Raw genomic sequence first — 72,089 nt, forward strand, 5'->3', positions numbered from 1 at the left:
TTGCTCCAGGGCACCAACACTGATCCACAAGCTGAAAATTTTTCCTTGAGCTGAATTATTCTCAATTTTATTGTTTCAAGATATTCTGCACATTTTTTTTTTTGAAGTATGTGAAGCTGGAACCCGTCCAAAGAAGGACAGAGATCTATCCAGACCTTGGTTTTGTTCTTGAATGGCTCATTTTAATTCTATGACATCGTAACAGTACGTTTTTATGTCCCTATATAAATCCCTGATTGTAGCATCTCCAGATCATGTGACAGGTGAAAAGGAACCATTTGATTTGAAGGCTGAACACAGAGGTTGAATGGGATTTTTAAATTTCCTTGAAGCACAGGTTGTTGTCTTTCTTCTGAATGAAAGCAACTAGCCTGATAAGAAGCAAATCAGCTGGACAAGCAGAGGATTGTTAACACCTCAAGATGGGCAGTGGAGCCAGTTCTGAGAGCAAGGAGCTGGCCAGGAGATCCAGAGAACTGGAAAAGAAACTCCAGGCAGATGCAGAGAGGGAAGCCAGGACAGTCAAACTGCTACTATTGGGTAAATAGAATAAAAATGTTCACAATGCTTTTCCATTGATTGGTTATTTTGTTCTGGAATTACATTTCAGTACAGCGAATTTCCCACCTCTCACTATTTTATTTGAAGAAGACAATCCTGTAATACATGCACAAAATGTTTTCTAGTTGTGAACACTCATGAAGCAACCGATTAAGTCACAAGGAGCAGGCTGGAAATGGCCATGTCACTGCATGTATTCAATTTTAAATACTATAAATCCTTGACTTTGAAAAGATTTGAGAAATGAGTACCTACTTTTAGAATAAATGTTATGATGCTTACTTACACAGAATGTAGCACAGACATCCTTTTTTTTTCATGGATCTATATGCATTCATTTGCAGGATTAAGTGAGATAATTGGTTAGGTAGAAAATCCACAGGTGTCACAAGGTATTGATATTGGTTATTTTCCAAACTGTTGCACTTCATTTTTACAGAAGCAGAAAGTGACTTAGAAGGGCTTTTTTCGATGTATAAAAATGATATTGTGGTGAGTGGAATGGAAGGTAATGAAATGAGATGAATACAGATAAATGTTCTTACAGACTACTACTTCTAATCCACATTATGATCAATTTATGAACAGCCAGTGGGTGTAATGGTGAAAGAAAAATTATTTTTTTCCTGATAAAGCTTTATTCTTCTCTCTTTTTTCCCATGGTAGTGCATAGCCTACAAGAAATATCCAAGAGTACAATAACACTGCCACCATCTTAATATTTTTCTTCTAACAGTATGATGCCTGCTATGACAGTTTACACTGGTTTCACCAAATGAATAGAAAACCAGCCTTTGATCATTGAAATGTTTCTATTTTTTCTCCTTTGTAACCACAATGCTTACAAATGCTTTTAAACTGCCATTTATTCAGACTTAGCTAGATCCCTTCAATAAAGTAAATCGGCTTAACTCTGTTGTTTTGTATCCTATGCAAAAAGTCTATTTTTACCTGCTGAGAATCTAACTATTATTATTAATAAAGAGAAAAACACAACCATGCAGGTTTCTCAAATAATAATAGGAAAGTAGCAGTCTGATACACTTTATGTACCATCAGTATTCAGATTGCAGTTTACGAAGCTTTTCAGTCCAGTGGAGAATACATAGATTTTCTGTGCCACATTAACACAAAATATTGCCCCTACTGAGACAAGCTTGAGTTGGTCAAAAACCAGAATAATACTTTCATTTAAACTTTCATAAAGCTTCAATACTTTCTGTATACTCTTACAAAAAGGAATTGGCGTATTGAGTTAGAACCAGGGTCCATCTACTCCAGCATCCTGTCATTTCTGGCCTTATCCAACACTGATACATGAGGAAGATGTAAGAAATCCTTTAAGAGAAATTTATAGGATAAAGAGGAATTTATAAGATAAAGAGGAATTTATAAGATAAGCAGTTTCATGACATATCTTCAAGCTTTCATATCTTGCCAGTAGTACTGGAGGCTGTCTTACACTAGGACACAAACTAACTTACCCCTCCCAGAACAAATGTATGTGTTTGGTATTAAGAACTTCGGTTTTTAATGTTTTCCAATATATATAATCAGTCTTTTTCTGACAATATTAATATCCCATTCTCAAGATAACTTTAGTAAAATACTTTGAGATTAATTGCAAGCCAAATGAAAAAGACTTGTAGTTCATTTATTTAAAATCTGAACATATTTCAGTTTCATCAACTATACAAGCACTCTTTTCATGACACAAGATGATCATCAGAATCTGAAATACTTTTGCTGAAGTATTCTTCATAGTTTATATTTCTATAGTATCTTCCTTTATTTGTGTCACATGATAAAGATTCAAATTTGTCAGTGGGTAATGTTTTGGAAGATTTTTTTCTCCTGGGAACTGTTATGTCAAGTCACAAGGAACCAAGGACTTGGTAAAACAAACACGTTGAGGGAAAAAAAAAAGATTATAGACTTAACAGCTTGTATTTCCTTGTTCTTAAAAAAGCAAGAGGTGAATAAAAGGTGAGTCTGTTTTGAGCCTATTGCACAGCTAGAGTGAAAGCGTCTCTTGAACACCTGGAATCACAGCTGCTGAAACAACATGTATAAGGGGCATAATATAGCCCCTTCCATAGTCAACCTGTGAAATGGCCAGATAGGAGAGGATTAAATCTACTATGTTCAGATCTGGGCCTGTAATCTTTCCATACCTCTGAGGTGATCTCAGAAATTATTCAAATTCTACACTTCATAAATCAAGGGCAGCTCCATTCAAGCCAACCAGCCTAGTCTATCCTAGTCCTAGGTTTCTGTTCATTCAGACCATATGTTGCCTCTACATTACAGACTAGATGTCACCATTGTTTCTTTCGCAGTAGGCAGATTAGAAGAAAATACTCAGAAAAAAATGGATATGTATATCGTAAGTTTTTCAGTGTGATCATCATGCTTTTACACTTAATATGTAAAAAAAAAGTATTCTGACCATTTCCTGAGAGTATTAAATATCTAGTCTGGCCTCTCTGCGTCCTCCAACAGGTCCCTTTACAAAAATGAAATCATATCCAGAAACCAAAGACACCACATTTGTTTATGTTAAGTTCCATGATCTGGGCAAACACATTATCTGTGTTGAGGTGATAACTTACAGTTTCTATGACATGCACATAAAAACTTCACATATAAACTAGGGGAGGTGGAAAATTATGTCACTTTCTGCCATTCTTCACAAGTTGACCAGGAGCCAGGAAGGTTAAGTTCTCTGTGCCAGATGTTCCTATGTTCTCAAGGCCATCCCACCCCCGCACCTTGTCCACAAACCTAGCCTCTAAATATACTTAAAAAAAAAAATCAGATTGTTTTATGAGTCTGGAACAAACTCCAAGGTGAAAGTTCCTTTGTATCAGAGCCATATCTTGCCTACCATATCACATGCAGTTTATATACTTTGTAGGAGGCCAGCTTGCAATTTACATGTCTGCAAAGTACAGCACACATCTGAAATGTGGCCAAAACAGCTGATGCTCCCAGTGACGTATCACAGAAATAAGAACTTAGGTTCAGTTTAAATGATCATTGAACTTTGAACTTATTTCTTTTCAAAGTATTCCTCCATGGCCTCATTGTCTACAGTTTTCAGTGGCAGGACAAAACTCACCCTCATTTGAGCTGGTCATACTCAGCTCACTTTACTGAGAAATACTCGCTTTTAGAGCAAAACTCACTCCATTTAATTTAAACATCTGCTTCGGGGTGACAAAAATTTAAGCGGTTTGTTTGTTTTAGTTTTAGTAGCAAATATTTGTCTTCACTGACTATAAGAGGTCTCTGGTAAGTAGTCTGAATGTAGAAGTTTATAGTATAGACATTTAAAACCAGTTAAATGAATCAGTTACTACCATACTGAAGTCAGGTTTAAGTTTCTGTTATTAACACCTGCACTGGAAGGAAAGACTTGAGCACAAAGATGGCCCAATAATCCTAGTGACTAGAATACACTGATTTTCTTTTTTTTGGGGGGTAGGGCAGCATTTAAGGACCTTATTCCCTCAAGAAGGTTAGATCTTAGATCTTTTCTCTAGTTTCTTTCTCCCATAGAGAAAGTTTGTTCAGTTTAGGAAAAGGACCAGAAAGATATAATTTCCGTCCTAGTTTACAGTTTCCAGAGCTCTGAATGGCACAGACAAGGCTCAGGCAGAGGTGTGTAACCTTTTCTCATTTTAATTTGAAGATTTTCTTTTCCTGCTTTTTACTGTTTTATGTCATTGTCAGTGGCTTTTGTGACAGGTTTCAAACAAAATATTCAGGCAGCAGGTTTTTAAAATTTCTTACCTTTACTTCTGGAAACTTTCCTAAACCAAACCTTTGCTTCTGCATAAATAATAACTGTAAAGAGATAACAGCTCTTGCTTTGAGACACAAAAGCAGCTTAATGTATGAAAAGAACCTTCTTCAACAGATCAGCAGATGCTAACCTTGAAAGGGGTGTGTACTCTCCCCAGTTTCCACAACCATTCAAACAAATTCTGCTTAGAAAGCCAGTAATGTCAAGTTACAGCTGAGTTCCTGGGTTCTGTTCTCCTTTGAATTTGAGAGATTCTCACCGGCTTTCAAGCTGCCTCCAGTTTTTTCTCTATTTCTGCTCTGTCTATATGCCTTGGTGGCCTGCAGGGAAGAGGTCAGGCAGTCCCAGAGCAGCAGGACGATTCACGTCAGGCCGCCGGTGGACGGCTCCTCTGCAGCTCGGTGCCTGCAGCCATGCCACACGGCGCTTCTTGAGTCTCCTCTGCAGCCCCAGCGTGCCCAGAAACACGATGGGCTTGGGATGGGAGGGGTGCAGTTTGAAATATCCAGAACAAGAAGGGAGGCAGGTCACAGCCTGCCAGACTGCTGTGTGTACAGCCCATGCTGAAGGTGAATGTGGCATGCCCCAGGGCATGGTGAAAGTGATCTCTGGGAAGAAGCATGGGAGCAAACTTCCATCAGCCCTACTGGCAGCGGGGACAACTTTCAGCTCCCAGAAGTGGTGCCAGAGTTTCAGGCATTGACCCAGATCTCTGTGCCTTTGCTTTCTGTGCCTTTATCCATCTCAAGGAAACTTGGCATCCAGAGGTAGACAAATCAGAGGTAAATTTGAAAAAGCAAGATCTTAAATACGTGAAATGCAAAATACAGGCTATGGCTATTATCCCTGGTCCCTATCAGGCTGAGCTATAAATCTTCAGTGACAGAGAGTTTTTTTCAAAAGCCAGTTAAACCTTCCAAGCTTCAGAACAGGACTAAGTTTGGCCTAAGTTCTCAACTTTTATTCAGAAAATCTGGGCTCGATTATAATTGGCCTTTTCACTGCCTCCTAAAGGGAAGCTGCCTTCAGATCCCCGCGCAGTCATGTAAGGGCTATCACGATGCACTCTTGCTGCTGTTTCTGTGAGCGGAAGGCTACTGCAGCAGGTGGAAACACAGCCCTGTCCCTGCTCTCCCATCCCGGGGTCCTGGCTGGAGGAGCAGGCTGCACAGGACGGGGAAGGAAGAAAGGAACCAGGTGCAAAGTAAATTGTTTCTGACCCACTTCTTGGGGTGCAAATGGTGCTATGACTAACACGGTACTCTGCAGTGAAGCCAAAGTCTGAGAGTCATCTGTTGTTTAGATAAAGACATTACTGGATCATAAATTAAAGATGAGCAGAGGTAGAAAAATGTACTCAAAAGGTACAAATTATGCCTCCCACCCTATTTTAACTTTGCCTTTCAGATCTGGAAGAGAGGTTCATTTATGTATTATGCTTTCTGGCAACTTTCCATGAGGTGAATATATGAGTTCTCAGCACAGCCTGCTCTCTTCCCTACAAAAAGTGTAGCAAACACCACCTTGCTGACAGGGCTTTACCAAGTTCTTCAGAAGGGCATTGAAGGAATAATAGATGATCTATGGCAAATTTGCATTTTTTCCAAACTGTGGCAGGTGGCAGCATCAGCCCATTTTGCATAGGCTCATTTTTCTCTCGCACCTTCTGCCATTCACATTATGGCCTTTAGAAAATGTTTTGCGTATGGTTTGCTGTCTGTTGCGATTCATTTGAGTAAATTAATCCCTGTCATTTAAATGTTATTAGCTTTATAAAATCTGTTTGGAAAGTCTGTAATCAGTTTGTTCCATTCACTGAGAAGCCCTCAGTTAAAATAGCTATGCCCCAGATTTCCTCTTTTGTCAAAAGTGTTTGACGCCGTCCAGTGAGGTAAATGATAATCTGCAAAAAGAAAAGCAGTGATGAATCCTGTCCCATGGATTTGCAATCAAAATGAAATCCTCTCTTCAGGTGCTTTCAAAATCTGGCTCTTGTTTGGCTCTTGTTCTTGCCAAGCCTCACCACTGATGATAGTCACTCACACCGATTTCCAATGAAGAAGGTCTGCATTGCGATTACTCACTTTGCATGAGCTAAGAAGGGCAAATTAATTGTACATAATCTGACCAAACCTATGCCTTAGTTCTGCAATTGGCTGTGCAAGCAAATGCCTGTACCTCCCCGCCAGCTATGGGGTTTTCCTGCAGGATCATTCCCAAGCTGGTTCTGTTGCATTGCTCTGCAGGTTTCCCACTTCCAGCCACACAACTTCATAGCAGACCACAGGGCTGAGGAACTGGCAAAACACCAGCGTCAATAAATTTGCTCATGTGCTGCCAGTGCATCATGAGCTAGACCACATGCAAGTCTCCACGCTCTGTTTTTCCAGTTGCTCAAGGAGGCTGGTTGAAGAGCATGGAACTGTATGGTTTGGCTTGCAAAAGGTCATGGTGCTTGTTAAATGAGCAGCTACAAATCGTGCAATGAAGGGACACTGTCAGAAGCTGTAGTTTGTTCACGTCTTTCTGCCCATCTGGTGGGGGTGAAATCAAAATATGACCTATATTTTATTTCCTTGATAATTAAAGTCTCTATTTTTCTCTTAATTGATTGAATGTTCCTTTCTTTTTAAATGTCCCTTTCCTTTTCAAAATTAATGCTTTTACCAAGATTTCATTCTTTTTAAGTCTGAATGGACACTAGTAAGGGTTATAGTTAGTACAACAGTGATCTAAAACATCTGCATGTCTCTTCATAGATACAAAATTCTGTGTTGCAGAGAGTTATTTTTAATACTTGGTACTTATTCATGTATCAATCACATCTTCTCAACATTCCCCTTCTGCAGGTGCTGGAGAGTCGGGAAAAAGCACTATTGTAAAGCAAATGAAGTAAGTATATGAATATTCATATCAGCTGTTGAATCTGGTATTTGTAGTATAAGCTATATAGCTAATGTCTTATTGCAATATTTATGCTTATTTGAATAAGATGCAAAGAAACATAATTCAAATCAAGTTCTCATTCAACCACATAAAGAAAAATATGAAGTGGCTAAGACACACAGCTGGATTGCTAATCAAATCTGTCTGATCAAATCATGCACTGGTCCAACTTCTCCACAAAGACCGGAGAAGCTTTTTCATCAGTTTTAGTACAGTTACAGTACTGTAGTGACAACACAAACGTATAAGACAACCAGCCGTGGTAGATTCACCTAGCCTAGTATCCTGTCTCCTGCAGTAGCGAATGAAGGATGTTTCCAGAAGATCATCAAACCAGACAAGCAAACACATAGTAATATTCACGCTGGATACCCTGATAGTATCTGATGATCTGTGACTCAGGCACCATCCTGAACCAGAGATGGTACCACTGTGTTTAATAAGTCTTGGTTAATTCATGCCTACATTTCTCCTGAATCTTTTTTTGAACCAATGTAAACTAATATCATCCACAATATTCTACAGCAAGTCATTCCACAGTTTAATTACATATGATGTGAATCATCTGCCTTTGTTCAATTTTAATTTGGTCCCTACTAATTTAATTTGATTTCACTGTATTGCGAGAAAATATTGAAGTATTTACATTGTATAATAGTGCAAAGTTTTGTTGGATTTTTTTTCCCCCCCAAACTGTGCCTATGTAGATCATTCTTGGTCTCCACAGACTTATTTCAGGTCCTGCCAGAGGTCAGAAAGGTTGTTCTCAGGTCTCCCACAGGCCAGGTGAGAACATATTTAGCCACCAGCCTACACAGTGAGCAGCTGCTACACATCATCTAGCATGGGTAGGGACAGTCACGAGAACCGCTTTTAGCAAGAAAAGCATCAACCCAAAAAGTTTTCATACAGTAGTCAAGCTGGGAAAAAACAAACTCAAATGCAGAAACCCCTGCTCAAACTTGGACTGAGTAACTGGTTAGGAAGATCTTGTGACTGCACGATAAATCTACTACAGGAATACTTGTAGATGTTTGTTCAAAGTGCACATGGTGCCACACAGATTGAAGTCAGTAGCTTTATTTCCCCTAGCTTCAGAGGAAGGTCAAATTTGTGTGTGTGTGTGTGTCCCCATTTACAATTTACTATCACAATATTTTCACATATAGTAAACCAGTCTAAAACTAAATCCATTCATGTTATTCTTCTAAGGGTAGCCAAAATACCAGTCATGTATCTGGTTTAAACAGATAATCCACCTGAGTTCAAGAGATCATACTTACACAGGCAGCAAAAATCCTCCTTTGCCCTGTAACTTGCTAAAATATTGCTGTTGTATCTAGCCTTATTTTAATAGACAGTGTCCAGGTTTGCTTCCTAGACCTGTCTAAATACAGAAAAAAATTACACAGGAATTGCAACTGTTTAGACATGTCCCCACTTTGTAAGTACCAATCTCTTCCTGTGTAAAAATCAAGCAGACTGTTTTACGACATCAGTAATACTATTCTGAATTTAAGTTGTCCTACTTCATATATTTGCCAATGCATTTTAAAGAGTGAAGAAAAGAATTTTATGTCATAAGAGCAATTTTCTACTAGTTATGCAGCTCATTTTTTAATAAGACATATTCAGAACCATCCATCAAATACTTTGCTAACTTTTTTGTTCCAGTTAAATGACGGATAATTTTATTTCTGTTTTGAGTTCCAATCAGGGACCCTCCTTATTCAGCAAACCACTGAAATGTATTGTGCTGAAAGCTTCCCCAAGCAGAAGCAGATTAAAGATGTTCCTCTGAATTGAGCACTTTAGGAAGGCTGACAACCGTTAACAGCATCGAGAAGGGGGTAAAAAACTGCAAAGCTGAGAGTTATCTTTAAAGCTCTGTGCATTTATGAGCTGTCAACCTGATCACAAATTATGAATTATTTTACAAGAAAACTGTTCATGAAAATTATCATTTTTCATATAAAATGTCATCTTTCTGTCACAACCAAGGACTTTTTTTAAAAAAAAAGGGGGTTTTTTCAGTAAAAAAAACAATTTCAGTTATCAATTTTCTCATAACATTTTCTAGAGAAGACTGATAGCTGCTTACAAAAGAAATAATTTTTCTGAAAATACAATTTTCCACCAAAATCAGGGCAATTTTACTCCTATTAACATAATTTTCTAATTCATAAACCTCATTCTTTCCAGACTGAATATTTCAATCAAATTTAAATCCTTCCACTAAGCTTTGCAAAAATATTTTCTGATGCTCAAAATATAGATATGCTGCAAGGCCCTAAAAAGGCTAGGAAGGTTAAGACGGATAACTAAAAAGGAAAAAGAAATAAGCTGCTCAGGAGCTCTGTGCTTCTGACTAGGTCATTGCCAATGTGTGATCTAACCTTTTTAAAACCAGGTTCAGTATTTCTGTGCTATGCCCTAAGTTAGCAGTACAAACCTACTACAAACAATTCAGCAAATGAAAAGCAGGAAACAAAATATTTGGTAACTCATCATGCCTGTTGAGATTGAATCAACTCCACCTATCTGGTGAGAAGCCCTCCTCGTGTGGAAAAAACCCAAGAGACTAACTTTTTTCCTCCAACAGAAAAAAAATGTAGATATTATGACTGGTAGCCTAACATCTCATGCCTTCAGCATCCTGCATTTATTTTTTAAAGGTTGTTTATTTTTGCAAGGAGGATCAGGGAACAAAATTTTCCATTTGCTAAAAATGTTCCTTCTGGCCATACAAGATGTCAGCCTGTTTTACAATCCTCCCTTAAGAATGACAAATCTTTAATAAAAGCAGCAAAATTCACTACTGATTTAACAGGCTGGCTAACATACCTTCCAGAGGACATAAATATATTATTAAAAAAAACCCAAAACCCACAAACAAAACAAACAGCAAAAACCATGAAAGCCCCAAGCAAACCCAAGGTTTCTTTCTGTAATTACAGAATCTAGTTTTATTTCAGAATCTTATATTTTCTTCCTCCCTTTGTTCTTCAGAGGGAAAGCATGAAAACAACATATGAAATAGCCATTTGTGGACTGTGTTAGGGCCTTTTCTTCTCTCTCGTCCCAGATTTTTGCAGCCACAGGCAAAACACCCATCTTCTCCAGAAATCCTGTTACAGGCACTGCTGTGAGACACACAAAATAGTTAAACCAAGTTCATGTACCTCATGGGGTTTGAGTTTCTATGTATTTCAGTCCATTATTTATAGAAAAGCTGCTGCTTTCACAGGTATTAAAGGTAAGAGTGAGAAGAATATGCTTAAATACCAGTGCAAGGTTCAACACTGACGGCAGCTGAAATTATTTGCTGTTAAAGGTGATCTGACCCATTAACGGAGGCCACCTACACCAGTGGGGAGCACTGGGCTCCATAGCACTTCACACACAGGACATTGTTTAGGCCATCCCCAAGCAGCAATCCAGACTATCCAGTGGACTACCATGGAGCTACATTAGACACCATGAGGTGAATAAGCCTCTCTGAACAATTCTTATTATTTCATTCAAATCACTGCGTTGACACAGGGGTACATGGATATTTCAGTAGATGGCAAAAAAGGTTCACTATTATACCAGACTGCATAACACAGCTCCCCTTTTTCTTTCTCCCAAGTTCAATAGGTTTCCTTTGAATCTTGCAGATTCACTTGAATTCATCCTGAAAACAGCATTCAAAAAAACACAGCTTCAAAACAGAGTTTATAGATTTGCCTGGTCTAGAAGTGATTGGGGAAACATTTAGAGAACCCTTTTTTCCTGCAGATGATATTCATACAGACACAAGAATGCAACTTTTGAAATTTCTGACATCCATAAGTCAGAGAGATGTTAAGATATGTTCAATTGTGATCTGGGTTTTGTGTGTGTGTGCGTGAGTGAATTATTTTCTGACAGGGCTGACTTCTCCCCTTGAAGGGAAAGCGTCCCCAAGACACACCTATACTCATTCCGGGCTAACCTGTCAGATCCTTTCACATCACCCTTTTCTGCTTGTATAGCTCTGTCCAGATTGTATCTCTGTCCAGAGACAGGGAATGAATAACAAAGCCCAAACCCCAGAAATTATTTATTTAAAAACCTGGCCTTCTTCTCTGAACAACTGAGGTGAGGAAGAATAGAGCCTTGGTTACCAGCAGCAGCCAAAGCAGTTTGGTGTCTGTTCTTTGAGAGTACGTTATACCAAAATGGGTGAAGTTTTCATCCTTTTTCACAACTCACGGAAAAAGATGTCTCTGAGTCATGATATAATCTGCACACTGATCTTGGAGAACTTTAACCTCATGCCATTCTCCAGACAAGGAGGATTATGAAATTATAATCCCTCTGTCAGAATTAGATTAATTGAATTTGACTGCTAAGGTTCTTTGTCCTCTGCAATACAGGCCAAATCCTCTAGAGTAATGTGTATGTCCCCAATGCCTGTAGATAATAACAGTAATACCTTTCAATAACGAGAAATTTGAACCGATGTACAAAGAAATATTAAAGATTTTGTTTGTTTGTTTTCTTGAGGAAATACCTCACAGTCTAGAAATATTTTTTGTAATAATTTTCCTACTCTAGGTAAGATTCTGGATAAAAATGAGAATGATTAAACAAGCAATGTGACAGCCCATGATTAACATTGGAGATTCCAATAATAAAAGATTTGGGACCTATTTAACTTCACATAGTTGCAGAAACTGCTGTTTACCTGTTCCAGCAGAATAGGCGGATCAACCATTGATAAATGCTTTTCAAGGGCCAGATGGATTCAGTTCTTTCTCACGCTGAGCACAAAAGCATCTGATCCACCTTTTCATTACTTTTGTTTTCTTTAATGCATCCCATAAATCTATTGTTTTCTATTTTTGCACCAGGATCATCCATAAAGATGGTTTCACCTACGAGGAACGCATGGAGTTCAGACCTGTCATTTACAGTAACGCAGTGCAGTCTATCCTGTCTATCGTGAAAGCAATGACTAAGTTAGGAATCAGTTATGAAAACCCAGCTAGAATTGTGAGTATGATGCCCTTTCTCTTGAAATAGGCATTAGAATACATTTTTTTTGTAATATAATAGTAGAGACTAGTAGAACAAAGAGGGTTCAGTATTCACTTTATGACAGTGGACACTAAGTACTGCTTGAATTATACGTGACAAGATGTCCTTACTTATTTTTATTTTCTCAGGACTGATGCCTCAGGTCTAACCTTTGCATAAACTGCCATTTGGTTTGTTAGAAAAGAAATGTTCAACTTGCAAAGACACAAGAAAGAAAAAAAAGAGCTTTTTCTTAGCTGCTTAGTCAGTCACTTATCGCTATTGGGAAATGTATAAATAATTCCTTTTTATGAACAAACCTTGGGGCTCAGCCATGTAAGGAAGGGTTATCTAGACATGTTAGGAATATTTCAGTTTGGCATTGCTCCTGGAGCAGAGATGTCCCCATTGTATGGATGCAGCACTGGCACATTGGCACTGCAGACAAAAGGAGTCTGACCTTCCTGACACAGTTAGCAATCCCATGCACAAGCACACAGAGGAAAAGCCACAGTAAGAAGACCTGCTATCTTCTGGCAATCATGCTGGCTTTTCAGGGACAGAAATAAAGGAAAAACACACACTCTTCTTCTCAGTGCAATGATTTAGTCTATTGCCTGTAATTCAGACCTTGCTGAGAATTTCTCAAAGGCCTGTCAGAATATCAGCTGGTTCCAGTTTTGGCAAATTCTGCGTGTTACCTAGAGGTTTATCTTAGAGGGAATTACATCTGCTTATCTGAAAGAGCTTTTCTTATTCCAAAAGTCTACATTTCATTACCATGACATGTGGTACTTTGACCTAAAAAATGATAACCGAATGCTTCAGAGGTTATTAAAGCTCATACTGTCATTTACAAAATAGAAACTAAATGCTTTCTTCCTGTATTCTTTTAAGGGTCCATGAATGCAAGTCATTCAAAGAAACTTAACAGCGCCCAAAAGCAGCACACAGAAAATAGGCCCATGTGAATATGCTGCAACTTGGCCCATCTCCTCGATTGTGATAGACACGTGTACTGCATAAGGACCCATCTACCAGTCTATGTGGCCTAGGACAGGTGAACTTTGCAGCACCTAGCCACAGGTCCTGGCTCAGCCTCTAATGTCCACTACATGGTCCAGACTCTGTTTGCCATCTAATTGAGACATGTTCTGCCTGTGCCCCAGTACTTCAGCCTCTTTTCTCAGCCCTGCCAAACTTTCTGAGAGGTTTATACACGTTCACTCATCATCTGTCATCTATGCCAGTTTCATAGACATGATTTTCAAGGGGTTTCACAGCCTGGGGAACTGGGCATTGAAAATTTTTGTTAAATAGCCCAATTCATTTCTTAGCATTATACATAACCAAATGCAGAAAATACAGCTTTTATAACTTTATCATTTATAGCACAGTAATCCCACTCTTACTGTCATTGGCAGAATAGGCCTCTAGGAATATATTTGAATACACCTGTATAAAATATTTGCAGTGCCTGCCTTATTTTCCTCCCGAACTATGTAAGAGCAACCTGGATGTGAGTTTTAAAGAAAACAGAAATTTTGGTCACATTTATTTGAATCGCCACTAAACATTGCCCTTTCTTTGAGAAACAAACTTAGCTTACATTTTCTGTAAAATCATAAGCCATTTATAAGCTTGACTTGTTTTGATATAAGCTTTGATTTCAGCTAGACTTTGTTCTTGCTGTGTTCTGGTCCAGTTTTAGCTGCTTAAAGTCATCTAGCCCAAAGACTGGGCTTATCTTGGGCCTGAAAGCCATGGGTTATCCATGTTCCAGGACTGCCTGCAAACACCTCTTAGTGGTCCTGAAAGTGCCATAATTTTGAACATCTGTTCTGGGGAGAGAGGTATTTTTTTTCTTCCTAAAACGCCATTGCAATCTACTTTTAATAAGAAAATAAACTGAAGTCTGTCTAAATGCCAGAGAGAAACAAAATATTATATAAATCAGGGTTATGATAAACTGAATCTGCTGCTATCGTCCTTTTTTATGTGAGCATCAAAATCCACATTTGCCACCTTTTGTGTAATAATCAATGAACATTTAACCGTACACATGGACGCACTGAGCTCAAGGCTTCTCATTGTAGGCTATTCAACCAATAAATCCAACACTGTAGGAGGATAGCTATAATTATTAAATGATATGTGATATCTCAAAGGAGACAACATTCCAACTCTTATCTTGAAGCTGAACAAGTGTGCGTCCTGGAGAGCAGCCCTGGAGACAAATGAGGGGCACCCATGGGAAAGCATGACTCAGTTCTGCTGATCCCAGTACTGAGCAAGAGGATGGGGGTGTAAATTGAGCCAGCGTTGTTTAATATAGAAGGGCAATTGTATGACTGTCCTCCTTCCTCTTTCAAATGAAGGCGATTCTCTAGTGGTTATTTCTCCTTTTTTTTTCTTTTTCTCCATGCAAAGTACATTTCCCCATATTTTAGAAAACCTGCAGTGTTTTATTTTTGATGAGTCTCTGGCTTTTACAAAGTTTCCATAGACTGCAATTTCTATTGAGACATAGAGTACATTCCTAAAATAAATTTGTTATAAATTATAGTGAAGATGCTTTCTATTTTTTAATCAAACATAATCCCTGCCAAAACAGTGTCTGTCAGAATCCATTTATACTTTTGCAACTATTGACTGCAAGTCACTTCAATTGTCTACTTATACGGCTAGGAAGGAATTGTATTCTATAATTATCCACTGCTGTGACAGTGTATCAAATGACCCTATTTTAATCATGTTCTTTATTTACTGTACATTCCTAAGCTGTTAACTACTGAAAAGAAATATTTTTAATGTAATAGATTACTCAAAGTCTTTTTTGATTGACTGCAAAAGGAAGAAATTACAGAATAATACATTTAAAATATTTGGAACTTTATTCAGTTACACATTTCTTCTTCCCCAAATAAAAAAATACATGGAAATGCATTCACTAGTTATATTCACTTTGCCACATTTCTCACTGTGGCCTAAAGCTAGAAAGTTTTTCTTCCAGATACCTTCAAAAACATACTTAGCTATATATTTCTGCTTTGATGCAATTATGTTTAAGCTTTAAATACCCCTTTTAATTTACTTTTTGATACTGCAGTATTCTCTCTTACAATAAAAGCCTTCCTTCCACGTTGGAAGGTGTTTGTGAACACCTCCACTGTCCTGGTTTCAGCTGGGATAGAGTTAATTTTCTTCCTAGTAGCTGGCATAGTGCTGTGTTTTGGATTTAGTAGGAGAATAATGCTGATAACACACCGATGGTTTAGTTGTTGCTAAGTACTGCTTATGCTAGTCAAGGACTTTTCAGCTTCCCAAGCTCTGCCAGGTGCACAAGAAGCTGGGAGGGGGCACAGCCAGGACAGCTGACCCAAACTGGCCAAAGGGCTATTCCATACCATATGGCGTCATGCTCAGTATAGAAACTGGATCGCTGCTCGGGGACGGGCTGGGCATCGGTCGGCGGGTGGTGAGCAATTGCATTGTGCATCACTTGCTTTGTATATTATTATTATTATCGTTATCATTATTATATTGTTATTATTATCATTACTATTTTACTTTATTTCAATTACTAAGCTGTTCTTCTCTCAACCCAGGAGTGTTTCTCACTCTTACTCCTCTGATTCTCTCCCCCATCCCACTGGGGCAGGGGGAGTGAGCGAGTGGCTGCGTGGTGCTTAGTTGCTGGCTGGAGTTAAACCACAACATACAGGAAGATGAAACTGAGCCCTTGTATGAACAAAACAAAACAATAAAAAGAGGAAGACTGTGTATCATGATTTAAGTCTAACCTTGGCACTAATTAAAGGGCAGTGAGCTTGTAAAAGGATGCTTACATGCACAGGCGAGTACAGCCACCTGGAAAAATCAGTGAAAAGGAGAAATTTTGCCCTTGCAACTCATTGTAAACAAAGCACATCTTCAAGGAGGTGGAGGGACACAGTGCGCTTGCACAATATTTACTGAAATTTCTCTTTAGGAAGATGAAAGGAAGCTGTGTGCCATGGCAAAAGCTCTGGAGGATGGCGACATGTCTTCTGAATTGGTTGAACTCATCAGACAACTGTGGAGCGACAGTGGGACCCAGGCCTGCTTCGCAAGGGCAGCGGAGTACCAGCTCAATGACTCGGCAGCCTAGTAGGTGACACCAGCTGCAGGTGCTGAACAGCTGGCTGTTACCGTAACAGACAGCGTAGGAAGGCTTGCGACAAGAATCCTCCTTCGTGCAGAACAGCCTATGAAAATTATTGCTCATTAACCTGAAAAAGAATGAGGTTTTTTTGCTAATGTTTATAATACATTAGAAATGTTTAACTGAAGGAAACATGAAAACAAGGAACAATCTGTTTCTGTGAGACTGTTTAAACTGTTAAAAAAAAAAAAAAGTCTATTTTCTTTTTAGGTAATTCTAAGATTGACAAAATGAGGGAAAAGGTGAATTGAAACAGCTTAGGTTTTACCTAGAGTTGTACTTTGAATGTCTAAATTTCAAGTTGCTAAACAGAAGTCTGGAGAAAACCATAAAAAGTTTTCTCTAAACTAATCTGGCTGCACGGACAGCTGTTTGCCAAGCCGTTACGGTCTCAGCATCCAGCTGCTCTTGGCCAGTAGTGCTGCGGCCACTCTCCAAGCTGACAGCCCCAGTTCCCTTCCTGTGGCCTGGGAGGTGGCAGGCACATAAGCAGGACACTAGGGCTGCTCAGCTCCGACTCCACAAAGGGTCAGCAATCAGCTGAAGTACATCTCCTAGCTTAGATACAGTCAGTAAGCTCAGACTCTTCAGGAGTCCCTGCTTGCTTTGGTTCTACAGCTGTTCTTGCAGGCTGCAGTGGTCCTGTTCTGCTGTCTTCTCCCTAAGGTCATACAAGACCCAGAAGGGCGGTGTCACCTGGGCTGGAGTTTTCCTAGAGTGTATAAGTCTGACTCTAGACCTGGGGCAGAGGGTTGTTCCAGCTGAGGTCCATCTTCCAAGGTCTGCAGCTGGAGGTTTCTCTGCTCCTGCAGCTCCTCCTACAGGCTGAGGGCACCTGCAGAGGGAAACCTCACCAGGTGTTGGGGTGTCCCTTCTACTCGGCAGGGAAAGGCATGATCCAAGTCTGGGCCAGGAGCCAGGCAAACTGAAGGCAGTAATGGGCAGTAATAGCTCACTAATTATAGATAGTAGAAGGGATGTATATCAAATTATTAAAAATTCTTCATCTCTTTGTATCTTCAAAACATGAAGACCTTTCTGCGAGATACCTAAACCAAGAAAATATTGTCTGTGTTGATTTGTGCCTGATTTGGCAACAACTACAGAGCAATCTTTTGTTTCCTAACATATCCTTTCCGACGGGCCACACTGCAGTTCCCAGCTGTAAAAGCCCCTAACAAGTCAGTCATCACACTTAAAAGGAAAAACACTTCTTGAAATTAAAAAAAAAAAACCCAAACAACAACAAAAAACCCTAATGCAAAAAAAAAAAAAAATTAATTGTTTACAAGCTAACATTCCAGCGTGTACACTATGCCTGGCAGGTTAGGTTTTGTTTCCTAAAAAGAAGATAGGACAGTCTCAAGTAATTCCCTCTCAGTGTTACGGGCTGTGTCATGTTTTAACCTGCAATAGGTTTCAGTATTTAAGGGAGCTAGTACAGACCGTAAAGGAGCCAATAATCATTATTTACTGCTAGAGTTACATTAAAAACAACAGTGATATGCTTTTCATCCGCTTCAACACTTCCGAAAATCCTAATCCTCTGTCTTCATTTTTAGGTACCTGATGCTTCTGAAAATCTAGCCTTTGGCTCTGAACCATTAAAATCAACTTAATTTTTGCCCTTGCTGCTGGGCTTCTAATGATCAGTTGAAAACCAGCTAGAGTCAATCAACCATCTATGCTACATTTCAACTTCTTTTAAAACCAAAACCCCGCTTCTCAGCTGCTGTGAATCAGCTCCTACATAAAGTATTGATTTATACTGTGTAAACTCTGACTTTCTGAGGTTATCTACTTTGAGTCTTTTCATTATTAATTTATGCTAATAAGTTTGATGACTGTCTTTCCTCTGTGTGTTTTAATTGAAAAAATGAGATCTTCTGAATAACAGAAAATCCCCTGTATGTCCAATTTGGCTGGAATTTCTTCCTTAGACTCACCTGGAATTAATCCTTTTTTAAGATGGAGTGATGGGTAAGGAAGGGGCAAAATCAGGATTATAAATCGTGACCTTAAATGTCATTGTACCGCTACCAGCAGTATATGGTGCTTCTTGCTTGCTCAGTTGTTTGCCTCTCAGGGTAGGATTTATGTCACCTAATTCAAGCCAAGGAAAGATTAGGCATTTAGACTAACCTAATAGTTTGTGTTCCCTCCTTTGGCAGCGGAGAGCTGGCCTGCAGAGTGTCCCCTAGGAGCTGCCTACAGCTCTAGGAAGAATCTGAAGATGCTTCCCTTGATCCATTAACTAGATAATTAACTTGGTCTAATTTTTTATGCAATTACAATTGGCTATGTTGAATTGAATTTAGGTATTTGTGACTAAGAACTATTAGATCTTTATAATGAATTTTATCTACAAGTGTTTATTTTAGTGCGTACATGCTTTATAAATTGCAAAATGTCTTTTGTTTCTGCCTTCCACAAAGGTGAGCTGAGATGAGTTTGCCTCAGGCCCTACTCAGAAAACCAGAGCTATATTACTTTTTTTTTAAAACAGATTGTTTCCTGGACTCAAATAATGGGCAGACATTGAATTACTCAGATCAATTTCAGCACTCCTTGCTGAGTGGATTCACTCTATTCAACTTAGAATAAGAAAATCCCATTTCCAAACATTACTTACAAATCTCCATATGGAAGATTCCAGCTTTTTTTAAATTAATTTTTTTTTTTTTATGGGTTCTTTTTACCTATAGATGTATTAAACATTGCAGACAAGGACAATGAGCTGTGAGGTTTGTTTTGGTAGCTGTCTGGTTAAACTTGAACAGCAGAACTTCATGCTGGGCAGACTTCGTGTTAGAGAAGAAAAAAAAAAGGCATGAAGCCTAATAAACATTAGAGAGACTGTGTTTTGTTTGTCAGAGACCAGAAGCTACAAATGGAAAGGTGCCAACTGGGACACAGAAAGCTTGAAAATGCTTCAACTATTGTATGTGGTTTCTTGCTTTTGGGCTTGTTCTTTATTTGAATATTAGTAATTACAAGGTAGGAAGCTACCCGGACATCACCTCTTCTTTTCCTTTTGTCAATTCATAACCTGTTTAAACAGATTCCTAGACCAGCCAGTAGAATTCATAGGCTCTGTCCAGCTGTGTGCCCCTGGAAGAGACAGGAGAAGGGTTGGTGATAGGACAAGAACAGGCTTCAAATTTCCGGTTTGAATTCTCATTTCATGCAGATTTTAGCTCTGTATGCCAGACATAAAACCAGATAATCCACTCTTTTCTAGGGGCTTGTGAGAATACTAACATAGGGGGTCCTCAGCTTCACTGAAGCTTCTGGTTTTGATTACAAAATAAGGGGTTTTAAATTATCATGTGCCTTCCTCTTGTAAACTGATAGGTCTGCAGGGAAAACAGCCCTTAAATGTGAATTCCTGCAAAATATTAAAACCTCACTTTCACTTAAGAAGGAAGATACTGTTACAACAGGTCTGATAGGCTGCAATAACTTCTAGTCAATCTGCTTGTGAAAGATGCTTGTGGTTCTTCCCCTGTGGTGTCAATTCCCATCTGCTGAAAGCAAATGGAGAAAACTCCTTTCCTGATAAGGTGGGGTTTTTAGCATCCTTGAGGAAAATAAGAGTTTTCCTGAACTGAAATTCTCGGAAAGATGTTTATTATATACAACTAATTACACTTCTATATACAAGAAAAAAAAAAGGAAAAAAAGAAACACCCTGGATTGTGGATCTAGGTTGTATAAAAACCAATAGTAATGTATTAAAATGTGTAATTTACATAAAATATTTAAAAGCTGTTCAATATGAAGTGATTATGTAATGTACATTTCACCTTTTGAATTTACCAATCACCATTTCTTTTTACTCTCCTCAGTTACCTCAATGATTTGAATAGGTTAGCAATGCCAGACTATGTGCCTAGTGAGCAAGATGTTTTGCGCTCCCGAGTGAAAACAACTGGGATTATAGAGACTCAGTTTTCTTTCAAGGATTTGAACTTCAGGTATGAAAGCCATATTTGACAGTTTTCTGTAGCTTTATCTTTCCTAAGTATTTTGTTCCAAAGGTATTGACCTATTACAATATTGGTAATCCTATTGTGATATCCTTGAATCCACTCTTATTTAATATTTTGAAACAGCCAAAAAAGCAAGATATTTTAGTACCAGTACTCCAACTTTAAGCATATAATGGATCATTAAGGGGTCTCAGAATATCAGGTTCTAAAAGGACATTTTTACATATGTAAGTGTCTAAAAAGGATTATTTGTATCTTGCCATTTGAATAATTGTTTGTGACATTTATGAAATTTGCCTACCTAAATATCCTTAACAGCATGCAAAACATTTGATGACTACTAATTTGCATGCACTCTCAACCTTTCACTCTCTTCTTTTGAGAATGGAAATAACTGCTCTTAACACTGGAATGCACTACAGTTGGCAAAAAAAAAAAAAAAAAAAATCTGTCCCATGGGAAATTTCACTATTAGCATGCATGCCTTCATGCTCATTTAAGGTGAAAAGCAAAATATACAGAAAAAAATCTTGAAAATAATATCTCTGAGAAATTTGACTGAAATTAATTGACACTTTCAGATACTCAAGTTTTTGTTATGCTTGGTGAACAAATTAAAAACATCTATTTCCACATGAAAATGTATTGGAATGAATTATGATAGTTTCAGTGTTCTATAATGCTTTTCTCTATGGCCTGAATTCCATTTAATTCTTAACTTAAAGGCTGGGGTGCATATTGAGGAATGTAGTCTAGACACGAAACTGTCTGTAGAGATAGACAGAAGTATAAAGGACCAGGATTATAACTTTTACATTTTTCATTGGACTTCTTTTCTTCTCCTCATGTGGCAGCTAAACATCCTTCAAGCCATCTATGCTACCACACAGATGCTTTGACACAATGGAGATTACATATACAAAATAAGATTCTGAAGTACATGCCCTACAAATAAATTATTATCACTTATTAATACACTGATCGCTCATGAAAATGCAGCACTTACCCACAAACACTACGGTGCAATGTCACAGCCATCATCTTCTTTTTCTCTGATTAACGTATTTCCAGACAGCTTTGTACATTGGAAATCCGAGCACCTTCAGTTACAAGCACAGTTTATGCAAGAAATAAAAAACAAAATCAGAGTGAAGAAAGAAATTATTGGAATGCAAACCCTCTTTGACATGAATGCTACTAGTCCTGATATTAGAACATCAGAATTGGTGTCTAGGTCCAACTGAAATGCAACACAACTGAGAACTAAGTTACCTGAGTGTCTGTAAACAAGAGGAAGGCTACTAATGCCACCACAAACACAAAAAACCACTGTGCTTAGCCTCTGCTATGCATCACAGTAGTGTTATGCGAGTAAATTCATTGGTGGTTTTAAGCACTTAAGTAATATGAGGTAAAAGCACTACAAAACAGTCTGAGGGTTTTGAGCTGCTATAGGGATGCAGAGCAGCTATAAATCCATCTTAACCAGCCAGTTACTGCTACTTTGCATTGCCAGAGCAATGCAAAACAGCTGGGGGATCCTGATGACTCTGCACTTAGTTTGGTAAGTACCACAGAAACATCTATAAAGAGAGGAACACTTCCACATTCAGAGTGAGTTTTGGTTGATGTACTTAGATGAGGCTTGGGGTCACAAGCCATACATGGATAAAAAGAAAACCATGAACAGATGCCTCATTCACTAAACACTTGTCCCTCTTCTGAACTGAATGAGGCAGAAAACATTTTGTAGCTGTGCAGTAAAAGTCTAAATCCCCGTAGTGCTCCAGGGAACTGCATTACAGCTGCACAGACAACACCTCTTGTTATTTGCTATCTTCTTAGTGGTTACTTTGTTTGCTTAGTGTAATTTAGCTTTTTTGTGCTCTTCAATTTATTTCACTAATGTTGACTTTGACTTCCAGAGCTCAGAACATACTTAAATATGTTTAAAGGAAGGTCTGATCTTCATAGGTCCTCTCCTGCTGTTGTTTCCATTGATGTGCTAGGAAGAGTTTGACTGAAATCAGGCAAGCTTTATTTTAGTCTTCATGTCTCACTATATGTACCATTAGGAAAAATGAATATACAGCTAGTCCCATATCTGTAGCTAAGTTTTCCAAGAGCAGTGCTGGGAAAATATAGAGCTTTCAAGACTAACTTTGGCTGTCTTGGTAAAAGAAGAAGAAATACATTTTCTACCACTCACAGAGGGACTCTGTTTTACATGTGCATATGTTAAGTTCTGGGCTGACATGAGAAGAGCTAAGCAGACTAAGGGTAGTACAACAAAAACTGCCCCTAAGCATTGCCTCTGGCCTTGATCTTGTCCTATTTTAACTGTCTTCTCATGAATATTCACAGGGCCGTATGCTAAAAGCTTGCAAGAAGTGAATACAGATTCACATGATTATGTATGCTCGTGAAACTGCAGACTAAATTTTGAAGGTCCCCCGTCCCCCCCCCCCCCCCCCATTACCCTGATTTCAGACTTACATACCACAAATCAAGGGAGACACGTAATGGCAGGTGACTTCTGGGCACTAATCACAGCCAAAAGTCAAGATGCTTTATTCATACTGACCTCACCCTTCAGTAGGCATACTGAACTCAGTGAAGATACGCTTGGAGGAATGCCATTACTGTTATCAAAATCTTGCTCCACAACAGCTTCCTGATTTCCTAATAATTCACATTTATAGACACCCAATGATCAGACAAAGAGATGAAATGCACTAGAAAAAAAATCATTTTCTCTAATTACTCCTCAGCTGCAGAAACAGTTCATCATGAGCACTGGGAAGGGTTTCATTTCTTCTAAGTAGGATGAAAAATGTAAACAATAACCTTAGTTTCCATCAGCTGCATTGCTGAAGGTGAAGAAAACAGGATCAATATACTACAAAAAATGGTGTTTCAGTAACAAATTATTCTTGCTCTGTTTATTACTGACATGTTTTTTTCATACCGAATCCCAATATTTTCATTGCTGTAAAAATTGAGTTGTGTTTAATTTTCAGATACTGCAGGAGATACATCCAGAGAGTAAGATATAATGCATTTTCTTGAAGGAAGGCATAATGCAACAGGGGAGTAGGTTTTACAGTTTTAAGTTCAACAACAGGTAGCACAGGGAAAAGTCATCATGCACACAAGGAAACAGAAAAAGTAAGGGTAGGATAAATTTGTTTTTTTACATGTTTTCTTTCCTTTATAATGCACTTGAAAAATGTCCATGTTTGGCACCTTTTATGTCAGAAAAATAGTGAAAAGAAAGCCTTCTCCCTTATCACTGAGGAACTGCAAATATAAGTGGGAATTTTGAAAGCTAGTGCTAAGCGGAACAATGGTAGCTTTGACGACAGCTCTATCTCAGTTGGGCCCTAAGTAGGGCCTTAAGTAGGTCCTAGCTAGGCAACCTCGGTTGGCTTTGGACACCATGTAAAGAGTCCATAAAAAGTTCATATGACTCCACCCAACGGTAGTCATTTCTGGCAAAGACTGAAGGAAATTAATGCAGAGGATGACAGCCCTACATGTCCTCTCTACAGCTGAAGGGATTCCTGCTCCCCATGAATCGCTGCTTAAACACCAACTGATGAGATTGATAGGGCGGAGATCATCCCCCGCCCAGACACATGCTGCAGTTACACAGGTAGCTAAGGGATCGCGCCAGGGCAATGAATAGATGACTAAATATAGATCTACACCAGCCAATTAAACATACCAGTGGGTCAGCCCATGACTGGCTTCCAGTCACATGCCTTATTGATCAACGTGTCAGTTCACTACAAGCAAAACTATGAAGTAACAAATGACTGTGGACTTGAGGGTCTTCTCTCAGTGTTTCACATATGAACTCTGTCCTGAACAAATCCCACCCTGCAGGGCTTAGTCCTGCACTGAGCTCTTATGCAGAGTCCCACTTCCCCAACACGGAGTGCCACCTGAAAGTACTGAATGTATTTCCTAATGCAGATATTTAAGCCTTTATGTTTCATTTTATGCCCACTACAAAGCCATAAATAATACATAGTACTTGTTGACCTGTTGGGATAGAAACTGGCCAATACTTGGAAAAGCTGGATATTTGATTGTCATTCATCTCTAGTTGCACTATGCACATTAACAGCATGACTACAACCTTATTAGTTAGCACTTTACATTGTACGTATGTTATTTTTTCTGCAAAGGATGTTTGATGTGGGTGGACAGCGATCAGAGAGAAAAAAGTGGATTCATTGCTTTGAGGGAGTTACTTGCATCATATTCTGTGCTGCACTCAGTGCTTATGACATGGTTCTGGTGGAAGATAAAGATGTGGTGAGTCAGAAGAGACAAACAACCCTTTTTGCTGCTGAGTTTTAATGTACTCTCTGATGGCGTATCAGAACTATTCCTGTTCCCTGATAACCATTTAAAGGCTATTATGCTGTATCGGTTCTTGCCAGTAAAGAACATTACAGTAAAAATGGCATATGGGGATGAGATTTGTCAGTCTCTCATGTTTACCTTTTACATCTCAACAGAACAGAATGCATGAAAGCCTTCAGCTGTTCAACAGCATCTGCAACCACAAGTGCTTTGCAGCCACTTCCATTGTGCTGTTTCTAAACAAAAAAGACCTCTTTCAAGAGAAAATAAGAAAAGTTCATCTGAGTATCTGCTTTCCTGAGTATAATGGTAAGTTTGGGGTTTTCAGAAGAAAATATATTCAGATGATTAGTGTAGGCCATGCATTAAAGACTGAGACTTTGACTCAGGTCACCTATACGCAACCATTTAAATACTAAGCACCTTATCTAAGCATCTAGCTTTTCTCAAAAGAATGGTATGGGACAGGCATGGCCAGAATCCAGTTAATCTCACCTACTCATGATGCTTATCCTAGGGTGGGGTCATCTCTCTCTGGACATGCTTATTTCTCTCCATTGGCTGTAGAGGAAGCTGAGAGAACTAGAAGTTGCCGATGGCTGAAGCGTGATGAACCCAGCCAATATTTCAGTACAAGTCAGTGGCTTATTACTCACACACACCATAACTGAATCCAAGTTCTTTATCCCTATTTTGAACACCCATTCCATAAAGGAAGTCTGCCTCTTTTTGTATGTCACAGTACTGTCTACTGGAAATTAAAAAAACCCAGCTGTTCCCAGCTGATGCAAGAGAATATATGAGGCTATGTCAGAAAGTGCCAGAGAAAAGCCAAAATCTGTCAGTATGTTAGTATTAACCTAATGTATTTGGGATAGGGAGTGTCCAGAATGAAGCATACTTAAAGCAATATTATTATTAGAAGATGGGTTCTGTGCACCTCCTGAAAACCAGCCCCTTCACTCCCTTTCTCAGGACACAGCAACACAGCAACCCAAAATTCCTCTGGGATAATCAAACATTATGTGCTAGACTCAGGGGAGCTACGCCACTTTACACTGCCTGAGGCTTCAGACAGGGTGAGAGCCAGCAAGGGCTCTCAGCAGCAGCCTGCCTCCAGGACTCATCCTGCTCCAGACCTACAGCGAGTCTGCGGTTCCAGTGTTCACACCTCTGTGTTCTAAAGGAGTACTACCGAAAGGCAGAAAAGCTGCGTGAAGAAATTATGACCGAATATATAAGCATCTGAATGTTTCCCTTTTTCCTTCTTCATTTCTTTATCTCTTAGTTTTTGTAATTTTGTCTATCTACCTGATTCCCTTTGAATTTATGCTCCTTCCTTTTTTCTTCTGTTTCTCTCACTTTCTGGTCTCTCACTAAGGTCCTTAACTGTTTCACGCTGACTTACTCAGGAGCATTTCACTTCAGAAATGCAGACTTCTGGTTAGGCATTGAAATTTAAATTTAGGTGGGCACTTTAGATACGAAATTTTCATACCTAATGCATTAAGTTAATTCCCTTTAGGAAAAAGGAAAAGGAAGAAAGAAAAAAGCAGAAAAAAGAATTCTTGTTTCTTAGCAGCTGTGAGGAAGTACCAGTTGAAATGTGTCTTCTCTTTCTTTTACTGTTCTCTCCGCTAGGACTAAATACATTTGAAGATGCTGGAAATTACATCAAGAAACGATTCCTGGACTTGAACCTAAGGAAAGAAGATAAAGAGATATATTCTCACTTGACATGTGCCACAGACACCCAGAATGTCAAGTTTGTATTTGATGCAGTCACAGACATAATAATCAAAGAAAATCTGAAAGACTGTGGGCTTTTCTAGCCATTCTTTCCCTTGCTCATACCCTGACTAAATCTCAGTCCACTTTCTTCTCTTTATCCTGTGTGCTGACTGAAATAAAATACTCTAGGGAAGAAACAATATCAATTAGGCTTTCATTAGCTGTCAGTTAAGCCTTAGGTATAGCCTGAGCATTGCAGACCAACACTGACTTTCTGTATGTCACAAGAAGATTGAGAAAAATGTTCCCACTCCACAGAGACGCCAGCCGCTGAAATATCCTACTGGAATCAAAGGGAAATTCCTATTCTAATCAATGATTTGAAGGTAATCAGCACTTCTCAGGAAACTGGGGACATCTCAGTATCCTGTGTTTTCTAGTGATGGGAGAAAAAAGATAATATATAACAGATAACTGACTTTTATTTGTATCTGAAATCTTAAGAAAGCTATAGCATTAAACATTATCAATAGATAATTTCCATTCAGTACTCTTTTGTTTTCATGTTACGTACACAACTAAAAATGACATACCATTAATTCAAGAAATGCAACACCCCCCCCCCCCCCCGACTTAACTGGTGTATGACAAAGAGCAGTGCAAATCTGAATGTTTAATTATACTGTTTTGTTAAAAGAGCTGAGGGACACATATATAAAATTCACACATGTATAAAATTCACACATGCTGTTATCCAGTTTGGAAAAAAATAAAACACAGTAAGATGGAGGCAAGTTTTTTGAATCCCTAAGGGAGAAAGAAATATTATAGTAACTGTCAGTTCCTGCATAGGCCATAAAGGCAAGCTGAAACATTTTTTTTTAACAATAAAGATGAGACTTTTTTTTTTTTTAAATAATGATTAATAGTCCTGCTGCTGGACAGCTTCTCCCATGCCCTGTGACTGCAATAGCCATTTCCACCCAGATGTAAACCCACCAGTCCTCGTGGCAAAAACACATCCTTGGGGCTTTGGTGCAGAGATCCATCCTCTATGCAAAGAACTTGCTAATGAAGACCTGCTCCCCTTTAACTCCTCCAGATTAACTGTGACTATAACTACAGAAGATAGTTAACTATGTTAAACAGAATGGGATTTCTAAATGTATTCAACCAAACTTTGAAATTTGGTCGTGAAACAAGAGTTACTTTTGAAGTCTGATCATTGATAAAATGTTTCCTTTTTTTTTTCTTCTTTTTTTAAAAAGACAAATCAATCTAATTTTTATCATACACTTATTGTGTTCTGGTTAATCTAATTATTGAAAACAGTAGAATCGACAGCTTGGTCACTGAACAACAGAGTCCTGCAAGCTGTCCACATACGCAAGGTCATCAGTGTCCGCAGGTCTCCAGCGGAAGTAGGAAGCGGGGAGCCAAAATACGGTTTGCACTGCCTGGATTTCTGTTGCTGCCTGGTCTGTAACGCTTCACCTGATTCATCCGTGTTTGTACCGAAAATAATGGATTTCCAGTGGTAAGGTTTCTGGGTTCATTGCCAGCAATAAATCTAATTTCAAATTAATAATTTGAACTATGGTGGCATCAACATTAATTTCTGGATCCCTGATGGCATAATAAAAGCCAAGCTCTTTAAGAAACAAATCCACGAACAAACACATCTCGCAAACGTATTCTTAAACGGACGCCCAAGAAATCGGACAGACTTTGCGCTGTAGCCGCAAAGTTAACACCAGTAAGGCTGGGCAGATCGCCTTTCCTACGCACGCTTTCAGTTGCTAGGCCGACCGAAGTTTGCCCGAGATCTGGCAAACCAGTGGCAGGAGAGAGCTGTAGGCTTTGGGAGAGAGCTGTAGGCTTTGGGGGAGAGCTCTAGGCTTTGGGGGAGATCTGTAGGCTTTGGGAGAGAGCTGTAGGCTTTGGGAGAGAGCTGTAGGCTTTGGGGGAGAGCTCCAGGCTTTGGGGGAGATCTGTAGGCTTTGGGAGAGAGCTGTAGGCTTTGGGGGAGATCTGTAGGCTTTGGGAGAGAGCTGTAGGCTTTGGGAGAGAGCTGTAGGCTTTGGGGGAGAGCTCTAGGCTTTGGGAGAGAGCTGTAGGCTTTGGGGGAGAGCTGTAGGCTTTGGGGGAGAGCTCTAGGCTTTGGGAGAGAGCTGTAGGCTTTGGGGGAGAGCTGTAGGCTTTGGGAGAGAGCTGTAGGCTTTGGGAGAGAGCTGTAGGCTTTGGGAGAGCTGTAGGCTTTGGGAGAGAGCTGTAGGCTTTGGGGGAGAGCTGTAGGCTTTGGGAGAGAGCTGTAGGCTTTGGGGGAGAGCTGTAGGCTTTGGGGGAGATCTGTAGGCTTTGGGAGAGAGCTGTAGGCTTTGGGGGAGAGCTGTAGGCTTTGGGAGAGAGCTGTAGGCTTTGGGGGAGAGCTGTAGGCTTTGGGAGAGAGCTGTAGGCTTTGGGGGAGAGCTGTAGGCTTTGGGAGAGAGCTGTAGGCTTTGGGAGAGCTGTAGGCTTTGGGAGAGAGCTGTAGGCTTTGGGGGAGAGCTGTAGGCTTTGGGAGAGAGCTGTAGGCTTTGGGGGAGAGCTGTAGGCTTTGGGAGAGAGCTGTAGGCTTTGGGAGAGAGCTGTAGGCTTTGGGAGAGAGCTGTAGGCTTTGGGAGAGAGCTGTAGGCTTTGGGGGAGAGCTGTAGGCTTTGGGAGAGCTCTAGGCTTTGGGGGAGAGCTGTAGGCTTTGGGAGAGAGCTGTAGGCTTTGGGAGAGAGCTGTAGGCTTTGGGGGAGAGCTGTAGGCTTTGGGAGAGCTTTAGGCTTTGGGAGAGAGCTGTAGGCTTTGGGGGAGAGCTCTAGGCTTTGGGAGAGCTGTAGGCTTTGGGAGAGCTCTAGGCTTTGGGAGAGCTGTAGGCTTTGTGAGAGAGCTCTAGGCTTTGGGAGAGAGCTGTAGGCTCTGTGATCCTCCCAGAGGAAGGGCTGCGGGCGCTGTGGCCGGGCTCCCCAAAAGGGGCCGGCGGGCCCCGCTCTGCGGGCGGGGCAGCGAGCCCAGCACTCCGGGGCGCGGGGTGGGCCTGCACCAGCGCCGCACGCGGGTGCGCTGCGGCGAGCTGCTGGCACAGGCCGACCAAACCCGGCGGCCAGGTCCCCGGTAACCCCGGCCCGGTAGGAATGGGCGGGCGGGCCCGGGCCCCGCCGCAGGGCGCCGGCCTCCCCCCGCCGCCCGCCCGCTCCCGCCTCGCCCGCGGCCCGGAGCGGCGCCGGGCGCGGCCGCCAGGGGCCGCAGCGGCTCCGTGCGCCCCGTGGCCGCCGCCGCCTGCAGGCGCAGGGCAGGGCCCGGCCCGGGGCGGTGCGGGGGGGGCCGCCGGGGCGGTGCGGGGGGGCCCAGCGGGCGCAGCCGGGCCGGCACCCACCCCATCCCTACGCACAGGCTGCGAGCCGGGCCGGCTGCGGCAGGCGGGGAGAGCGCGGGGAGCGGGAGCCCGCTGTCCGGCCGGAGAGATCTTCATTTTTTTAGGGAACCTGGCATGTTCCCCGTACTGCGCGGGGTGTAATCCAGGGCACCTACATCTCGCTTGGCCTGGATTAGCCCCGGTGGCGAGCTGGATCGCCCTCTCCTCAAGGCTGGCTAACCGTTAAATTCATCAAACAGCTCCGAGTTCACCTTGCGGAGTCACTGAGCACCTAAATTGAGGCAGCAGCCCGGGGCTGGCGGTGCCAGGCCTGCGCTGATGGGCACCGAGGGCCACAGCCTGACCCTGCCACAGGCCTGCGCTGCCCCGAGCTGCACCTGAATTCCCAGGGAGGGCCAAAAAGTGAGGCGTGAGGAGGACTACAGTGAACAGGCGGTGTTTGGGGGCAGGAGGAAGAGGGACGACTGTGATGCCTGCCATTGTGGTTTTGGTACGTGGTAGACTTTTTATACTTTTCTCTCCATCTACACACAGAAAACCCATCTTCCCATTTTTGTTGAAAACGGGTTATTATTCACAAGGAAAAGAAACCTTTGAGACCAGAGGGAAACATGAAACATGACTCCCAGAGAAAAGATAGCCAGAGCTTTCTGAAAATCTTCCCAGGGATGTGTCCGTGCTTTCCATAGGAAAGGACTAAATAATAGAAAACAACTTTCCCAATCTCTAACCCTAACTACAATTTTTGCCTTAGCTACAAATGAAGTTGATCCCATGAGCAGAGAATGGTGAAGAAAAGGCGTCTTCAACATTTTGAAACCTATTCTGTACACTCAGGGACCTCCAAGTCGCAGCAGGAACCTGGGCTCATGAGCCTGTTCTTTCCAAAACCCTAGCTGTAACCCTGATCTTGGTCCTACCTCATTTCCAAACGTAAAGGCAGGCATGAGACAGCAGCCAACAAGCGGTTAAGGAAAAATAGTTTTGAGGAAAATGGTGTAAGTCGTATTCACAGCTCCAGGGGACCTCTAAGGTGCAGCAGGAGCCTGGGTTCCTGCACTTTCCCAAATTCTAGCCCTACTCCTAATTTTAAATCTACCCTAGGCTAGAAATGGGGTCCAGTTCTTGAGAAGTGAATGACAGAAGGTAAAGTATCACTGTAAACCAAGATGAGCCCTTTTCCTTTTTCTCAGGGTTCTCAATGATGCGTTGAGAATTTAGGTTTCTCAAAACTGTTCTCATCCAAACCCTAATCCTATCGTCAGCTGTCACCCTAACTTTCAGTCTGAGTACTGTACATTTCAGAGATGTAAAATTAATCATTAAATAGTAAAAAAAGGACCAGATCTCTTGGAATCTCTTACCAGATCCCTTGGAATCTCTTCTTAGTTAAGAGTGCCCTGTGTAGCCCCATCCATTAGTAAATACAGTATTGCCATTGCTGGTAACAAGCCACAGGCTCTGAGTTAAGTTGCCTCAGGCTCTGTGTTAAGTTAACACAGGCTGGAGGGCTTGTGAAGTTTTGTCTGGACTAGTCTCAACTAGCTTGGAGCTTTGTTTCAGCTTGTTTTTCTGCATCAGCAATTGTCTAATGAGCAGGTGGCTCTTACCTTTTTTTAGTTTTGCTTAGCTTTGCATAATGTCTGTTGTTAGGAGTTTTTATATAAATAGGAATAACAAGTAATTTGGCTGTGCAGAATGAACTATCTGTGACCCTAGACTAATGATGAAGCATCAAAGTTATGGTGCAATAGTGGTGGCTGTAAAGGTTTGAGTGTAGGATAATACCAGAGGCCCCAGGGCTATCGGTAACTCACCACTGAGGGCACTGCAAACCTAGGAGCTGGGTAAAACCAGTTGTGGGCATAACAAAAAAGTGTCTTATGCTTATAAACCCTACCGTAAATAGTGAAGTTCAGTACAACATAAGAATTGTGGACCAAGGAAGAAAAATCGAGGTGTAGAGCATGTTAACAAACACATAAAAATGGGCCCAAGTGGCCCCTAGAGCGAGGAGGAAGCAGCCATCAACATTATGCTCCTCCTAGAAAAGAGGAATAAAAAACCCTACCAGAAACATCATACTCCTCCCATCAAATATCTCAGGAGGACAACTTGCTGTCACACCTCTTCCCTCAGGCAAAAAACCATCAGCATTAGCAGCTAGAGAAGCAGTGGAGATGTAAATGTAGCAACAGAGAGAAAGCATTAGATACTAGGAGGAGATTTTTATTACAACTTTTAACTATAGCATTGTTGATGAGACTTTTTTTTAATCTGGAAAATTTAAACTTCATTTAAAGTAACTAACATTAGCTGTTTTCTGTATTTTGGTTATACAGTCAGATATTTAAATTAGATTAACAATAAGATTTTGGCTTCCAGTATAAGATGTGGTCCTTTCTTTGCCCATAACAAGATGTTTAAGCACAGCATATGTGGCATACACAAATAGTCTGGGGTAGTAGTGGTATCAAACTGGTAATCTCACCCCTGCCCTTGTACTTTAAATGATCTCCAGCAATGCATGCACTCCAATGGGATAAAGTAACAAAAGATTTGCTGCGTTTGACATCAACACCTCTTGGTAACTCTGAGCTTCTCATTTCAAGAACTACAGTTCTGATTCTGTATATTCCGTTTCCTAAGTTTCTTCAGCATTTAGTGTGGGTATGGACTCTTGAAGATAGCAAAAAAAGAAATGAAAGGATTTGTTGTAAAGAACTTTATTGCTTTTGCTTGCTTTGCAAACTCTTCAACAGGCAGCATTAACCAACAGAAGGAATGCTCAAAAGCTGCCAGCTTTCAGTGCATTGCCATTAAGTCAGTTTTAGTTTGTACCATCGTTACAATATTGTGCATGTGGCTTTGATAGTACATGAATGTTTGAATGACCCATCCTTACTTTAATTTGAAACTGGCATCCAAAACCTCACAGAGTAGCTTTGCTTTCTATAGCACTGCATATCCAGATCGATTGGCTTTGTGAGACAATTTTCTTCATGCATTGAACTTGTACTGATGGTGTGTCCCTCTCTTACGGAAAGGGCATGAAGCACTGGGCGTCAACCTTAAACATTGCTAAGAGTTTCTATATAGGCAAAGACACTAGGGTTTTATTTTTTATGTCTGATTGACTACTAGTATTATTATCCCTACAATTTCGAGAAATAGACTAGACCTTGACTACTTTCACCTTTTCTGAAATTCAAAAGTTACAAGTGAAACATCTGTGAGCTTTTATCTGGGATATGGACCACTTCAGCAGCAAGATATCTCTACATGCATTCTAGATTTCCCTTTCCTACATTTCTGTCAGTCTTCTTCCTCTTTCCTCTTTTAACTAAATGTGTGCTTTTACTGCATCCCCATTCACTCTTCTGTTTTCCTGCATCTAACACCAGGAAGCATCCAGATGGATTAAGAATCATAGAATCATAGAACAGCTTGTGTTGGAAGGGACCTTTAAAGATCAGCTAGTTCCATCCCCCCTGCCATGGGCAGGAACATCTTCCACTGGATCACATTGCTCGAAGCCCCATCCAATCTGACCTTGAACAATTCCAGGAATGGGGCATCCACAACTTCTCTGGGCAACCTGCTCCAATGTTTGACTCCTTTTATCATAAGAGAGGAAAAAAAATCTTATGTCTTCCCTTGAGAACTGGAAATAAGCAAAGTCTTGGAGAAGGAAACAAGTCGTCCTAAGAGATACTTACTTTTGCACTGCTTTGTCTTTGAAGATGAAACACTTCCCAAGGCCCTGATTTAGCAAAAACATCAGTCACTGAGAACATGAAAAGAACCATTTAAGCAAGTGAAACTGCTGTACTGTAGAGCCGCTGTACTGGGGCCAAAATGGCCAGAAAGGCCACTCAAGAAACACCCAAAGAATATTTTTCTCCCTAGGGATTACAAGGAGTTTTTCTACATTGGCCCTGGGAGAAAATGACTGATGTGGAAAGGTCATGCTGCTTCTCAACTCTGAGTCAGCCACTCATTCTAATAAATTGAATTAAAGACTCCACAGTCCATTCTTTCATCCACTGGGACATGTAAATCTTATTAGTGTCAATGAAGGTCACAAGACACTCTGAAAAGGTAATATACCCTCCTTATAAAGAGTATCTATAAGATACATTACATGTCCTAAAACCACTTTCTATAACATCGTAGGAAACCTGCCATAAATAAAGCCCTTTTCTGTAACATTTTAAAAGCATGGGAATGACGTATAAATCACAGGACAGTGAGACTCTGATGATGAGCATTGTGAAAGCTTCTTATCCTTGGTACAGTCCATTAAAAACAAATCATAAATTCTGAAGAACCACATAGGAAGATCATCTGAGACCTAAGATCCAAGGGCACTTACATGCTGAACATGCATTGATCAAAAGCGCTATGTTTACCCATGGGTGCAAATCCTGTCCACATAGGAGCAAGAAGCTGTAAAATGAAATTATACAGCCAGGACATGCATTCATATGAGATCTTACTCAAAAAATACAAAACTACAATTTGCTACCTAGCAGCACTCTTCAGTGGCTGTTTTTGTGATAGCAAGATGTGTAGAGAGGAATGAGATGGGCTGATACTCTATTGGGTTTATGAGGGGAAAGAACATAGTAGAGCTGAGGATATTTTTACAAGTTGTGTGCATTGATTGAAGCTGTGCTAAAGAGCTGCAGCTTAAGGGGATACCATGTTCATTCCTATTACGAATAGAGATTTTTAAAAAGGAAATCTTAATGTCTCACTTAAGTGTATTTTTTCCCTGTAAAACAGGCGGTTAGTTGGTTTGTGAGCTACACCCACTGTTGTTATAGATGGATCATATCATGCCACTGAGTTTTGATCAGAGTTCACCATGAATTAAAAGTTAGTGGATTGTTCTGCTTAACATCAATAACGTGACATACTATAGGGGATATTTTTAACTCATGCTTAGTTTGATCTCATAACTTTTTTCTCCCATATTGTCCTATTCTTGGAAAGCCAATACAAACCTTGTTTAGGAGTTCTGCTTAAAATGGATGTTCACTGTATATTATATTAGTAGCAGAACAGCAATTAGCAATTAGTTCATATGTTGGCTTTTTGAGAATTTCCACTGAATTTTTATGTATATGTGTTTGTCAGTGTCTAAGTTTATTTTTTTCTCTCCATCCTTGTTTTCATTTTACATGGTGTGCTGGTTGTGGCTGAGATAATTTTCTCCATAGTAGCTAGTATGGGGCTATGTTTCGGATCTGTGCTGAAAACAGCGTTGGTAATATGGGGATGTTCTCGTTATTGCTGAGCAGTGCTTACACAGAGTCGAGGCCTTTTCTGCCTCTCACCCCACCCCAGCAGCGAGCAGGCTGGGGGTGCACAAGAAGCTGAGAGGGGACACAGCCGGGACAGCTGACCCAAGGGATATCCCACACCATATATTGTCATGCTCAGCATATAAAGCTGGGGGAAGAAGAAGGAAGTGGGGGGACATTTGGAGTGATGGCGTTTGTCTTCCCAAGTCACCGTTACCCGTGATGGAGCCCTGCTTTCCTGGAGATGGCTGAACCCCTGCCTGCCGATGGGAAGTGGTGAATGAATTCCTTGTTTTGCTTTGCTTGCATGTGAAGGTTTTGATTTACCTATTAAACTGTCTTTATCTCAACCCACGAGTTTTCTCACTTTTACCGTTCCGATTCTCCCCCATTCCATTGTGGGGGGAGTGAGCGAGCATCTGTGTGGTGCTTAGTCGCTGTCTGGAGTTAAATCACAACACATGGGATCACTAATAACCCTGTTGACTAATGTGTCTTGTTTATTCTAATGTGCTTGAATTCAGTGCTTCAAGTAGAGAAAAGTTAGAAAAAACAGGGTCTCTTCCATTGAAAAAAAAAGAAGCCATTAGTTAAATAGAGACTGTAAGCAGAACTTACATGAAAGTGAAATGACAGCTAGATCTTAAGAAAATACATTACACCTCTTCTTTGTAATAAACAAACTATCATTTACTTTAGAGCTCATTTACAGCCAGAGGTTTTAATACTATAAGTAATATGAAATTCTAAATAAATCTCCCTCTGAAAAGCCACGGGAGGCAAAGAAAATACTTGTATAACAATTTGGGGGCTTCAGAGAACAGGAACTAGAAAAACAAGGTGAAAGCGGACAGGCTCAAAGGAAAGGGAATTAAATGAAAGACAGGTAGATTTTCAGACTAACACCCATTTTCTCCCTTTCAAAACCATTTTTATTTTTTTAATTTTGCATACTATAACTGAAAAGTTTCAAAGCTCAGACAAAATGGTTTGTTTTGTTGAAATAACATATTTTGATAGACCCCAACTATTTCCTTTTTCACGTGTGAAGAACTACCAGCATCTGTTAAAAAAAGAAACAAAGACAAATGTTGAAAATCTCAGAATCTTCCCTGGTGAGGAATGCCTATTCTCTGCATAGCTCTAGGCCGCAACATTAATTTTCTCAGAGTTGGTTTGCATTCAGCAATGTTTTCCTAAGTCTGAATTGACACCAGCAGAGAGCAGTAGTACCCCCATCATTAACGGCTAGACCCTGCAAGATCTAAATGTTTTTTTGTTTGGTTTAGGTACACAGTGCAGCCTGCGGGCAGTAACTTAAAGGTAATGTCCAGAAAGCTCTCTCATAATCAGGTCTGCTTGCTGTGCCTTAGACCTCCCAGCTCAGGATCTGCACAGGTGATAGTGCACGGTATTTTGCTGTTCTCATTTATATTTTTCTTTAGGTTGACAGGAACAGTGAGGAATTCTGCCCGCAATATTTGCTTGAATTTATCATCCCTGAGCTCACAAGTATGAAGGAGCTGCTGCTTTCCCCTTTCAGTATTTAATATTGAGTTGCTTTTAACTTCTTTTACTGAATTTAGGTTTATTAAATTTTCTTCCATAAAACAATGTTTATATACATATACCTTGGTGTTTATATTATAACAAGATTTCTACCTTTTAAAAAGACTCTTCATGCAAACAGAAACCTTCTGATTCCACCAGGCCCCAGTAAATCCTGTTTACATTATCTCTGTGATCTGTAACAACTGAGCACCCAACTGAGCCCCTACAGCTTTACAAGTGCAGTGAATCCTGAGGTTAAGATATCAAACATACACTTGCTAATTGTGACATTAATCTCACACCGTCTGCTGCAGAGATGTTAATGCTGTACTAGTGCCACGTTGCCATTTAAAGTCATTTCATCCTGTAGTGCAAGTCATGTGGTTCTGACTGCTGGTACAGATCCAACAGATGGATTGTGAAGGAGTAGGAGGCAGAAAGCAAAATGGAAACAGACTCACTGATTTTGAAGTACAGCATATTCAAAGATTGCCTTTGCTTTTGGATTTCTCAGTTCTTAAGCACCCAAAGTAATGTGGTGGCTCTCATTGCAGCAGGTAGCTCAGACAGCCATCCAGACCTGGGTGCTGGGAAATGCATCTGCCCCACAGTTTGCACAGGATAAAGGGATCTAGACACAGACAAGCATCTCTTGAAGCAAAATTCACTCCCCTGAGCACAGTGGTGAAGTTCCCTACAAAGTGAGAGGGAAGAGTTCAGCAAGTCAGAGTGAGGTAGCAAAACCCAGAAGGAGCTCAGTGCAGTCCATAGGAAAACCTGTGGAGAAGGTTTTGCTGCAGAGAGGTTGACCTTTCTAAACGTAAGTGGGAACCCAGACACATCTTTGAAGGAGAACCTAATACCAAAAAAGACCTTTCTACCTAGGTCCCTTTGTGAAGAGACTTGAGCACTTTGCTGGAAGTACTCAGCACTTGATAGAATTGGGCCCTGAAATGTTACTTGCTTCATAAATGTGTGCTGCAACAAGAACAGTGTACAGGATTTGTGAAAATAAGGAAAAGTGCCAAAAGTCAGAATATGCCTCAATGTTTCAATTTTTTTAATGTTAATTGAATGTTAAAATCAAATAATATCCACCTAATGACAGAGAACAGCAACATACCATGGAATTTACATATACAATCAAAATAAGTAAAAAAGCCACATGTGGAGTAGTTAGAAAGATAATATGGAAAAAAGGTATTACAGAGAACACTTTTTTGAGGCAATGGAACATGTGGTAGCTTTAAAGATTATTGCAAGAATATTCTCAGAAAAAAAAAAAAAAGGCTTACATATGCTTTTTAGTGAAAGTTTGTATATAAAATTCTGACAGACATGAGGCCAAGAGAGAGGAATCAGGAAAGCTGCAGCCCATTCCAGAGAAGCAGCTGCTTTCATCTGGAATTGACTGAGAGCTGTCATGACTGAAAAAATGTTAGCCAAGAAAAAACTTGCACTTAGCATCTTGTAAAAGGTTCAGCCTGTTCTCTCTCTCTTTCTCCCTCTCTGTGAATAGTTTATTAGGAAGTGGATCTTTCCTGCTCAAGTTGCAGCAGCCACAGGTCAGATTTTTTTTTAGCTTGTGGAGTAATGGATTCTTCTTGTTACCCTCACTGTTTAGCTTCTATCTCCTCTAGGTTTCAGTGTTGTATTGTATTGTACAATAGAATAATGTTAATGTAATCAGTGCTGTGAAACGAGATTAGTAATGACTGTTCAATCTGGCAGTCTGAAACAGAGGGTTCCTCATGAATAGGAGAGATTCTGTATTGCTAACACTCAGTTTTCCTTTCCCAGGTTCATTAGCTTCACTTTCTTCCTCTGACGAAAGTGATCTGCAGTGAAACATTCTGCACTTTGGCAATTTTGTCTGATGAAGGAAAAAACATGCAATGTAACGAGGGCAGATTTTGCCTTCACTTTCTTCCAGACAAGCCTGCAGCCTTCAGTAGGACTGCATCAAATCTCCATTTCATGTTTCCAAAGCACTGTACAAACATGCCAGGTAGCCCTTCGTGTTGTCTGAGGAGCGGTCCAGGTCAGCAATGCCAGCTGACCACCAACAAAAAGAAGCTCAAGCAGAGGATTATGCTGGTGTTTCCCCCCACACCTTGTGCCAAGCCCAAAGGCTTTTGAAACTTCTGCTAACGATTTTTTTTTTCTTTTGCCATTTTCCAGATTTTATAGGGGCACGATGACCTGGATAATCTTTCTGAAGATGACTGTATTGTGGCACTGGTTATACAGAGGGTCTCTGGAAACAATACTTCTCACTTTGACCTCTCAGGAGGCTAGCTGAATAGAAGTGAGCTGAAGATGTTAGGCCAGCTCTGTCTGGAAAAGAAATGGCTAAAGCAAACTTGGCCTACAAGATGAAGCACTGTCGCTGAACATAAGTCAGAACAAAGCGGCATGCCAAAATGTGCATGTGTGCATACATGCAAGCATTTTTATATGAGAATATGAAAAGTTTATGGGTTGCTCTTGATATATTCCATTTCAGAGAGCCCTCCTGGGGGTAAAAATTCCCAACCGCTCCGTCTGTATGCAATAGATATTTTCTTCCAAACAGTTCTGAACTGCAACATGCCATTTTCTGCAGCTACAAAAATTACAGCAGTTAGGAAGCTGCTAACCCAGCAGCATGAACAACATGAAGCTTTGAACTCATAATGATTTGAAGGCTTTTCTTAACTGTAGTGAAGTGTTTCTTGTGCTTCTGGTAACCTATAATAAAGAGTCAAACTTTATCCCCCAAAATTGTGGGGCAGGCATTTAAAGAGACAAAGCCGTCATTTGCTGTAGAACTTTCTATTTAAGGTTCTGCTCTTCAGCATCTTCAGAACCATTCAGATTCATGTTTATCCTCCAGTCCTGAAGACTAGGATTTTGTATGAACTTGGGCTGTTATGAGAGGTATTGTTTATGAATTTGTCTAGCTGCCATTATAAACACAGGCCTGCCTTTGTGTGCATCAGATCTTTATGTAAAGACTGTGAAGAATGTGGGGTTCTCTTTCACAGAGCAATACAGCCGAGGGTTTTGTGGGAGATGGATGTGGGGAGGTGGTATCTGATGGCTGGGAGGGTGTGGAAGGGGTAAGGATGATCTTTACTCCTGGAAACTGATAGCCTTTTGAGACGTCAAGATGACACAGCTCTACCTCCTTCATCCCTTCCAGGCCCTTCAAAGTTTCCCTGTTATTACATCGGCTGCCTACAGAAACATTCACCATGATACAGTCTTAGTGGCTGGACAGGCATCATCTGGTAATTTCATCCTCCCTTTGGCTACAAAGAAACAGCACATGGCACAGGAGCATGGGGTAACTGTAAATGTGGTGAATGAAGAAATAGCTCTGTTCAAAAGAAAGGGCAAAAAGCTAGGAAAGACATTTATTTCTTCTTCCTCCCCAGTTCTCCTGAGTATGCACAGGTGCTGTAAGAGGCAATGGAAGCAGCACAATGCCCCAGAGCTGGTGTTACTCACTGTCTCTTGCAATTCCATCAGAGAAGGGGTGCTGGGGCTGGGAATTGAGCCTGTGGGGGACACGGCAGCCATCTGAGCGTGGCCGCCCTTGGGAAACTCTGGGTTGCAGAGCAGTCCCTTAGCTGCTCTTTGCAGCCTGCCGCAGGAGGCAGCTTCCCACAGAATGGCTCCTTCAGCTCAGCATCTGGGTGCTGATTTTAAATAACTGATTCAGTTACGTTTGTTCTGATCAGGGTTACATAAAACAACAGTAGTAGCTAAATGTCTTCACCAGGGCTGTCATCAGGTCTAGCACTGGGATAAGGTTAGCCATACTGGGAAATCCTTAGAAAAATGGCTTTGATGTAGAGTAGACTGCTGATAAAAGAAGGGACAGAGGCATCTCCTGCTCGCTCTCCCTCTGTTTTGGTGCAGCACAGTAACTTTTACCATCGCTACTTTAAAGAATAGGAGATTGTCTATATGTTCGTTGAGCTATCTTTCCTTTAGTGATCGCTTTTTAGCCTGCAATGCTGGACTCAATCCCTCTCACTGATACAGGATTTTATTTTACACTTCAGGAACTACGTAAGAGTGATTTCTTGGGTAACCTCTGTTCAGCCGGTCGCTGTGATCCCTCTCATCACAGAGCACTGGCCAGTGCCTGTCCTCATGCTGCAACGCTCACCACTGCTGATTCTGATCTTTTAAATCCAACCAGAATTAACAATTCACAAGTGGTTTCATAGGAAGTCCAGCACCTTTGATCTTCCCTGACAGTTCCTTCCAAAAAGATTTGCTGTTATGTGTGTGAGTCCAGATGAACAAGAATAACAGTACATCAATAGCACCAGTCTGTAGCTCTGTGGAGCTGAGAAAAAAGTAATTTGATAGCAAAAGACTGGTATATCATTTGTCCAAAGGCAAGATGAAGTAATTACATTCTTTCACTGGAGCCTTGGGGGTTAGGATGCAGGGAAACAGGTTTTAAAAGAAGACACCAATCCTGCCTGCTCATGGAAGGATGGTGATCGACACCTCCTCCTGAAAAATAGTTTCCCTGAACCTTCTTAGATGTCCCTTAACATCAGTCTTGGATATGAGGAGGCAATGATATTCCAGGTTAGTGCACACTCTAGTAAACCAGAAACCCAAATCTCAGCAGTTCTGGAGGCACTACATATAATATTAAAGGTATTGAAAATGGCTCTAAATGATAAACAGACAGTCTGATCTGGAAGTGCTTTTGATGGATACCAGTAATCAGTGCTATTCCTGTCAGTGTTTATACCCAGTGCTGCCATTACCAAAGGCAGTGTCTATCAAAAATGTTTTTAAATTCCTGATTTAGACTATTGCAGCTGGAAACATTTTAAGCAACCAAATGCATTTCCCTCTACAGATGAGCTGTGAGAATGGAAGTTGCATTTCAAAAGAATTTCAGGATTTCAGTGTTTGACTTGATTCTGATAGGAATCAGTGTTCCAGATTTTTCCTTGAAGATAAGTCTCAAAAGCACACAAATAAAAAAGCTGGAATCATTCTCAATGTTTACTTTTGGCAAAATTGAAATATTTTCACAATGACTTTTTAAGATATGATACTTAGGTAGTTAAAAAAAAAAAGAAAAAGCCTTAGGAACTAAACAGAAATCAAAATGTCTTGCTCTGAATCTGTCCAAATAAAATATCTAAACATTAACTGGAATCTTTTTCATTGGAGAAATTCTGGAGAGATCAATCTGATTTTACAATGTGTTTTAGATCCAGTTGAAAGCATATTCAAATGCAAAATCAGTCCATCAAAATTGCTCTCAGCAGTTCTACTTGGGATACAAAAGTTCATCTAATTGGCATCCACCAGGATGCTTATTTCCTCATTCAAGATGAGAGACCAATTTACAAAGCAAAATTACATCCTCTGAGCAGAATGGGAACCCTGACGTGGGACTCAGCTTTTCAATAAGTATTTCCAATGCAAATAAGATTTCAAAGGACTGTTCTGAGAAGAAAAAAAAAACCACACAAAGAAGTGAACAAGCTTCTTCCTGTCTCATTCTTGAAGTATACTGTATGATTGTTTGAATTACTAATATGAAGAATGAAGGTAAAATAAATGGTCATAAAATTATAAGGACCTTTACACATTACCTCTCTGTCTCTCCCTCTATTCAGCGAAAATGCAAACAAAGAGTTGTCAGTAGGTTCATTCATTTTGAAATGTGAATGGAGGTGAGAGGGCTCTACTCTGCTTCCTTGGTCAGCAGCAGAACAGGGGCCGACTGAGTTGAAACTTTAATTAAAGCCCTGTTAAGACAGCATAACTTACTGTGAGCATCTTTTTATGAGTTTTACATCATAGAAACCACAACTAAAGCATCTGTTACATGGTGACTTGTGATTACTTTGTGGCTTTTGGTAGGTCTGTGTCTTTCTACAGAGACTGTGTGTGGCAAAACCATATAGAAGACAGACCAAGTACTGCAAGTAGTCTTGCTAAGTATCTTATATTTAAGTGTCCTTTGCAATATAAATAAAGCAGACGATGCTCTTCTGGGAGGAGTTACCCAGTTTATCAAAAGCACTTCTTGAGTTGCTACATCACACTTAACCTTGTCACTATACTTAAAGAACTATTCCTTATATAAATACCCTATTAGTACCACCATGATCAGCTTGTTCTTATTGTCACAGAGAGGCCCAACGCAATGCATAAACAGAACAGAAAATAGACTGGAGAATGAAGTGTTGTGTCTGTGATAAATCTCCATGCTCTCCTTCTTGGCATGCTGACATTTTTAGAAGACTCCATGCTAGCTGAGATAAAGTCCATATTTTGCTGATGGGGGGGAGGAAGAGCAGTAGTATTTCTTCTTGCTTGGAAGGCATTCAGATGCTGTGCTGACAGGCATAATAGAAATGCCCACATAGATTAGAGCAAGAGAAAGAGAGAAAGACCGCAGAGCCAGATCTCTGCAGATAATCATAACATAATAGGAATATTAGATCACTGTATTTTTTTCTCTGTGTTGCTGTCTTCTGGACTCTTTCTCAGGGCAGTTTTTAGGATGTGATCCTGTTTTTCCTCTCCTCAATCATAAGAATATAAATTTATAATCGGAATCACTGGGAAGGTGCCCTGGACAGATAGCCATCCGTCTTACCTTGGGCATCTTGTTTGTATCACACAAACTACACTGCCTTAGGTGAGTATTCTGGGCACGGTGACAAATGTATAAAGTCTGAGCTGATTGCCGATGTCACTTTACACCGACTGTAGAAAGAAAAATGTGAAACTGACCTTGCATCTAAATATTTCAAATCTATTCATGGTTTTATTTTCATGCAGTTTAGGAGGGGATTTTGCTGTTGCGACATTTTCCTTAAGCAGAAGATGCTGTGTGCAGAGTCTGCTGCCTTTTCTCATCATGAGCAGCCCCCAGGGTTGCACGGGAGGCACAGACCAGATCCAAGGTACCTGCTACCCAGCCGACCGTCCGTGTTTGCTCCTGTGCTCTTTGCAGCACTGCATATGGGCTCCTCCTGCTGCGGGCATTAGTGAAGTGCTGCCATTCCTTGTACACTCTGGTGTAAATCCCAGATGATTCCAGTGGATTTAGGAGATTTATTTTGGATTTACACTGAATTTGCTGATAGCAGGGTGCTCTCCTTAGCTTCTAGTATAAAAAAGTGGGAAAGCAAATAGATTTCTGAAGAAAGTTCAAACAGGTGAGAAACTTTACGTATTCAGGAACTTTCCCATTGATTTTCATGGGATGATCCCCATGTACAAACATGGATGAATAAGCATTTGCAGGCATAATCGCTGATGTGTTAGTAACATAGTAGCATAGAGGTTAAACTGCATAACTTTACCTTTGCAAGATAGAAAGCAGCTGACATCATTTCAAATCAATAAAAGCAGGGCATATAATAAAAATAACTGTAAATTAAGAAAATATTTTATAATAAATTCTTTCAAATCCTTCCAAAATATTTTTATGTAGTAAATTTAAAAATATATGACTTCCTAGCAACCAAATTCCTTCCAAGCTTCTGCAGATCTCAAGGTCTGACCTCTGTCTTTCCATTTCAGTTATCAGAATTTCAGTCATCTGAAGTCCCAAAGGCCTCTATGTTTTTGTAGGCATCAAGGACTTTCTATAAATTATTTCCTGCTTTCCTCAAGACATTTGAAAGCTTTTTTGTGAGTGAAGGAATTTTTTGTGTGTTTGTCTGTTTTGTTTAAATCTATTTGAAACTTGAGAAAATAACAATGGAAACAGAAAAAGTGATCCAGCCTTACTTTAGTTCAGTGCGCTTGAAGAGATAAATCCCCTGTTAGGTGATTATTGTTATCCTTAACACATAAAAATGTCATAATTCTATGTCAGGATTCTGGGAAAGTATTCTTTCCAAAAAAACTTGTGTATAAAGAGTGGGATATTGGCTACTGAAGGAACACAATGAATAAGAGAAAGTACATCATAATAGAATTTTTTCACATTCATATTTTCTCTGACTTCCAAACTGCAAATGCAAACACACGGACACAAAGAAGTACAGGTTACAGACAACAAAGTACAAACTTCTGCTCTGCCTGTTTTATAAGAGGGGGAAAACAATCAGTCCTCAGAAGCACCCTCAAAACTAGTGAGACATTAACTGAAAATAAAAGGTGGAACATTCAAATGATGTAAAAGAACTAAGGACATACAGGGTGTTTCAGAGATCAAAAGTCACATAACAGACATCCCTGTGGCTGGGTTGGGACAGGTGCAAGGGAGAAGTGGGTCATCTGTATTCTGGACTGGCATAATAAACATCATTCCTCAGCTAATAAAATTCCCCTTTAGCATGGCTAATTAGGTCACACTCTTCAGCAAAAGAACTGTATTCACACAGCTTCCAGAAATTGGCTTTTGCTTGTTGTATGGATCAGGGGAGCACAGTCAACTGCAACTGCATGTAAAAATATGTTACCAGTTAAAATATGTATAAGGTTTTGTGAAAAACAATATTCTTAGGTATGATTGTAAAAAATAGCCCAAGACAATCAAAGTCTGAGAGGGGATCCAGTCTGTTAGGTGATCTGCTTTGTTAGGAGAGCACTCCACCTCCAGGTATGAAAGACTGGAAGAAAGCATGCCCTGGGCGATGTTAATCCTGCTGTTGGCTGTCCCCTGTAGCTCTTCTTTGAGCTTATCTCAAGGTTAAAATCACAGTATTGGAGACAAGCTTCTAGTTTAGATAGAGGCTGGTCTGAACCCCCGTAGCCATCCTGCTTCCCAATGTCAAGCCTGGTACAGTCAATGGAACCAATCTTGTTACATTAAGCCCTTCTCAGAGCAGATACCCCACAGGAATCAGTGGCTCTGCTGTCCTTTCTACAGACCAAAAATCAATGAATGAGACTTTGGCTGTTAATTTCAGGTTCTAAAAAGTTCCATGCCTGAGTCTCTTCTGCTGTGCTGGGTGAAAGCTCTGCTGCTTGATGTTGATGCTGTTCCATCATGCCATTCCCCTGCTTACTGATAGGAGACACAATGTTTCTGGACAAGGAACTGATCTAATGGCGAGTCAAAAAAGCACTAGGAGCAAAGTCTAGTGCAAAGTGATACCTACCTTACATGTCCAATTGGTTACGACTACCATGCTTTTCATTAACTTTTGTGTATATATATACACACATTAAACTTCTCATATGTATAAATGCATATACATTAAATACTAATTATTTTATCTGAGAAGATAGAAAATATATTTTCATATGCAGGTATCTGCTTGTTACATAGTTTTACCTTATGGAGGTCGTTTTCTGTTGTGGTGCATGTCCCAGCATCCAGTTCTCTTTTTGACTCAATTGTAGAATACATCATAATGGAATTTTTTCATATTCATATTTTCCATGACCTCCAAAGTACAAAAATAAAAACAGCAAAAATAAAAAACCTAAGAAGGGCTAGTGTGAATATTCAGCTAAGTTCCAAACTGGTTTCTGCTGGCAAAAAAAAGTAGAAAACTTTCCCTCTTTTATGACCAGTTTCATTTGGAAAGTCCTGTTATAACTCTTCACAGAGTGATTAATAGACTCCAGTTGAAAACAATACTACTATTGCATATTACCTCAATTTAAATTTAAATTTGATTTCCAAAGGTGAATTCACTTTGCAGTCTGATACATTTGGATCTCGGAGTACAAGGGCTAGCACACTTTATTTCTCATTGACAGAAGTGAGTTTTTTAGTTAGTGGTTTTTTTCCCTTTGTAGATGAAATGAAAGGAAAAACGAAGCAAAGCACACACTTCACTTGAATATCTACAATGACATGAATGATGCCACAGAAGACAGAGATCATAGTTCTAGTGACATTTCACTTAGGCTCTACATCTATGTTATATTCTTCTATTGAAAAAAGACTTTCATGACCATGACTTACTGATGTCTTACTACCAGATGTGTTTTTACCCAATGTATTTAAAAAATTTTCTGAATCATTGAAGAGTTACTGCCATTAAATAGTTGCTGGCATGTTATTTTAGCTCTTTGATATATCAATAACAGGACCTGTGTGAGAGTTTTTATCAAAGGCTTATTAATACGTAGTCTTCAGTCTCGTCCAGAATTTCAAGCTGTGGTATATGCACTATTAGGAGCAAGGTGTACCAAAACCAGTATGTAAAAGGCCATTTGAAGAGCTGAATTCCTCTTTTCAGGGCAAGAGTACAGCTGTTTCAGCTAGAGGATAAGATGACATATGATGCTGATTATTTCATTTTGCTCTAGTCCAGATGCAAAGTGGCCCACTAGAGATAAGGAGGATAAGATTCTCACTCTCTTCTATTTCTATTGGCAAGAGCAGGGTTTAAACTGTTTCTTACTTCCCATGTTCCTGCGAAGGTATGGGGACCTTTTATTCTTATCAGAAGACTAAAATAAAAAAAAAAAAACCAACAACAAATACTAGAGAGGGGAAAGGTCACAGTCTGAATAGTTTCATTGCCTAAGCAAAATTATCTGAAGCAAAGCAAGATGAAATCAGCAGATATCCTGTAACATTTCCTGGGTTTGAAAGAGAACCCATTTCAGCACAATTCCTCACTGGAAAAGGCAAATCTTTTCAGACACAACAGGGTTTTTCACTCTGGCAGGAGATATCAGTGTAGCCACAGTTGCAAGGCAGCCATGATGAAGATCCCTAAGCAAAAAAAGTAAATGAAGATGGAAGGCAGCAGTTCGATATACATCACAGAAGTTTCATTTGTTGTGCTAGTGGAAAATACTGCTCAGTCCACAGATGCCTCCACATTCCACTGCATTTCTCAGCAATATTATGTACCCCATAGACAGAGATACTAATTCTCAATTCTCTCTGAGACATCCATTGCTGTGTTAAGATACAAAAATACATCCCTAATTTCTAAAAATTAAAGATGTTATCTCTTTGGGCGAGTTACACTTTATGCCTTCTAAGGCCTAAGGAAAGAGAGAGAGAGAGATGCATATTACATTTGAGACAAGCAAGCTAATCAGTTCTCAGTCTTCATGTGCTCAGCTATCCCTGCTAACACAAGGAAAGAATACAGACCACTGAGTTATCATCTGACAGATTTCTAGCAGTAACTCTGTAAGTAGGTCCCTGCTTAATGCAACCCTAAGTGAGTAGTTTTTCGCACATTCATGCTCCCAAGATTACTGTTCTGGGGAAAAAGCTACTTACTTCCTAAGATCATCTCTAGTGCGGTCTAATTTTAGCAGACAGCCGTCCAGATTCTACCTGTACTTCCAATCAGCCAACCATCATGGAAAAGCCTTGTCCTGGAGGAACTCCTTGTCCGTATCATCACACTGCAGTGAGCACTAAATAAGAGATACAGAAGCTTCCAGCTTTCTGCATGTATTGCTGAACTTCTTGACGGTCCATTCAATTTTCAAATACGTTCTATGGCTCTCTTCACTCCTGTTACCTTTTATCAAGTATCATTCAAAACAAAACCTGTTTCCTAATCATCTTAATAGAGGAGGTCACTCTGGTTGTGCCATTACGCCATAAAGCAATAGCTACTCACAACCAGCACTGTGTCCATCTGGTCCATCAGATGCGTTGATCCAACTAAAGACATTAAGGTTCTTAATCATATTGGGATATCTGCATGTTCAGAGGCTTTTCTCTAGACTTAACATCTCCCAAACACCTTTCACGGAATCATCTCCTGGCTATGTTTATTGGAAGGCAGCTCCAGTGCCAACATATCAGTGAACTAGGCATGGCAATATCACTAATTCTGTGGTTTCCAATGGAGAACAGGGTACAAAAGGCAGTATTATCATCCAGGATAAATGCAGCAGGTAAACAGAATATATTTCCTTCTAATTTTTGCAACACAGAAGTTAAGCACTTGTCATAGAAACCAACAGCCACTTTTAGTTTACTAACAAGAAGAAAGCACATCAATGGCTGGGAATGAATGTGAGCAAATCGGTCATCTTCATGTGGCTTTTCCTGCTGGCATATGAGGATGGCAATTGCATAAGATTGCACTGAAGAGGTTAGAGATCAGGGCAGGTGGAGCTAGTGGACTCTGACAGAAATCTTCAAGTTCATCTAAGTTAGTTAGTCAAGTGCTCTTGAAGCTGCTGAAGGAATCTTTTCTGTCTACCCACCCTGAAATCTTTTTATTTTGAATTGAAAAGGATTGGGTCACAGCATATGGATTATTCATACACATTCTGGGTGTGCCTGGAAGGGAAGCAACAGCTTTCCTGAAGGTGGCTAGTGTTAGTGCATGCAGGGTGCAGGCAAGGAAACACTTAGGAAGAGGTAACTGGGAAAACAAGGAGGCTGAGCCTGATGAGGAGGTGAATTACTCATGCAGAGAAAGTGGACACATAGTGAGTAGCTCTTCCCTTGGAGCAGCTGATTGAAGTAAAGTTGTGTTGCTTTTATTACCTGCATCTTGAAAGCTGCACAGAAATACATGAAGCGCTGATCATAGAAATTTTAAAATCCCGTTTGATTTTCAATCCATTCCTTTTATTTCTGTATGAGATCTTAACAGTAGCACAGAAGCAAAATAGACCTTTAAAAGAACCTTTGTTTATAGGCCTGCTAATCAGCACGACTCATCCACAAATCCATCACTCCAGCTAATCTTACTCCTTGATTGTTAGCCTGCTTGTACTTCAGACTAGCATCCTGTTTTAATGGGGAGGGGTAGTGCTTCATTACATTTCCTGACAATGGTAATAATAGGCATTTCTCCTCAATCTCCTCTAGGATTGTTCTTGATTGCTGCTAGGGCTTCCACTTTGCATTCAAGGAGAAATGTTCGCATCTATAGGTTAACACAGACTTGTAGATTTTTAATTCATCGGGGACAGGATGTTTCACTTCACAGCTTTCCTATACTCACCTATCTTTCCTCTTTAGCCAATCGGTTATATGCAATTCTTTCTGTGCCATGCTATGTGAAATTACATATTGGCAGGCAGATCTACCACAGAACTTGATTTTGTTTGGTATATCAGAAAACTGGAAAGGAGTAATCTATTGTCTATGTGTAGCTTACATATATCTTACATTCCTCTAGGCACATACAGAGTTTGGGAAGAATTTCATATTCAATCTCACTGAGTAGAAAGTATCCATTTAATTCAGATTTCTATCAAGCAGTATGCACGCTCCAAATAAAGCTCTTTCTCCTTTCACGCCCTTTTATTCAATATAGCCAATATTGTTAAAGTTTTCAGAAAGGAAAACACATGACATGAAACCACCTCTTTACAAGACTCACTTATAGTAAGCATATTGCTGATAAAAACACAGATTTTAATATGCTGTTGTGCAGAGCATATGCTCACAGAAGACTCTCAGCCTTTCAAAGCTCAGAGCTGAAGGATTTGACAGAAAGTATAGAAGTAGGCGACAATGCTAGCCTTCACTCAGGTACATATCAGGCCTCCAGAATTAAGGAGATAGACCTGAATGCTCTAGTTCACTGATTACTGATATTGAAGAGTCTGGTTGGTACCTGATTTGCAATACTGGGGAAGGTACATAAAGCCTTCTCTCCCTGTTACCCACAGAATCAGGCTCCTAATTATTTATATTACAAAATCATTAATGTATCTGAATCAATAAAATACACTATAAAAAAGACTAAGAGTCTCTTATCCTAAAGAGCTTACAAGTAAGCCAATAGTATATAGTTTCACTTATGCATATAACAGGTTAAGCTAATTTTTACCCTTCCCTCCTATTTCCTCTAATGGCAGGGTCACTGTCAGGCACGAGGAGGGGCAGAGACAAAATGTGGTTAGAAAACTGTGCACTTAGCTAACCCACAGCTCTAAATTTTCCACTGGAGACTCTGGCCAGCAGATGCACTTACGAGCAGTGTCTAGGGTGCCCTAACCGGCTCAGAATCCAACACTGGGCAAAGAACAGGAAGCCATCACTTGCTGTTTACAGCTCTTGCTGATGAAGTAGAAATTTGGCCTGTTGTATTAAAAGGTGAACTATGTATATTTTTGGTATCATTATTGATTGGAAAAGTTACTGTTGAAGCATGTTTAGTTCAATTAAAGATGTCTTGAATAGCACCCTCCATCTTGTTTATCTGCTGTTTTCTGATTTTTTTTTTCTATGAAATATTCTCTTGATTACTAATAGGATTTTTTCCTGAATTAGTACCAGTAACATGCTTATGTGCTTATCCAAGGTGCATGCCCTTTCCCATAATTCAGATAGACAAAAGAAAAATATGGTAAAGTTGATTATAGGCTTTACAGTGCACCCTAATGTTTGCATGCTCAAATTAGATGCTATATTGACTGCTGAATTTTCACACTCTGCAAACCTTCCCACATACATAGACATGACAGCAAATGGTGGTCGAGTGAAATCTCCTTCCTCCACGTTGCCCTCCTAGGCTGGAACTTTCAGCTGGGTTAAGGTGGTATTTTGGTTTCCCTTTGCACTTTGGGCAAACAAAGTGTGCCATGACCCGGTCCTTAAATTAGAGGCAGCTGTTACACAGTTAGCAGTAATGATGTAGTCACCTTAGTTTCACAAAATGGTATTCTAAATATAGCTCTCAAGGTCCTGGACTGTGCAGAATCATTCCATTAACGTGCAGAATACATCTTCATACTGTTTTGAAAGCTTTTTCATTGTGACAGTGGCATCTCTGGAGGCTATTTTGGGCTTGCTGGAGATGCTAATGGTAGTGTTTGTTTTAGATATCTGGCTTTCTTCCAATTAATTATGGCTCTTTATGATTCATTTTGTTTGGAAATCTCTGATAGAGATTATATGAATATGACAGAAGGTCTTCAGACAGAACATAGCAATTATAAATTGCCAAATGCTATTAGAATGAATTGTCAGCATCCTTGCTACAAATATGTACGGTCTTTTAAATGCACCTCAGCAAGGCAACAGTCTGGTAATAGTCCACCTAGTGTGATCTTAGCCTTACTGAGAAAGAATTAGGATTTTAAATTAATGTAATAGAAAATGCTGTAATTCTTTCTAGTACCTGATTCAGGCATTGCTGAATGGAATTTTTATGACAGATGATTTCCACATGTAAACAGTGGTTGCTGCAGGAACCGTTCATTTGGAATTTGGTACTGTATTATAGTCTGAAGCATTTTCAAATCTACAGGTGGTTTTGGGAATCATTTCAAATCCCTTGAGTAGCATATTCCATATTAATGGATATCTGAACAAGAATAATGAAGGTTACTTGATCACAGCTTGAATGTTACTGCTAGATTAAAACGGAGGGGAAATTAATAGTTCTTTCATATCAGAAGTTTGATATTCATGAACTGCAAAGAAATACAAATTGTGATAAATCTCAACAGATCCTTTAATTCAATATTTTAAGTCCCTCATTAGTCACTTGAATTCCCTGAACAAAGAACTAGGATTAGCACTCCTATGTCCTAAGACACAACACAGACAGCAACTCTCTTCCACTAAAAGCGTAATCAGAATACCACAGGAATTGATCAAAACATTAACATCATTTCAGGGGCTTTGTTTTCAGCCAGCAGTGCCCTGCCAAGTCCCACATCATCTCATTTTGTTCTTCTGGTTTGGGGAAACTCGTCTCGCCAGTTCCTTGAGGATTGTGCAAGACTTCAGCTGAATGTGGCAAGGTTTTATTCCCCTCTGGTGCATCAGAGAAGCTGAAGGGCCAGAGCTGAACAACTTCTCTAACTGGGGAAGTACCACTGAGAATCAGAGATTCCAGCTGTTTTATCATGACTGTCTACCTATGGCTGGTCTACACACAGAATTACTTAAAAATATCTATCTTGCTTCAATTCATGTTTTCCTGTGACCAACTAGACACATTTTCAGTTAGATGTCACTCTTAGTGGTTTGGTTGATCTGACCTGAGAAACTTGTTGTTTTGGCTAGCTCATCCTGCCTGTCTCCACCACTAAGCATGTCTTGGATTGAGTGTTTGAACTCCCTCATTGCTCCTTGATCAAGGCTCTTGTCTGCACCTGTTAGCCACCCCAGCCCAGAGTGAGAGGTGCCATCGGAGCAGAACTCAGCATCATTGAGGTTAAACAAGGCCAAGTGCCGGGTCCTGGACTTGGGTCACAATAACCCCATGCAACGCTACAGGCTTAGGGAAGAGTGGCTGGAAAGCTGCCTGGCCGAAAAGACCTGGGGGTGTTGGTCGACAGCCGGCTGAACATGAGCCAGCAGTGTGCCCAGGTGGCCAAGAAGGCCAACAGCATCCTGGCTTGTATCAGGAATAGTGTGGCCAGCAGGAGCAGGGAGGTGATTGTGCCCCTGTACTCGGCGCTGGTGAGGCGGCACCTGGAATACTGTGTCCAGTTTTGGGCCCCTCACTACAAGAAAGATATTGAGGTGCTGGAGCGTGTCCAGAGGAGGGCAACAAAGCTGGTGAAGGGTCTGGAGCACAGGGCTTCTGAGGAGCGGCTGAGGGAACTGGGGTTGTTTAGCCTGGAGAAGAGGAGGCTGAGGGGAGACCTTATCGCTCTCTACACCTCCCTGAAAGGAGGGTGTAGTGAGGTGGGTGTTGAGCTCTCCTCCCAAGTAACAAGTGACAGGATGAGAGGAAATGGGCTTAAGCTGCGCCAGGGGAGTTTTAGATTGGATATTAGGAAAAATTTCTTCATGGAAAGGGTAGTCAAGCATTGGAACAGGTGGTGGAGTCACCATCCCTGGAGGTGTTAAAAAAACAGGTGGACGTGGCACTTGGGGACACAGTTTAGTGGGCATGGTGGTGTTGGGTTGATGGTTGGACTGATGATCTTCGAGGTCCTTTCCAACCTTAATGATTCCTAGTTTTTACTTTCATTAAAAAATAATCCAGCCACCAAGCCAGGAAATATGAAATTATACTCTACCCTTAATTGATTTAGTGGTGGACTTAGTAGTGTTAGATTAATGGTTGGACTTGATGGCCTTAAAGGTCTTTTCCAACCAAAACGATTCTGTGATTCTATTCTATCTCCAGGAGGGAGCTGTAGGATCCTCCCCTTTTGCATTTACATGCTGAGGGTGTCAGGAATGACAAAATACAACCACTTCCTTTTTCAGCTGCTTCTCCCTGAATATTTATTCTTCCTTTGGTAGCAGGCCAAGAATTCCTACATGTGAAAGGGAACAATAACCCTGCTGTCACTAATTTACTGTCACAACTTGGATTAAATTAAGCTCTGTGCTTCTAGTTTTGGCACGTGGGTGTTGAATCCACAGGCTGAGTTTTCCATGCTATCTGCTCCGTATAAGCACTGTTATCTGCATAAAAGAGATGCACTGCACCAATGTTCAGATATGGCATCAAATTTACTGTCTGTAGGCAATTATAGCAAGTACAAGACAGAAGACAAATTTAAACTAGATCATTTGCATGTGACTAACATTTGAAGACTCATCCATCCAATTTACCTCCTGGGAACTTTCACAGTGTTTAAGAATTCCCTGAAGAATCTGTCTGAATGAATTAACTTGGGAAAACGCTATCTTCAGGCTATCAATCAATCAGCCAGTCATGTATTTCTCTGTCAAGTTAGGTTTTGGCTGCAATTTTCAGGACACTAAAGAGAAACGTCATTGCAAAACAGCATCTTTTTGAAGCTGCTATTTCACCAGATATTTTTGAATCCTTCATTGGAAACCCAGGAGGCATTCTCCACTGAATGAAAAAAACACTTGAGCCAATATGGACCATTCGTGGAATGAGAATGTGGGGCTGGTTGAAAAATTTTGGAAAAAAATTTTCACTGAAAATTCGAATTTTAGTAAAACATGCTGATTTCAGCATGCTAAGAGCATTCCCTCTGGCTGTGGCAACCTAGGGTCAGAGCCTGCTGGGAATCAAGAGCACTAGCGTTAGGGGCTTGTCCCTGCAAGCAAACTATGGGAGTGATTCTTTCTTAATCTTTCATGAGAAATACTCCACTTAATATTAATTATTAAATATTAATTAGGTAATGGAGCAGTAGTCTGCAGTCTCTAGGGTACTTTTTACACTGGGCAAAACAAAACCTAGCAGTACTTTTCAGCAGGTCGCCTAAACCCCAGGAAAATCCCTGCCTACAAGTAGGTGGCAGGGCCTCTCTCATCTGGCTCTCAAAACAACTTACAAAGCCTCCTACAAAAACAGGTTGTGCCCAGCCTGGAGGTAATGATTCAGATGCAGCTGGAACCCTGCTTGTGAGCTGCATAACAAAAACTTGAGGAAACGTTATTTCCCTATGTTTCTTACAGTCAGAAGCTGGGTTTTGTTGATGAGTAACTAGCAAATATGAGGGGAAAACTTAGTAAGAAAGAGTATACTCTGGTACTTCAGAGAACAGCATCAGCTATAGATAAGAATCAGTAACAACAGGTATCTCAGCTCTGGAAGCCATGTTTCTGACAAATTCTCATAACTGTTTAGCTTATTTTCATGCAGCATTTTAAATTTTCTATGCTTTTTTACTTCTCTGCATGTGCAGTTTTCTGGTGAGCAGAGGAGAAGTTGAGAGATGTCAGACTGATGCTAACAGGGATACAAATCCTTTGTTTATTCTATAACTGGCTGACTCTCCCCTCTCCCTACCCATCCTTACTCAGATAAAAATCCCACTGCTGTTTTCCAAGTAAGGCATGCATTTTCAGGCCAGAAATGGCATCAGGAGTGATCACTTCCTTCCACTGCCCCCTCACGATGCTTCACGGCAGTGTGGGTGGCAAACAGGTACTGGTGTCTCCACTCCATCAGGAGGCTCTTCATTATGTGTTCAAAAAACTGTCAGAAGCAGTGGAATTCATCTCATTAAGTGCAGGCATCCCCAGCGTAGTGCCGCTCATTTAGGCTGTTTAGCTCATGGATAGAAAGAGGCACCTTTGGAGCAGCCTAATAAAGATAAAATAGGCCAGGTGACTTGCTATAAAGGTGCCTATTTTTCTCCTTTGGTTTTAATGGGAGCTCCAAGAATGAGTAGCTCTGATGGAAGCAGCCATGCTGAAGGCAGCTAGAGTAAGGGGACACTAATCACATTCCTCTTCATAATGATTTGAGATGAGATGACTCATTATTTTCCCGTCTCCCATCAAATACCTATGATTTACCTGAGCTCAGTTTGAACGCTGGCTTAGGAAAGGATCAGCATTCAAGAATAAGCCACCTTTGTTGTGGGAACATTCTGAGTAAAGGACATGGAGAAAAACATGGAAGTCCTCACCTCTGTTCATTTCTCTGTACTGAATACTTCATTCCTCAAATAGGGGAGGAAAAGTCTAGCTGTTTACATCAAAAAAAGTATTCCAGTCCTTTCTCAAAGCATGCCCATTAATTCCAGTTTTATCTTTAAAAATGATTTAATAGTCAAAATACATCTGTGTAGCACTGCCAATATCTCAAAGTCTGAAAACAACATTTCCATAGCAAAGGTCCCCAGTTGCCCCAGTAACCAAACCATGAGGTGCAAACAGTAACAACTGAATTTTGGCTAACTTTCTCAGCCACTGTACAATACAACATAATTTGCAAGTGAGACTGAAAAGGCAGGTGAAGAATCAGATATTTTGTGTGTACAACCATCCGTATTTGTACAAGTACAGTGCAAGAGGCTCAGCGTCACTCACAGGCAGCAGTAAATGAAAGCCTGAATCCCAAGTAAGCTGTGAGAGTCTACTGTTGATGTTGGCGACAAAGATTTCATGCTTCATTGGTGCGTTGAAGGCTTCAGCACAGACACATATACCGCATCTATTTTTATAAACACACCACAACTATATTGCAAGTGAGCTCGTAAAGTGGCTTCTGAAAGAAGCCCGGCATGTGTGTGAAGTACATGTTATCCATACTTTTTTACAAATCAGGATAAGACTTAAACTGTAGTCTGGACAATACTGAGAATACCTTACTCTTTAAGAATCTGGACTCCATTCAATTTGAAAATGGCAATAGGTGCCTTTGAAATACTGAAGTGCTTTAAGTCTTGATTAACCTGGTTTCTTGGATCATGTCTTAAGGGGCACTGGCTCCCTTTGCGTCCACAAAGACCAACCCAATACCCACAAGAGCCCTTCCCATAAAAGGGAGTCTTTCCACTGACTGTGTCAGGGCTTTGAAGAGCCCTAGTAATTTTAATGGCTACTGCTACAGGTCTGTGAGTAAAATAATCCTCTCCTCTATCTTTTTCTTCCCAGCCCTACCCTTGTTTCAATTGATGCAGGCCAAAGCAAACACAGTTTAGGATAGTGCTGGGGACAGAGTTGATCCCTGTGTTGTGGCTGCCTTCATACAATGCTGTGAAAGAAATCATGTTTCCTTGAGTCGTGATACAGGAGTTTTCATCTTGGTGTGCTGTACAGAAGAGGTCAAAGTAATTGCAGAAACCTACTCCACAAGTGAAGGTCTTCTGCCATCATGAGTGTTGTTTTGTCATCTTCCTTGGAGTACCACTGCTGTATCATCTCAGTACTGAATTGGTCACTATCTGCCATTTACTTAAAAAACTAACAAAATCAAAGCTATAAGATCTTGCTGATATGTTTGCCTGTTTGGGAAGTGTCTCTCTGTAAAAGACAGGAGCCTGCTCTCACGCTGACTTGTGCCCACCTTCACATTTGAGTTTACATTATTGATGCAATCATCAGAAAACATACTGAAAAATAGACACTGTAGAAAGGACAAAGATCTCTGTGCAAAATTATCTGGGTTAAAATTACCAGCCTCAAAATTTCATGTTTTATTTCTGACCTGCAGTTCCAGCTCACACCCTGGATACATTAATATTTTATACTTTTAATTGAATCACTTCCTGTGCACTGCATTGACATAATATTCCATCTCTTTGTAGGCTCAGTATTAGCAACAGTAGCAGAACCATTAATTAATAAATTCAAATAAGATTTAATTTATATTTTTGCACCTTTAAAATAAATAAATAATAGCTTCTCATTATCATTAACTTATTATTATAATCTTGTCTCTTAATATAATTTACTACATAATTAACAATGTCATATCTTTTTAAAGGCACTCATTTATTAAAATAATCATCTTTGGGTCAAAAATCTGAAAAAAAACCACGGAAAAGAGCACAAATAAAAATTATATAAGGGGCAAGAAGCTTTTCAGCTTCTGAAAACACTTGAAATGCAATAAATTAATTTTATCACTAACAAGTTTGCAATTGGTGATCCCTGAAAGTGGAGATTTTGGGAACTGTGAGACCCACAGAATGAAATGATGGTGAAATACTGTATGAATAGGAAACATTCTGGTTCCCCTTCTGGTTTGTTTTTTTTTTTTTTTTAATCTCAAAGCAATAGTGACATCCCCAGAGATGTTTTCCTAAATGCTCTTACACAGATGGTCCTATCACTTTGTTCTTTCCTTTAGCAGAAGTAATGATTAGAAGAAATGCAAAAGGCAATAAAGCTAAGCTTCAATAAAAGACCCTATGTTGTACTGAGCTTAATGTGGAAGAATCTTGAAGACAGATCATCAATGCAGTAATAAACATACATCCATTTCGTCATTGTTACATTGTGTAAAAGCGGATGCTGGCTCGTGGAGAGCTTGTGTTTTAGCTTGTAAGACTGGTTTATGTAATGGAAGGGCATTAGGAGACCACAAATAAAGGATCAGACAATGAAAACAGAAAATTCACTGCCATAGAAGCAAGTCTTAGGCGGAAATAACTTCCATAAGCGGCTGCAGAATGAGTTGCTGCAAAAGAAAATACGTAGGCAATATTCCATGAATCATACACTGTTTTTATGAAAACAGTGCTTGGAAAGACTCAATTAGATTTGAGGCATGCAGTTCATTCTTCTGCCCAAATCTGTGAATTACTTTGCACTAGATTAGGGTGGTCTGGGGGGTTGCCTCAACCCAGTAAAGAAATGTTAGAATGTATAGCCTGCATTTTGTGCTAGAGCACGTTTAGGGTTTAAGGATACATCATGCATAGAGAAACCCAAAGTTGACCAGTGGGATTTCTACAAAGCATACCTTTCCATAGTATAGCATCATAGAATCATAGAAACATTTAGGTTGGAAAAAACATAAAAAACAAGGCCTAGTTCACAGCATTTTGGATGGTTTTGGGGCAGGAGAGCGAAACATACTCCTGACTTAGCAGCTAAAGGTGGAGAGGAGGCTGTCTCTGTGGTTCTGTGTGTAGATGGCGGTAGCCAGCAAGGCAGGTGCTACTAGGACTTGCAGACTGTTTGTGTGCATGGCAACAGAACCACTGTCAAAGGGACAAATCATAGAATTAGAATGGTTTGGGCTGGAAAGGACCTTTAAAGGCCATCTAGTCCAACGCCCCTGCAATAAGCAGGGACATCTTCAACTACATCAGCTTGCTCAGAGCCCCATCCAACGTGACCTTCAATGTTTCCAGAGATGGGGCATCTACCACCAATCTGGGCAACATATGCCAGTGCCTCACCACCCTCATTGCAAAAAATGTCTTCCTTATACCTAGTCTAAATCTACCCTCTTTTAGTTTAAAACCATTACCCCTTGTCCTATCGCTACAGGCCCTATTAAAAAGTCTGTCCCCATCTTCCTCATAAGCCCCCTTTAAGTATTCAAGGGCCATAATAAGGTCTCCCTGCAGCCTTCTCTTCTCCAAGCTAAATAACCCCAACTCTTTTTAAGCTGTAACAGTGAAAATGTAAAGGCCTAGGAGTTCACGATGGCAGATGTTTTGTGAATGTTAGTTGTGGCCAAAGCCACTTGGTTCTCCCCTCTGAGCTTAGAGCCAGGCCATTTTCACACACGGCATGTATCTAATAATGATCAGATATCCAAGAATTCACACGAAGTACACTTTGCTGAACTCCATCCCTGCAGTTTTGGCAACATACTGAACCTATGCATCCATCCTTCAGTGACGGAGCCTGCTGTTTCCCATAATTTCCACTTAGTCATAGAAACTTTGCTTTTGGATTATTCCCATAGCCATATGATGGGTATGGAGGTGGTCACAGTGTATTTTGTTACAGGAGTGTTACATCAGCTTGTACTGTTAGGTTAAGCTCCCTTAAACTAAAATCAAATGATGTACAGAGTGAGTAGGAATACAAAAGCTTTGAGTCAGCGCTTCTCACAATTACTGATTACAGGCAAGCAGTGAATACCTGTAAGATTTAAACCACAAAAATGTGCCTAAGCTTTAGACACCAGGCACCAGAAATAGCAACAGAAATAAACTGAAATTATGAATGTAGAGTTACAATTCAGATGTACTAGTACTTCAGGCAAGTAAAAAATGTAAGTAAAATAATAATTAATAGTAAGCGACTTTGAGAGTTAAAGAGAGTTGGTTTTCAGTGTAGGATTTTTAGAAGTAAATTCTGGACTTTTCCTGTGCCTTCAAGGACCTTGTCCAAAACATCGCACAATTTCATGCAGATTCTAGAACTAATGGCAACCATATGTATAAATTGGATTCAATGGAGAGAGTCACACCGATTTGTTGGTTTGGATTTGTCCCCTAAATTGGACAAACCATTTCACTAGCTTTTTAGCCCCAGTTCCTGTGACTCACATTGCAGGGCATGTGACTTCACTTTTCCTTTTTTATAATGAAAATTTCCTGGGTCTCATGAAAATAGAGAAAGGCCTAGAAACTCAGAAGACAAATCAAAGGGCGGGGGCGGGGGAGAGAGAAAGGGGCAGAGGGGGGGAGAGGGAAAAAAGATAAAGAAAGAAGGAGAAAAGATAAAGAAAGAAGGAGAGAAGGAAAGAGAGAAAGAGAAAGAAAGAGAGAAAGAAAGAAAGAAAGAAAGAAAGAAAGAAAGAAAGAAAGAAAGAAAGAAAGAAAGAAAGAAAGAAAGAAAAGAAAGAAAGAAAGAAAGAAAGAAAAAGAAAGAAAAAGAAAGAAAAAGAAAGAAAAAGAAAGAAAAAGAAAAAGAAAGTAAGTAAGTTAATTTAAATATTATACAAATATCTAATAGCAGTTCTGGAAGGACGATCAGACCTATCTCCATGGCACTTGAGCTGAGGAGTAGTACTGGTGTCACATGGAGTCAGCAATGTGTTTTCATATAAATAAGCTATGTCTGTGGACACCGTCTTTTCTGTACCTGTTTTTTTATACACATACCCACCCTCCGGACCGATAAAATCTGACTGGTGGAGCCAGAAGCATTTAGTCCTCCAGTTGCTGCAGACACCCAAGTAACATTTTGAGCTATTTTGAAGTATGCTATTTCTTTTGGAGTTACACCTGCATTTAAGTGCTCCCCACCGACCTATCCATCCACAAGTCCCCTTTCAACCAGCCACACTGTTGACCACCTTGTCCCTGTAAGAAAACATTCTCTGGCCAAAGGTGTTCAATGCATTTCTTCAAAAATTTGCAAGTCCCATAGTGCACCTTCTGCACTTCAGGGGGCAACAGACCTCTGCCACAGCCCATGTCTCTATTTAGACTCATAGGCTTCAAGAAACCATTGTGTCTGTGCCATTCCTGCATATTTGCTGCTTTAAAAACTCTCTTTTTTTTTTTTTTAATGAGCAAAGAAATCAAAGGTTAAGAACACGAATGTTTGTAGCTAACGTATGTTTTCTTTTTGTGCTTTTGTCAAAGGTTGCCTGCTTGCTGTTACAGTACAGTATAATGCTTTCTGGTACTATCTACATACCAAACAATAGCTGCAGGGACACAAGCCCTTTTACAGAGGGACCTATTTATTCAATAGCTTTGAAAACACCTGCTTTAAAACTAAATCTCCTTTGCTTCAGGCACTGGTTTCTTAAGAGATAAATGAGGTCAAGAAGATGGTGTGGTGTGTGTGAATTTCTGCTTATGAAAGTAACTCATAAGCCTGAATCACTGAGTGCTATTGTGTCCTTGGCATGGAGGCAAACTTTACATGAAAAAGAATCAAGGGATTTGTCTACTAAAAAAAAATAGATTGTATTTAAAAATAGGTCAGCATGCTGTGTGCAATTCATAGCGCATATTACCTTAAGTATTCCTCAGAACTTGTTCCTTAAATGTGAAAGGAAGAAAAAACTGTGTCAGAAAGGAAAAGAATCTATACCTGCTGCATTTTGCTAGGATAAAGGCCTTCAATTCAGTCTTATCCCCATGTCACATCAGTGCATAATGTTAAAAACTACAGCGATACATTGAAAGGCCAGAACTCTCAGAAAGAAAGGGGCTATCAAATCATTATTTAAAAAAAAAAGTTGGAGTGTATTTTTATTGCGATGAACACATAAAAATACCTGTTTGTCTTTATCAGTGTTGTGAAAACAAGGGAACTATGCTTTCTCTGAATTATTAGGTATTTAGACAGGCCTGAGCCAAATAAGAAGTTGCAGAGAGAAAGAATGAGCTTATGAAATGTGAGATAAAATATAATGTCTCCATTTGATATCATTGCAGTTCCTTTCCTGTGGGTACTCAGATGACTGTGATTTTTGAACATACTGATGCTTGAGAAGGGGGGTTTGCTCATACAACTATGAATAATCATGTTTTAAAAATCTGTTCATTCAGAGAGCATATGCTGTCCAGATACTTTATGTATGACTCATGAAGAGGACTAAGGACACAACTGAAGATGCCAAGTTAAATGCAGAAAAGTCAGGAAGTAATAAAAATAAGGTAAAGACACAAAGAACCTTAATTCAACTTCTTTATCAATATGCGATATTAGAGAATGATATAATCCTATGCTATTTTTTTCCATGGACATTCCAGATAACCATGTTACAAGAGCTCAACATGCCCTTGTTTTGTTTTATCATAAATTAATTTCTGCTTAGACACATTTTTTTCTCTTGCAGGTGAAATTCTTGGTATTTCTGAAATACATTTGCAGGAAGAAGGTTACAGCTCTCACCATACAGAGCAACCCAGAATAATCTGCTGAACTATTTGTGTCCTTATTTTATAAATGGAAATGCCCATCTGTCATGACGGTCCCCCCAGCTAGCCCAGTATCCTGTGTGTTTGCGGAGAAGGACCCACAACATCTGCACAGCATTCAAGAATGAAGGCACAAAACCTTCTCCCTGACCACAGCGGGACGGGGACAGGCCAGAGCTCAGCTCTTCAGGAGTCCTCAGGGGCCAGCATGTAAGACCAGCTCTTGCCTGCTTTCTGTAAAGACTGGCCAAGCTTTTCCTTTTGAGCTTTGCTCGCGGGAAGGAGTGTTTTAAACATTTATTCACGGTATGTAAACAGTGGAACAGCAGCAGCTCTTCATGGCAGAACATGTGATTTCAGTTCAGCACGAAATTAAATAACTGATTTCCAAAATAACACATCCACTAAGGCTTTTTGATACCAACTAGGGTAATTTTTTTACTTGCACAAAGTTAGGATATAAATCCTAGGCTGTATAAATGTTTAAAAGTGCTGTCAGCCCAAGGGAGGGCTAACAAAAGTCTGCTTGGTGACAAGAGATGTACCTTAATCTTCTCAATTTGTTTTATAGTTGCTGTTGAAATGTGTAAGACTTCGTTCGGCTCCAATGAACGGAAGGCTACAGTGCAGGCTTCTGCCATAGTTTCTGAAGATTTACAACAAATGAATCTTTTGCCAAAGGTAATTCTTCTAGAAAAAACTCTAGCAGTTTAATGGAGAAAAGAGTAGAATGCTTATTTTTTATGCGTCAAGAGGTCAAATGTCTGCTGTCATTTGTGTGTGTGGGATGACGGGGGTAGGCAGTTAGTTTTCAGTACATCCTATTTTATTCAGATATGAGATATATAACAAAAAGAAGGAAATTTTAAGCACTCTGTATTTTATGGCTAGTTCAGGAGGAACATATATTATAAAATATTTTCTTAAAGGAAATTAATTCATATTTCCATTGTCCACATGAGATGATCTCTATGCTGAAATAAGGCCACAACCTGTCCCTTTCCCCTTCCTTTCAGCAAAACATGGTGTCAGTTTTACAGAAGAGAAAACAGAGAGAGAAAAGTTAAATGATTTGCCCAAGATCATGTAAAAAAGCTGGTAGTGGAATCAGAAATTGAACCTGCATTATCTGATTCCCTGAGAGCTTTAGGGACAAATGTGTCCATTTTTCCTATATTCTACCTTTTCTCCGCTTCTGTGTTTGACATTTCAGCCAGCACATTTCTATGGCCTTTCTTTTATTAACCCTCAGAAGCTTTAGATTCACGATAACAGGTGTCTGGTTTAACCCCAGCCTTGACTCTTTGTAAGCACTGCTCAGCAATAACTAAAACATCCCTGTATTATCAACACTGTTTCCAGCACAAATTCAAAACATAGCCCCATACTAGCTACTATGAAGAAAATTAACTCTATCCCAGCCAAAACCAGCACACAGGGCACACACCATATAAAATATCTGCCATGTGTGAAATAACAATAGCCATGCTCACACAGAGCCCAAGATAAGGCGAGAATAAATGAGCATCATGTCCAATGATTAGCTAGTTTCTACTATTTGATGTAATGTATAGTCCAGTTACATGGCTGATGGCTAATGGCTAATCAAGCCTCAAAACTTTAAATACAAAGAATGATGACACAACTTTTTTTTCAAAATCTTTAGTATTTTTTAGGGTGGTTTTTTTCCCCTCTTGTGGCTTTTCAGCAGAAAATAAGTTAACGGGATTTGTTAGAAGCAGCCAGTCTCAAACAGCTCACAAAATGCAAAGTATAAAGGAACTGGAAAAGCTCTTAGCTGCATGAGACAAGAAAAAAGGGGTGTCGTTTTTAATCTTCTCTTTCTAACCCAAGACAGTCCCATTGACCTAGGTGTACAAATGAATGCAACAGTGGAACTTACTTGTAATTCAGCATGGCAATTAAGAATGCTCTTGGAAGCTTTGCTGAATGGGGACTGTTTAGCTCAGGTATTTGAAATCATTTGCAGCTGGAGTGCCCAAACTGTCCGGCCTGTTGTCAGGGAATACAATCGGTTGGAAAGGATGAGGTGCATTGCATGCTCAGGAAGGCAGTTGCCCCATGTTGCCCAGTCCAGCACAGGATGGTCTTCGGCGTGAGATCCCATCTGAGGACTTACTGCACCCAGTGGTGCATCACTTTCAACACGCTTAATAAAATAAAGCCTGCTGCACAGATCAAACACTTTTTATGGTTGTTTCAGCATATTATATTCCACTATGGCGTAGCAGATTTCCCTTAAAACAGATTGGTTTCAGTCCTTTGTCTCCACAGGGCAGTGCTACTTCAACTTGTTATTTATGTATAATTGCAGTTTGCCTGAATTAGACTGTAATTACAGCCTAGAACCCAAAACTCTGCATCCATTTCAGCTTTCTGGGATTTTTTTTATTGTTAAGTTTTAGTTTCTAATTTTTCACGTTCTTTTGCTCCAAGTAGGAAACCAGTTGAAGCTTTCTGAAGCTATGCATGTGATTTAGGTTATAATGGAAAAATGTGTCAGCTTTATCAGAAGTTTTTCTCAGATCTCACAACAAAATATGGCAAGCTGATTTCTTTGCTGAATTCTTTCCCTCTCTTTTTAAAACATAAATTGTCTTGGCTTATTTCAATACAGACAGACAAAGACCTTGTACTTTATGTAGGGTGCTCCATTCTTGCAATCTCAGAGCACTTTATAAATAGATAGGAGGCATCAAAGAAGAAAGAGAGTGCTCAAGGGCAGAAACATCACACCATGGCTCTTATTAAGGTAGTAAACCATCCTTTACTTAAAGGGACCATCCCCTATATCTCTCATTTGTTAATCAGGTTATTGACTCCAATTTACTTCATATGTCACGGGAGTAAGAGGAGGGCTGAATCAATCAGTAAATCCTCTGCACAGCAGAAGAAAATTATTTGACTTGATTAATCTGCTTTCCACTGTAGAATTCCACCTTGAGAGTCTTTTAACAAACAAATAGCCAGAAACTTCTCTTTCCCCACTAAAAAAGCCCACCATCTCTCAGCCAAAGTCTACTCTGAAATACAGATTTGTGACTGAGGGTTTGCAAAGCTGTAGGTCCAAACAGGATTTGGTACCTGATATTTTCTCTGCATTTAGCTACCAGGTTAAATGAAATTCATACATCTAGATTGATAACTTTATCCCAGCCCAAGAAAAATCTAATATTCCACAGTAATAAAGTGAAATCTGATGATTATGTAAGTGTTTTACATTCAAAATATGCTTTACTGAATAATTCCTCTGCCAAAAACCAAAATCCTTTCACTAAGAGACATGGTACTGTGCTGTTCACCAGCACACAGCCATTAAAATAGCTGCAAAGAAATCTTCAAAGATGAGGTAGCGGAGGAGTGTTGATATGCACTTTGTGATTACCCTCATTGGAACATGATCCAAATTGCAGCATCAGCATCTTCACTCCTACAAAATTTCAATGGTTGTTTACTCTCCACAGGTAAATAAGACTGTTGCTCATCAAAAACTTACCTGCAAAATCAATATAAAATCTGCTCTTTAAATAAACCGTTCTTTTAATTTAAAAAGTGACTGCTTTCCATAAAACTTAAAAACAAATAATAAGCCATACTCTTAAAATTCAGAAATGCTGGTGTGGTGCTTTGTGGGGATGGCAGTTTGGACCTCTCACATTTCTGGTGCCAGCAGGGTCAGACCTCTACTGGTGCAGAAGACTGGGGTGCCAGAAGCTGGAAGTGTGGTGGGGAGGGTCTCATCCGTTATACAAAACATGCTCATGGGCCGCCTCTAACTCTCAGAATACCACGTGGCATTTTCTAATCAAAATTTTCCACTTTTTCATCAAAATGTGTTGTTATGGCTGCAAAGTCAGTATTCTATGGAATTTTCATTCCTTTCCAGTCACATTTTTTATAGTCAAAAGAAAAGGAAATGGTAGATAGAACTAACCCGAATGTGCTGCATCTTATCTTCTGTGCTGAGTAATTTTATCAGGATCATCAAATTCCCATGAAACCTGTGTTTATGCTTGCTGTGCTGATGTTAAAAACACTGCCCACAAAATGGATGCGTGGGTAGAGAAAAGAGGTTTCTGACCTGCACGCAGAAATTGCTTAGCTCAGAGCAGTGACATTCTTACCGAGAGCTGATCTCAACATTTGCCAGATGTGCCGTGTATGAGGAGGCCTTTCGCAGCTTCTTCCGTGGTGCTCTGGAGGATGGATGCTCTGGCAGAAGAGAGATTTCCGCCTCCATTTTGGGGAGCTTTGTGCTCAGCAGCTCCTGTCTGAAGCAAGGGTTGTGGAGTGGCTGTGTGCCGCAGGCTGGTCAGCCTTATTCTGCCAGATTTACTGTGTTTCCTCAGCTGTGGGACACTTCAAGTCACTTTTTTTTTTTTAAATTTCCTTGAAAATCACCTCACTTCAAAAGTTAAGAAAAGAGGTTTTTAAGAAGTCTTGAGTAAATTTACCCTCAAGCCACTGCCCTAGCAAGAAAATAAGTATTTGTGGCCATGTCTGAAAAATGCATGACAGTCCCATAATCTGGTTGCCAAGCCCGAGTGGCAGCTTTTCTGTGCCTGGCCCCTTCGCTGCCTGTGCTAGCAGCTGACGAGGGCTGTCTCAGAGCAAATATTTGAGGCTTGGCACAGATGCCCTGCTCTCCCTTCACTTCCTGCATGGCATGTTTGCTCTGAATGAGCTCGTGGAGTGTCAGGGTAGTACGCAAACATCTCGGGATGAGATCTCATCCAGGATCTATGCAGGATCCAGGGACTACTTCTCTGGATGGTTAAGAAAGTGGGTCATTTTTTTTCTGCTAGACAAGTTTATGTAGCTGATATATCTGTTACTAATTCTGTTATGGAGATAAACAGAACTGTTCGCACTGGAGGCTATTCTCTTCACTATTAGGAGTGAGGAACTCAAATATACAAGATAAGAGAACAAAGTGAAGGAAAGACAAGATAATAAATTATAGCAAGGACATAATACTGGGTTTTATTAACAGCAATCTCAATTTAAAAAAAAAAAACAACAAACCAACCATGTGTGGTCCTGAACTCTAAACAGAGGCACTTATCAAAGGCTGTGCAAGGAATCTTGAGTTTATGTCAGAGCACTGCAGTAACAATCATCAGCAAAATCTAATCAATACCTGATTCCTGAGTAATGCAGGTTAATCTCCTGGTCCATCAACCATGCAGGGTCTCACGTAGCACTATATGGGTTGGCAAGAGTTATTGTGTTTGTTGCTTTTTTTAATAACCCCTATAACTTATATATTATGAACATAATTACCTACTCTGCTGCATCAAAAGATGTGTCCTGATTTACACTGACAAATTAAATGTAATGAGATTTGCCAATGGAAATCCTGAACCATTTTTTTAGTACAGTAGAATGCATAACTATATTTCAATAATAATACATACTATAGCCTGCTGCAGGATAGTTTATTCACACACTCTTCTGCAATATTAGCGCTAAAAATCAATAGGCAGAATCAGAAGATTTGTAAAGAAAATTTGAAAGATAAGTAATTTCAAATGCGGGTGGAGGCACTGTCTTGCAAACACCACATTTTCCTATAGGCCTGTTTACAGACCTTACCCACGGGTGGCATGGAGCAGCTTAGACCCAGTAACAGAAACAGAGCTGCTCAAATGGATTTAGAGGACAAAGGAGAGGTATTGTTCTTTTACTAATAAGAAAAAATCCTGGGTAAAACTGCCCATTCAAACTTTTGAATTCCACTATATTTTGAAATAAGGGCATATTTGTCCTGCTTAGGGAGCCTGGGCTAGGGATTTCTGAAGGAGGTCTCAGCAGGCTGGGGGGTCTGTGCAGCACAGTGCCGCGGAGGCCACAAAGCCGTTCAGTTAGGTGAATGAAGAGCTGCACCCGAGCTGTTGCACTGGAGTCCAGTCTCGCAGCAGGGCCAACAAGGCTGCATCTAGCTCCAAGGCGGGCTGGGGCACAGGAAGCTTGGGGGTGTTTTCAGAAATGACTGTACGATACCAACAGACCCTGACTGCTAATATTGCTGCTGTTTTCAGTTGTCTTGGCTAACCTGTCTTTACAAGATTGTTACATGTGTTAATAACTTTACCAAATATTTCCCAAACCAACAAAAGTATCATGGGGGTCTTACCATGATGGTTTTCTCATTTCAGGATATAATTAAATTTAGCACATGGGACTTAATCACCACCATGCAGCAACTTCAATCTAAATGTGAAAAAGTACCAATGAAACTATCAGGTTGGTTAAGACAAGGCTGAAAGCATTAGCCTTCAGCTCCATCCTGCTCACCTAATCCAAGCAACGATTCCACTCAAATCCGTGGTTCAGTTCAGGAGAAGGAGAAAAAAGGAGCTGTGTCTCAAACCCTGCAGGGATGGAGGAGTGTGGGGTTGCAAGCACTGGAGTTTTGCTTCTAGTGCCTCACTGGAGCAATTGTTTTGTAATGCTGTATTTCATCACCAGCTTCACTGGAGATTTGAGGTCTGACCAATACTGAACCCTTCTGTTTTACTCAGCAGAGTTAAACTTAACAGGGGGAATTCTAACAGGCCCATTAAAAATAGGGAAAAACCAGAACATCTAATTAAGTTAAACCAAATAATCTGGTGACACTCAATGTGTGTAGAAAGAATAGTTTGCAAAAACATGTGATTAGGGATAGAACAAAATGAAGAAGAGTGGAAAGGAAGAAAGAGGGAGACAGGTAAGCAGGGAGGCAGAAATTTATGCAGGCACAGTGGGTAACTGGGCCGTCAGGACACATGGGCTGGTATGTGGAGTATACATCCTGTCTGCCCCATTCAGAAGCAAAAAAAAAAAAAAAAAACCCAAACAAAGAAACCTTTCCCACCAAGCACTAATTAGAACACATCCTCAGATTTCATTTAAGTTTGGTCTTTATTTTCTACAAGTGTGAAGTCAGTATGAGTAATCTTAAAATGGGGAATAAAAGAACACAGGTTTTTGCTTGTAAAAGTGTCATGATTTTGATCCAGCCAGTTTTATCCTTTTGGCATTTGTGTTAACTATACTAACAGTTGAGTTAGCTATACTAAGAGATGTGAGGGCAACACTCATGTTGAACCATCACATGTGCTACCATATGCAAACCAGCAGATTTTGCATTATTTCGGTGAAATTAGCTCTGTTAATTGCAAAGATTCACCTTCCTCAGACAAATTTAGCTCAGAACACTGCCCTGCTTTCAGGCTGCAATTAAGAGCAGGAGCAGCAGGTCTGTGATTTCTAGTTTCATTATAAACAATTTCAGTAATTCCATTTTGAAACAGAAGACAAGGCTACAAAATGTTCTTAATGTGTCATTGCTGGGTTTACTGCTTAAATTTCAATTGCTGTCATTCACTGTATTCTGTTCAGAAAATAACCAAAATTATACTTCTTGGTATCCATGAAAATTATTTTTCATAAACACATCCAGTGTCTAATTTTACATTTACTCTCTTGTGTTTACTGTAAGTGGTGAAGACCACCCTCCTTTTATAAATGAAATCATGGTCTTGCACATAAATCGCTAAATTTGATGCTGATATCTTACTGGTTCTTACCCAGCTAACATCTTCCAGATTTTATAACCCTCCTTTATCTTGCCGTGAGGTTTTCCATTTGTGATTTCAGTAAGGTGAAAGATCTTTCATGTAGGGAATTCACGCCTGCTGAGGTAGGTTCTTCGAGGGACTGGTTTAGAGAAACAAATCTCCCAGGCTCAGCGCTGACCTTTGGGCTTACAGGTGTGGAGCCTCGAATTTATATACTAACGGATCAGGAAAGCAAAGAGTTTGAAAGGAAAGCTTTTATTTTTGTGATGGGGATTCGCACAAGTGATTGAAGCGCTGAGATTGTTCCTTGTAAACTGGTAGAGCCTTACCTGCAACAAGCATGATTTGAGCTTGACTCAAGGATGTTTTCAATACTCCGCTAAGCCACCAATGGGCAAAGAGGATAAACCTAATCACACTGCTCTAGCAAACTAGTAAAATAATCTAAAGTGGATGCTGCAGGTAGATAAAGAAAATATAGTGGTTTTTCCTGTGGTGTGAATGAGAGCAGCTGGGAGCTCTGGCATCTGCCAGCCGGCCACTGAGGGCAGCTGAAGAGTAGCAAGAGCCGAAAGCTCCAGGACCATGACCTTGATGACTTAAAGAGTATGCTAGCCAAGAAGACTCCAGGCTTTGCTGTGGACAGTGTCTGTATGTACTTGCTTGAAGAATACATACTGTAAATTCAGTTTCTAAGCACACAGTATGTGACGCTTTCCTTGAAGCACTTATTATTACTCATAATTCCCCTGCAAATCAAGTGAAACATGGGGCCTCTGTTTCCAGTAATACCCATTTAATCAGGCTTACCTTCTCCATTTGGCTCATTACACAGCTTTTATTCTTTAGCTGCATAAACTGTGGTAGAAATTTGTTTTCTAAAAGACCTTTTTTCTAAAAACAGAGTTTGAAGCTTTTTGCAATTTTTCAGTCCATGATTTTGCTTGTGCTTAAAATCTGACAAGTAGCTTTCCTTTCTGCATTATTATTTATCTTTGCTTTTGAGCAGACTGACAAGTATATACTGATGGCAGACCTCATTTTAAAAAGCTAAATTCTTCTTTTGTTTCCTGTTTCATTTTTTTAAATTTCTGGAAATCGTCTGTCATTCAAAGTTGTTAGAAAGGAAACATATTCTATCTAAAATTATTTTATCTTGCTGGTTTAAGTAGAAAATCAAGAAATTAACTGTATGTAATGAATAAAGGATTTGACCAAAGTCTATTAGGATGAAGTGAGTCTAGGCCAAATCACTGTCAAAATGACTTGTAGGCAAGGCTTGGGATTTGAGTCCTGAGTTTTGAAGTCTGTCCATTCAGTTTAATCAATGAAAATTCAGTGAAATATATTGGAAGGGTGGCAATGGAAAGTCTGGCCCATGACTTCTGGATACATAATTAAAATGAAGAACTAGTGGCCAAGAGTAAGGGTTCTGTTGATATACCTACGCTGCCTCACTGTATGACTGTCAATGCTGCAAAATCTTGGTTGAAGGACAACAGGTAACAAGGTTAAAGAAATATTACAGTGACCAGGAAAGGAGAAGATGGTGGGAGGAGGAAGGCAGAGGTAGAAAGCAGGATAATCAAATGTTGCATAACATTGCTCAGTCATGAGCTCATAGCAATGACCTTTTTCCTGACAGAGAAGAGTAAAGGTTAAGCATCAACTGTGCCTCAGCCAGCATGAGCTTTTCAGTGTGATGCAGTTGCTAAGCTCTCCGC

The 72,089-nt window shown here is 40.1% G+C and overlaps 1 protein-coding gene across 1 annotated transcript; it reads left to right on the top strand.

Annotated features, from left to right (window-relative positions):
• Positions 1 to 422: 422 nt before the first annotated feature.
• Positions 423 to 26,760, top strand: GNAT3 (G protein subunit alpha transducin 3). Its single transcript, XM_009477942.2, has 8 exons — positions 423 to 540; positions 7,219 to 7,261; positions 12,193 to 12,334; positions 16,350 to 16,507; positions 20,411 to 20,539; positions 24,748 to 24,877; positions 25,084 to 25,237; positions 26,570 to 26,760. Exons 1-8 carry the CDS (start codon positions 423 to 425, stop codon positions 26,758 to 26,760), a joined length of 1,065 nt encoding a protein of 354 aa, XP_009476217.1.
• The last annotated feature ends 45,329 nt before the right edge of the window (positions 26,761 to 72,089 follow it).

The sequence above is a fragment of the Pelecanus crispus genome, chromosome 1, assembly GCF_030463565.1.
Source record: "Pelecanus crispus isolate bPelCri1 chromosome 1, bPelCri1.pri, whole genome shotgun sequence".
Classification (NCBI taxonomy): domain Eukaryota; kingdom Metazoa; phylum Chordata; class Aves; order Pelecaniformes; family Pelecanidae; genus Pelecanus; species Pelecanus crispus.

What these genes read in the sequence shown, in the direction of transcription:
- GNAT3 (XM_009477942.2), top strand. Translation starts at nt 423, where the DNA reads ATGGGCAGTGGAGCCAGTTCTGAGAGCAAGGAGCTGGCCAGGAGATCC. An exon ending in ATGAAAACCCAGCTAGAATT is followed by an intron (nt 12,335 to 16,349) that starts GTGAGTATGATG and finishes ATTTCTCTTTAG; the next exon opens with GAAGATGAAAGGAAGCTGTG. An exon ending in TTCAAGGATTTGAACTTCAG is followed by an intron (nt 20,540 to 24,747) that starts GTATGAAAGCCA and finishes TTTTCTGCAAAG; the next exon opens with GATGTTTGATGTGGGTGGAC.